Source organism: Netta rufina (genome assembly GCF_964035555.1).
Source record: "Netta rufina genome assembly, chromosome: 16".
In the NCBI taxonomy this organism is placed as follows: Eukaryota; Metazoa; Chordata; class Aves; order Anseriformes; family Anatidae; genus Netta; species Netta rufina.
Genome location: NC_140140.1, coordinates 14,961,803 through 15,025,969, shown reverse-complemented (window position 1 = coordinate 15,025,969; position 64,167 = coordinate 14,961,803). Strand labels below are relative to the sequence as shown.

Below are 64,167 nucleotides of genomic sequence, written 5' to 3'. Positions count from 1 at the left end.
CCCAGGAGGTGCTGCGGGGTGTTGGGGACCCCCAGCTCGTGCCCTGTGGCTGCTGGTGGGGTGAAGGGCAGGACGTGTGCGGGGCTGTGCCAGGACCCTTCCTTTTGGGTCTTTGGCCACCCTCCTGGGTTTGGCCAAGCGCCCCTGGTGCTGAGGCTGGACCTGGTGCCACCGATGGCATTTGGGAGCTGGTGGGTGGTAGCAGGAGCAGCTCGGCTGTCCCCTGCCTCCAGAATCAAAGTTGAGCCCCTCCAGGGGGAGAAGGACGCAGAGCCTGGCACCAGCACAGCCGCAAAGCGTGGGCACCTCCGTGGGTGAAAGCCGTGGGCTCACGATGCAAGCGAAGACCCCCCCCTGTCCCACCCTCTGCTGCTGAGAAGGACAAAGCCACCCCCGTGTCCTTGGGAAGGGACAGAGAGCTGCAAAAGGGGATACAGCAGTGGGCAGGGCACCCAAAACCACCTGATCCAGCCCAAAAAGGGGACAGAGGGGTGTGGGGATGTCCATGAGGGTGTGAGGGCACCCGCTGGCCTGGTTATGGGGTCAGGGTCACTGCTCCAAACCGGTGCCCACAGCCAGCATCTGCCCTGGAGCGAAATCCCAGACCGGGGGCAAAGTGCCTGTCCCCAACCCAGCGTCCCCACGGGGAGTTTTGGGGGGCACAGGGCGCTGCCACCCCTCCCACCCCGGCTCCAAATCATCACGGCAGCACGGGGAGGAGGATTGGATGTCCCCGGGGCAGCGATAAGATCGAGGAGATCGGCGCACCCAGCTGGGTGACCTCTCCCCGCGCCCTCCTCTCCACCCCTGGCGTCGGACGAGCCGGACCCCAGCCTGGCGCCCGGGCTGGGGGTTGCTTTTTTATCCCTTTTCCCTTTTTTTTTTCCCACTTTTATTGGTCTGGTGGCTCACGGCCCCCACCCCAGCCCCCCGTTTCCCTTCCTAGCGTCCCACACCTCGCAGAGGAAGCGTGGCGGGGGCCGGCAGCCTCCGCTCCCCCCGTGGCACAAAAGCGTTTTCCCTCCCCGCCCCCAGCCTGCGCCTCCTGCTGCTGCTTATTCCTCCTCGCCAGGGCTGCCCCGAGCTCCCACCCGCCTAAAAATAGACGGGGCACCACCGGGTCCATGCACCGGGGGCTCAGGGGGGCTCTGGGGAGGGTGTGAGCAGGTAGGAACGAGCATTGCTGGATGAGCCCAGCGTTATTTCTGCTGCTTGTGGCTAGGGGTGCATGCAGGACCCCGGAAAATTGATGCTGTGCAAGCAAATGCAAAGGATTTGCCCCCAAAATTTACGCCCAGATTCTGGAGGAGGCAGGTGGATGCTGGCAGGGCCCCCCCCCGGGTGCAGCCAGAGCAAGGAACTGAACCGTGCCCAGCAAATCGATTTTTTGTTCTCATTTTTTTGTGGACAAGGCTCAGAATATTTCACGATAAGATATTGATGATCAATTAGAGCTATTAATTAGCATCAGGCCACACCTCGGTGCCCCACGGGATCCGAGGCGCACTGTGCACGGAGCTGTGCCACCGGGCAGGGATGAAGATGCCCAAGGAGTGCGGGGCCACCACGGGATCAGGGCCACTCCGTGCCACCCCCGGCACCCCCAGAGCTGCCCCCCCGTGCCCGCAGGTCCCGTGGGCTCCCCTGGGGCCGTGGCTGCTGCAGCCAGCGTGGAACAAAGGCGCTTCCTGCGGGGCAAAGGACGCGCGGCCGGGGCTGCGTGAGAGCCCTGGCGGGGCGCTGGAGGCGGCTGCTGGGAAACGCTTCGGGTTTCGGTGGAGACTCCCTTTTCGAGGGCCAGATTTCCTCGCAGATGAACGCTCCCCTGAGTCATGCAGAGCCCGGCTGAGCCCTGCATCGGGGTTGCAAGCACCAAGCTCCTCGTGGCTGCTTGGCCCCAGGAGCCCGTGGCACCGCCGTGCGTCCTGACCCCGCTGTGTCAGTGCCCCGAGAAACCCCAGAGAAGTCCCCAAGGCAAAGGGCTGGACCCCTTCCCGCCCCTAAAGGGGAGATGGATGGGGAAGGATGAGCCCAGGAAGGTCTCCCCGTGGGGAAAGCTGCTGTTTTGGCCTGCTGCTTTTGGCTCATTTGCTCCTTTTCTTCTCTTCCAGGTCAATCTGACCAGAGACGAGCACGGATGATGCTGGGGAGATGCGTCCTGGGCCACAGGGGCTTTCTGCCCCGGGACTGGGTACCCTGCATTGTCCCTGCTGCCACCCACCCACATGTGCAAGTCCCCAACCCCTTGGCAGGAGCTTTCCCACTTGGCCGAGACGCCGACGATGGAGCTAAGCTGGAAAAATGGAACAGGCTCAGCTGGGCTGGGACTTTGCTTCTGTTCCCTCTCTCCCTGCCACCAGGGCACTCTGTCCCCACTGCCACAGCCCTAACGGGGGTCCAGGCTTTGTGGGGGGGCCACCAGCCCCCCATCAAGCAGGATCCCATATCCTGGCCACGCTGGCACGAGGGGACGGAGCCGGGGGCGAGCACGGGCTGTGCCGACCGAGCCAGCATCTGGGCCCCGCGTCCGAGGAAGCAGAGAAAGTCGTCTTTCTCCTTCAGCTCGTTTCAATAAACAGAGGTCAGCCTTGTTTACGCAGGATCACGACCAGAACGACAACAGCAGTGCCCATTGTCTGGGGAGCGAAACCCGCGGCTAACCCAAAAAAGCTGTCGCTCTGCACGGGCGCAGTCCCGGCCGCAGCCCCTTGGTCTTGCACCCCTGGCTCCTGGTCTTTGCTCCGGCACGGCCCCTTCTTGCTCAGCCCTTGTTCCCTCGTAGGGATGTCCCCGAGGGGATGAGAGAGCCACCGGGTCCTGTGTGCGCCTCGGGGTGTGCACACATGAGGATGTGCCCGTGTGCGGGGTGGGAGGTGGTGTTTTTGGGGCAGAAAAGCAGAGGAGACCCCATCAGGGCACCCCTAGCAGGGCAGCCCCGCTCCTGGGGGCAGCAAAGGATGCAGCAGGCACACGGGGGGTGGCTGGGGGCATCCCTGTCCGGGGACCACCTCCTGGAGGGGCTCTTTCCCATCACGCCGAGCCACGGCCACATCTGTGCTCCCGGACCCGCTCCCCAGGACATCAAAATGCGGCTCCCATGCTCCAAAACAAGGGAAAACGCTGCAAAAAAAATCCCCCCCTGCGTGTTCAGGGCGCTGAGCACACGTGGGCTTCCCCGGCAGCCGACCGTGCCGGCGGCCTCGGTGCCGGGTTCCCATCCCGGAGAGCGAGCAGGCTTTTAGGAAGGAAAGTCTTACACTTCTACCAACTATTCCAAGCCTCCCATAAACACATTTTTGGTTCAGCATTAATGAATTACCTCAATGCGGAGCTTGCTCATGCCAAATACATGAACGCAGAGTGTGGAAAAGCCGCCGAGAAGCAGATTTGGCTGCCATTCAGCTGCTCCGATCGGCGCAATTTCTTTTCTTGATTATAGCCAGCAAACGCTCGCCCTGCCTGTGGCACCGCGTCCTCCTCCCAGGAACAAGCAGCTGGCCGACAGTTGGGCTCTGCGAAACCCGGGCACGTGGGGGTTTTTCTCTGCTCCCATCACCCGAGCTGGCAGAACGCACAGCGCACGGGCAGCTCGGCTGGAGGCGCATCCAAGAACCTGGATCCCACTCTCCGAGAGCCTGGGCGCGCTGCTCCGGGCTGGCTGGCCCCTTCTTGGGTGCTGGAGGAAAGGAAATGAGGGGAAAATTGTGATTAGGAGGACTTGTGAGCCTGCTTTTTTGGGGAGGGGGGGGTGGGTCTGGGCCAGAAGTGCAGCCACGCTGTAGTAGAAACCCTCTGGGGCTCTGCTCTGCGGGTCCCTGCTCTCCTCTCCGGGCATTTGCTCATCCCCTGCTCCTCGAGCATCATTCAAGTGAAAGTATCACGGAGAAATGGGGTTGTGCCACCCCACGGCTCAGGGTGCCACCTTCAATCAGGGGACAGGAGGAGAATTAAGCAAGAAAACAGCGATCACACCTTCAGCTCTTCGCCCTCGGGAGCTCCTTAGCCCACCACTGCCCCTCCGCTCCCTAAAACCAGGCAGCAGGTGAGCGGCTGGGGGGGGAGCAGGGCGCACCCTGACCCCACAGCTCCACCGGGACCAGCTCCCGGGTCACCCACTGAGCCCCCCCAGCTGACAGCCTCGTCCCCAGGAGCCAGCAGAGCCTGCATCTGGGAAAGGTTTGCCGCTGTGCAGGGCTCCCGACATGGTTTAACTTAGCGCAGGCATTACCTCACCGCCCGGCGCAGATGGCTGCTGGCTGCGCCGCGCTCCTCTCCCCTCTCCCCGCTCCGTCTGCAGCCCCTGGACCGAGCACTTTCCGCTCGGATTTTCCATCCCCTGCCCGATTTGATCAGCGGGGAAGCGTGCGCCCGGGTTGGGAGCACCGCACCAGCCCGGCTGGGGAATCTCTAGCGCCTGGCAGCAGCTTTGCAGCAAGCCCACCCGGCGCTCGGAGCCACCTCCTCGCCCATCACGGCCTCGTGGCTGCCTCTCTGCTCAGAGCTTGCAGGGAGATAAATAATAATAATAAATTATATATATTAAAAAAAAAAAAAAGGCCTGGGAGCTTTCTATCCTTGCACGTTCTGAGCAGGGGAGCAATTTTTCCTTTTCGGTGCTGCACCAGGGACACAAAGGGAAGGGAAATCAGAGCACAAACGCACCACGCCGGCACCTCAAAACCCCCAGAACCTCTTTTACACCCCGTAAACTGTCTTAAAAGTGAGATTTCAAAGCTTTTTCTCCCCTCTCTGATTTCACAGCCTCATGCTGCAGCCTGGGGAAAACGCCAGCGGGGGTGGCCGCGGTGGCGGAGCTGGGGCTCGGCGATGCCGCGAGCTGCCTCGGCCACGGGGTTTTGGGCGCAGGGCTGCGGGGTGGGAGGAGGAGGAGGGCGCAGCCCCCGGGGAGCAGCAGGATGAAGGCCGTACGGGTGATGGTGGCTGGATGAAGCGGGGCTCCCCACGGGGCAAGGCGCGGGGAAGCGCACGGCTTTGTTCCCGCGCCAGCCGGCAGCGCGCCCGAGGGCCGCCGGGTCCGAGCGCTTCTCCTCCGCTCCAACCCTGCTGTGTCGGGAGCCCGGCCAGCTCGGGGAGGTGGGGCAGGTCCCCGAGGACAGCACGGCGGGGGACGGCCACGCATCGAGCCCTCTGCTTGCCTGGGAAAAGTCGCTCTATCTTGGCATCTCCCTCCAGGGCTCCTCCGTCGCCCTGCCCGACGCCCTTTCCCAGGCCACCCGACCCCGGTGTCCGTGTCCCTGCCCTGCTCGTCCCCAAATCCTCGCCCCCTGCCCGGCCACCTCGCCCCTGCCTGCGAGCACCGGGGACGGATCAGCAACAATCCGAGCCAGGGCAGCCTTCAAGGCGTGCTCGGGCTGGAGAAATAAGGGTAAAGGCTCTTATCTGATGGAGCCTCAGCCTTGCCAAAGCCTGTTGCTATCAGCTCAGGACACATGTGCTATTGGCAAAGCTTCGGGGACACAATAATACAAACAGTTTTCATTGTCGAGTCAACAATGATGGGAGAAGGAGCCTGGTGCTATTACCGGTATAAAAGGCACGCGGTATGAAAGCTCAGGACGAGAGGATGCAGTCGGGATCAACAGCAGGGCTGAGCAGATTATATTTTTATTCAGGGAGGAGAAAGCTCCCATCCCACGTGGGCTGGAGCCAGGAGGATGGAGCCCAGGGCAGGGGGGGTCAGGCTGCAAGGAAAACCCCTCCGAGCAGCCCTGGCAGCAGCCGCAGCGAAATGCTGACCGCAGCGGGTTTGGATGAGGGCAGGAGGCAGCTCCGCAGCGTGTCAGCCCCTGGATCAGGAGAAATTACCCAGGGAAAAGCCTGGCTGGGGCTGGGGGGACACAGGGGGCACGGGGGAAGACCCCCACGGTGACGGACAGCAGCCAGAGGCTGCGCTCTGTGTCCTGGGCTCTGCATCCCATAACCTGTTGCCTTTGCACCGCCGTGAAGAAGGGCACAAAATAAAAGTAGGCTTGGCTGGGGATCCAAGGTGGGGTGAAATTCAAGCCCCATGTCTCCCGGGGGGGCTGCCCATGGGGTCAGGAGCCCGTCCTGCACTCCTGCTGAGGCCAGGGATCCCCTTTGGGGTGCACCGGGCTGGTGGTGATGGGGCCACCCTCTGTCCTCAGGGATTTTGCAGCCCACACGGATGCTTTGGGGTCTGGTGTTGGTAGGTTTTGCCTGCCACTGGCTTGGAAACGCTCTCTCCAGGTGAAGGAGGAGAAGGGTTTTATTCCCATAAACCCAGCGTGAGGACGGGCAGCCCTTCAGGTGCCCCTCTCTGGCTGCTACCAGAGATGCCAAACGGGTCACGGTCCCCACCAGGACAAAAAAATCTCATCCTGGGTTGCAAACTGGGGCAGAGGGACGTGGAACCTTGCTCGGTCTCCACTTTGGCATCCAAAAAATGTCCCGGTGCCATCCTGCACCCTCGGAGGTGGGCAGCGCGGCGTGGGGGTGCATCGCCTCGGCCGTGCCCATGCCACCGAGGAGGCTCAGGCGGCTCTGCCACGGTGACAGGGGGACAACGGGCGTGACAAACCCCCCTCCACAGGGCTGCGGGGGGCTGGAAAGCGGGGCAGGAGGTCAGGAGCTTATCTCTGCCATCAGCGGGGCCGGGGCCGCCGTTCCCACCGGGCGCAATGATGTCAGGCGGCGGCCGCGCCGCGAGGCAGGAAGCTCCCCGCAGCCAGCGAGTCTGTCCTCCTCGGCCTCCCCATGTGGTTTAGTGAACAATGCTCCCCGCCAGCCTGGCCCTCCCGCGCCAGCCGGGAGCCCAGCGGGGTGGGCTACGGGATGGGGTTGGCCCCGTGCCCTCCGCGCGGGGTCTGCTGCCTCGCCGCGGGGTCGGGGGGGAGGTGGGGAGGAGCCCCCGGGGGGCTGCAGCTGGCACCGTGGTGTTGGCATGCGCATGGGGCTGCTGTGGTGCAGTGGGGCAGAGGGCACACGTGTGGGGGAGAAAGGTTGGAGTGCCCCAAACAGGTTGGAGAGCCCCAAACAGGTTGGTGAGCCCCAAACAGGTTGGTGAGCCCCAAACAGGTTGGAGAGCCCCAAAACGGGCTGGCGAGCCCCAAAACGGGCTGGCGAGCCCCAAAACGGGCTGGCGAGGCTCCCCAAGAAAAAACCTTGGAGAAAGGAGAGCCGTGCTGGCTGCTGGCCTGGTGGTTTCGCCTTCCCGGCTCGGCTGTGGCAGTGCAAACAGCCACCCTGAGCACCCAGCCTTGCCTGCTGCTGCCTTTCACATCGGGGCGAGGCAGCAGCGAGCACCCAAGGGTGCAGAGGGAAAGCTCCGGCGCTCCCAGACACTTCGGGATGCCGCGAGGCACAGAACTGCTGCTGCTGGGGCTCTGCTGGGGTACGGGGGGCGAGAACCCCATCTCTGCCCTCCCAGCCCTCCCAGTTAGGGCTGGGCTTTGCCTCCCAGCCCCTCGCAGCCCCCCAGACCCCAGCAGATGCTCGGGGCCGGCAGGGCGAAGGCGACCGATGTGCGCTCCCGGAGGGCCGGCGGTGCCGGGGGCACGGCGCCCGTCGGGAGAGGGATTTCCTGAGCACGGCGGCTGAAGGATGGCCCCGAGGGCTCGGCCTCTCCCTCTCCGTTCCTCCGCCCTGCCCTGCACGCCCTTGTTTTCGCAGCGGGCAGCGGCGCGAGGTGCCCCCCGCGCCGGGGAGGCACCCGGCTGCGTTTGCCAGCGGCTGGCAGCGCCGCTCGCGCTGGTGCCGACAGGCCGGCTGGCATGCTTTCCCCCCAGGGAGGCTCTAGCAGGAGGCTGTGCATTTCTGGGAATTGTGTCGGGCAGGGAAGGAGGTTATTGTTCGAGCTGCAAGTGTGCGGCGCGCTGATGAGATCAGGGCTCGCTGCTCGGCGGAGGGGCAGCAGCCGAGCCGGCTGCCCGACGGGGCGATGAGCGGGGAGATGGGCTTATCCGCGGGGCCATCGCTGCGGGGAGAGCTGGAGGGCAAGGGGACGTGCAGAAATCCTGGTGACCCCGCTCTCTTCAGCCTCGTGGCGTGGTTAAAATGAGGCAGGAGGAGAATTGTTGTTTTTTTTTCAGATAAAGGGAGCAAGCGGCGAGGTGGGGAGGGTGCTGCCTTCACCCCAGGGCTCTGCTGCGCCCTGGTCGTGGTCTTCCCGTGGGGACGCAAAGTTTTTTCTTCCCACTGACCCCCAGTTCATCCATCAGCCCCATAAATGCAGCCCCAGCCCAGCCCCGATGGCTTTCAGGTCTCCGTGGGGGGAACCTGCCATGCCAAAAGGGGATTTTGCTCCTGCTGTGGCTGGAGGAGGCCAAACGCTGCCGGGGTTGCATCTCTGCCTCCTGCTGCTCGCTGCTGGGAGGTTTGTGGCCGTGCAGCCCTGCGCAGGCACCGTCCCCGTGTCCCCATCCATGGTGGTGGTCCCCAGCCCATGGCCAAAACCCTGAGGATGTTACACTTTGGCAGGGCAGCTCAGGAGAAGACATTTGGGAGCTATTTCTGCTCTTTCCCTCTGTGCCGCCCTGGACCTCCTCGCTGAGCTTCGAATCCACCGAGCCGCCCCCCCTCTCTGCCAGCCCGTCCCTGTCTCCAGCCCCTTGGTGGTCCCAGTCTACCCCAAATTTTGTGGAGGCAACCCCAGAGCCCCGTTTGCAAACCAGGGTGACGAAGGGGCCGTGGGGTCAAAGCCCTTTGTGGCCCTTTGCGGTGGGTGAGCCGAGGGATGCCACCGTCACCCACCAGCTCGATGATGCGAAGCCAACCCTCCTCCTCCTCCTCCTCCTCGGGAGAAGGCCTTCCTCCACGCATCATATTTTTTTGGTGCAGAGCGAGCCACGAGAGCCCGAGGAAGGGCAGACCCGGTGCCGAGGAGGGGCACCGCCACCCGGAGAGCTTCCCCACCGCCCCGGTCTGGAGCTCGCGCTGGCGAGCGGGGACAATATAGGAAACGCGGCATGGGAAAGCCCTGTGTGAGAGCCCAGGAGCCCCTGCCTTCCCACAGCGGACTTATCAAGGCGCCCGTTCAGAGTGGTGCTTTCCGTGGGCCAAAAGGGAAGTGCATACACACACACCAGACTCCTCGGGGTCAAGGATGCTGGGCGAGCAGCGAGCCGGAGAGGCTGCAGGGGGCAGGGGAGGGAGCCGGGGCGTGGGGAGCGAGCCACAAATAGCCCAATGAATGGCTCCAACTTCCGATGTTTTATGGAGGCGACTGCAAGCAGACAGAGAGACGGGGAGAGAAAGGAGCCCCCGAGGGCTTGCAAACGCTCGCACGCTTGCACACCGGCCATGAGTAGGGCCCGGGGGAGCCCTCAGCTCCTCCGTGTCCCCCCTTCCACGCTCCCCGTTTCACGGCCGGGCAGAGGCTGGGCTGCCACGCGGGGTGGTCCTGGCCGTGTGTCCCCTCCTCGGCTGCTGCCCAAATCCTGCCGCAAGCCCTCGTGCACGCCGGGAGGTGCCGATGGCAGAGCCACAGGGCACGGGCTGCTCACCGGCAACCCCAGGAGAGATGTAGGTGGGAGACGAGGGCACGGAGCCTCTGGTGGGGCTGTGCTGATGGAGGGCCTGTGCCACCAGACGAGGTGTGGAGAAGTCCATTGGCTCCCCAGAGGAGAAATCAGGAGATTCTGCATGGCAGAAATGGAAGTTGGGCCAAATTCTCCGGTTTTCTGAAGTGTTTGGATGGAGAATTTCGGTCTCCAGGGTCAGATGTCCCTAGCAGCAGGGTTAGACATCTGCAGCAAGGAGGGGGGCAAAAGGCAGGATCCCTGCCTCTAGTTTGGGTTTGCAATGATCTCATCTCTAAGGGGCTGCTTCCTCCACCTCTCTCCTCTTCCTCTCCAAATGTGAGCTGCCCTGGGCTTGGGGAGGAATCACAGAGCTGCTCTCTGCAGGGCTCATTCCCCAAATCGGTGCTGTGTTGGTAAAGCCTCCAGCAGCTGTTTCCATCTCCCCACTGGTGCTTACGGTGCTGGGTGAGGATTTGGGGTCTAACAGCTCCTCGCTGGGTGGCTGTAACCCCAAGGACGAGATCCCACAGAGCTGGGCACACCTGAAAGAAGGAGTGTTTGGGGTCAGAGCTTCCCTGTGGCGTTTGTAGGGGCAGGGGGGCAAGGCTGGGCCCAGGAGGGGCTCATCTGCACCTCCAAAAATGCACCGGGCTGAGCCTCTGTGGGCTTTAACCAGATGGGGCCACCGTGGTCAGGAGCAAGAGATAAGGTGATTTTGGGGCAGCTGACCTCCAAATGAGTGACCCGAGCCACCCGAGCCACCCGCCAGGTCCCAAATCTGCTGAGAGCCACTCGGGAAATGCTGTAACCCGGTGGCAAAACCAGGCGAGGTACCGCAGGGTTTGCTTTTTTTTTTTTTCACAGCAAATTCTTCCTCCGGGAGCCTGCAAGCAAGGGACCACACATGGAGACTCTCCGGGAGCCCCCCAGGCGTGCAGGGGTCAGCTCGAGCCCCCTCCCAGCCTTTTTCCCCCGAGCCGGGCTCCAGCGCTGGGCTCACCCCTGCTCCGTTTTTAGCGCATTGAAGTCGCTGCTTTCACAAGGGGTAAAGGAAAGTTCACGGCTCCGCTGACAGATCGGCCCGAAGCGGGAATTTCTCTGGGAATTCCTGCAATAGCAGGTTGGCTCCCGCGGAGGTGGAGTTTCCTCTGCATCTACCTCCACCCAGGCTCGGGGAGCGCTCCGGCCACCGGCTCGCGCTCGGGGAGGGCTGGGCTGAGCGACGCCGCGCTGCTTCCCAGCCAAGGTCAGCCAGAAACCCTCCCCGCGCCGCTAACGCCTGTCCTGTTAACCCTTGGGGAGAGAAAAAGAAGAGGGTGGAAGGGTCAAGGCTCGGCTGTGGAGCTGATCCGTGCCCTCCACGCGTGCGTTTTGCTCTCCCACTCGGCGGGCAGCGGACGGGGCCACCCGTGTGTGAGCATTTCGTGCAGTCACATCCCTCCGGGTCCCATTGCCATCGGGAAGCTGTGGAGGCTCGCTGAGGATGGCCACCGTGCTGGGAGGCCGGTGGGAGGCCGGTGTTTGCCGGCGGTGGGCTCCAGCAGGGTGACGGGCTTCTCGCTCCGAGGCGAGAAGCGCCAGGGCGATGGCGCTCGGCGTGACTGAGAGCTCTGGAATCCGAGACACGTCCCGGGCCATACTTGTGGTCGGGAACCATGTTCGCCTCGCAGTGATACAAACCACATTTACAGTGGCAGCAGTGCCTCTCCAACGCTCCGCTGACGCCAAGGACCGGCGTGACCCGACCCCACACAGGGGACAGGCGGCCGCCCGCTCCCAGGGACCTCCAAAAAGGTCCCCTCGCCTCCTCCTCCTCCCGAGCAGAGCTGGGCCTCTCCAAAATGGCATCCCCTCGCTCCCTGGCCAGACCCTGCCAAGGGATGGAGGCTTTCCAGACGCTGCGAAGGCTCCAGACTGTGGGTTGGAGCGCGTCTGCAAACATGGGGCCAAGCCAAGAAGTTTCAAGGTAGCGCCAAGCGTCACGCCAGGGAGAGGGCCCTGAGTAGCTCAGGTTTGGTCCGGGGCCACCACTGCTGCTTTGTGGATGAAGCTGAACGTTTGTCTTGCACATCTGGGGAGCAGCTCTTGCTCCAGGGCATCCCAGACATTTGTCCAACTCAGCGGGAGCTGCTGTAAAGAGCAGCGTAAGCAGCGGCTTTGGGTACCAAAAAGGCAGATTTGGGGCACAGCCGCCCTGCAGTTTTAGCACCAGGCTGTTCAGTGCTCCCTGCCTCAGTGTAATGCCCTAAACTCCGGGACTTGCAGGGCTCAGGGAAGCGGCTGAGTCCCCATCCCTGGAGGTTTTTAAAAGACGTTTAGATGTAGAGCTGTAGAGGTTTAGTGGAGGACTTGTTAGTGGCAGGGCTGAAATTGGGCTGGGTGACCTTGGAGGGCTCTTCCCACCTAGACGATTCTGAGATTTTGTGATTCTGTGATCTGTGACTTTGTGATTTTGTGATTCTGTGATCTGTGACTTTGTGATTTTGTGATTTTGTGATTCTGTGGGGCTGAGCTCAGGGATTCCTGGTTCCCAGCAGCTAATCCTGCAGTTTATACCCCCTGGGGAACAAATACCTGCTCCTTCAGCCCACCCCAGCCCGCTGGGGCAGCACCCAGCACCCATTGACCAGCAGCGGGCAGCACCCAGCGCTGCCTGGGGCTCTTTCCTTTCCCCTTGCCCCATCTCCAAACCCTTTTTCTCGGCTGTGGAGGAGGCCAAGGAACTTCTCCTCCTGCCGGGAGCCTCCTGGGGACAGCGACAACTTTCTGCCAGCCCCAGGAGCCGGCTCCACACCCGGGCGCTGCGCAGCGTGCGAGTGCCACCTACAGGGGGGCTCCGGAGCCCATCCACGGACCCCCCCCGGGGTCGTGTTGTGCCCTGAAGCCCCCAAAATGTCTGCTTTTAACCACGGGGTGGGGGTTACACGGCCCTGAGGGCGTCGGTGTGGTGGTGGAGGGGGTGATGGAGGTGATGGAGGTGATGGAGGTGATGGGGGTGATGGGGGTGTAGGAGGTGTAGGACGCGGTGGAACTGTTGCCACAGCCCCAAGGGGCTCCTGAGGGCCGGGCTCACACCCGAGCCAGGCCAAGCGGCCGCCACAGCCCCGAGCCAAACGCGCTCGGTCCCCGTTCGCCCGCTCAGCCCTGAAATGGCGGCGGGGGAGACACCGCGAGGCTCTCTCCCCCATGGGGCCTTCCTCAGCCCGCGGAAGCAGAGAGTACTACAACTCCCAGCGCGCCCCGCGCCCACCTCCCTGCTTTGAGAGGGGCATGCTGGGAACTGTAGTCCCCACGCACAGAGCCGCAAGCGGGCGAAGAGGCGGGGCGGCAGCCGCGGGGACTACAAATCCCGGCGTGCCCCGCGCGCCGCCCGCTTGCTCCACACTGCGGTACCGGGGCTGAGGTGGGCAGCGGGGCTCCGCCGCCGCCTCCAGCCTCCCCCCCCCCCCCCACCTCATCCCCGGTCCCTGTCCCCCCCCCCCTCCCGGTCCCGGCCGCTGTGGAGCGATGGGAGGGGAGGAGGAGATCGTGAGGATCGCCCGGCGGCTGGACAAGATGGTGGCCAAGAAGAGCGCGGTGAGTGGCGGCGGCTGGCCCCGAGCCTCGCCTCAGCCTCTTCCCTTCTCCCCCCACCCGGGGCCTGTGCGGGTTTTGGGGCGGGGGGCGGCTGTCCTGAGGGGCCGGCAGCCGTCCCCGTCCCCGTCCCCGTTGTCTGCCTCAGGGCAGCCCCCCCGGCCCCAACGGCCACGCCCCCGCTGGGTTTTGGGGGCCCTCGCTGGGGTGATGGTGGGGGGGGCACAGACACCCCCCTCCCCCATTTTATCCCATTACTGTGGGGACACAGACCCCCCCCCATTACCGTTGGGGTGCAGAACCCCCCCCGTTACCCCTTTACCCTGGGGACACAAACCCCCCTCCACCCCGTTACCCCATTGCTGTGGGGGCACAGGACCCCCCTGTTACCCCATTACCCTGGGGGCACAGACCCCCCCCCCCATTACCCCAGGGGTGGAGATCCCCCCCCCAGTTACCCCATTACCGTAGGACACAGACCCCACACCAGTACCCTGGGGGTGCAGGACCCCCCCCATTACCATAGGGATGCAGACCCCCCCCCCTTGCTACCCTATTACCATAGGGACTCAGACCCTCCTCTGTTACCCCATTACCGTGGGGCTGCAGGAGACCCCCGTTATCCCATTACCGTAGGGGTGGAGCCCCCCCCCTGTTACCCCAGTACCGTAGGGGCACAGACCTCCCCCTGTTACCCCATTACCGTTGGGTTCCCCCTCCCCAAACTGGCTGCAGGGGGTGCCCCCCTCACCCCCATCTCTGCCACCGTGCTGTTCGCTGCCTCCTGCTGGGGTTGGGCTCCCCCGTAGGGGGCTGTGGGATCCCCCCTGCCCCACGTTGCACCCCCAGGTCTCACCCACCCCCAGATCATCACCCTCAGGAGCAGCCTGTGCTGTCTGCTCCCGTCCACGGCAGGTTTTTGGTGCTGTCACTGGAATAGGAAAGGACGGTTGCCTGGAGAACCCGCTTGTTGCTCTAGTTTTTGTGCGGGCCCCCCATTTGCTGCCGTTGGTCTCTGAGTACCGATTTTAGGGACCCACAGGTTGCCCAGTTGGATACGTTCTGCATCTGGGTTCCTGGAGGCAGAGCTGCTGCGAGGCTTCCTCGTGTGGTGAGGCTCCAATTCAGGGTGTATTTTTCAGGTGTTAAAGAAAACAAATTTTTTGTGTAGAGGTAATGGCCTGATGCTCAGTAGTCTTGAAGACATCTTAAGGAAGGTTTTCTGGTTTTGCTTTGATTTCACCTTCCTGAATTTATTCCCATCGTGTTAAATTTCTTAATGAAAGGCTGAGGCACTCACTCTCGGTATCTCTTTTCCTCTCCAGGATGGTGCAATGGATTTACTGAAAGAGCTGAAAGGCATGCCCATGACTTTGGACTTGCTGCAGGTGAGTTGCATGGTTAAGGTACAAAGCTGAAGTCTGGACGAGCACAGCACGCTGTTTATGTGGGCTTAATAGATGTCCCCTGGCTCTTTGCCTCTCTCAAAGCATCAAAATAAGCATTACATCTAGAAATAGTACAGAACCTGCGCTTTGGGCTGGCAGTTAAATAGCTTTGGGCCACAACGTGCTGCCTGAAATTTGTGTGCAGTTGATCAGATTTGTGGATATCTGCTCAAATCCTTCCAGGGATCTCCAAAAGGGAAGACCAGATTAAAGTAGCGAACACAAAGGGCAGTCGGGGGAAGTTCTTGAAGTCTTTGTGATGGTGATGTGATATCCAGGACGCTGGGGAGGTGTGAGGAGAATAACAATTTGGAGATTAAGATAGGAATCTGGGATTTTTTCACTCTAAACTAGAGTGTTACTTCCAGGTGTGTGGAGGAGGTGTCTGTGGGTGATGGCATGCCTCGTTTGGGATCAGTTTTAGCAAGGCAGAGTCAGTCATCTTCTTCCAGAGCTGGAAGGATCTAATCACTCTGGAAGTGCTCAGATGCTGCATATCTCGGTCGTTGCTTTGCCTGTGTTGTGGTTATTTCTGATTCCAGTTAGTAACAAGTAACGAATCTGTTCTGGAATGATTCATGTGAGTGTTCACTTGCAGTCCACCCGCATCGGCATGTCAGTAAACGCACTGAGAAAGCAGAGCACAGATGAAGAAGTGATAGCGCTTGCCAAATCGCTCATCAAGTCTTGGAAAAAACTTCTAGGTAAGGAAATCATCGTGTTCCTGTCACACTCAACTTGCAGAGGCGCTGGGTTTCTCAGGAGAGCTTAGGGATTGATCTGCATAGAACATTCTAGCAAATCAGCCTGTGAAATTGCACTGTCTCTTGAGTTTCAGCTACAACCAGGGTTTCCTCGAGACTGAATTCCTGTTGCCAACCCAATGGCTAGCTTTTCCTGGACAGAGCACTGAAAGCTTAGGGCTACTCTTAACGTGTACCTGATCATAGAATAATTAGTAGCATTAATTGTAGAAACAATACCCGTACTCTGCACCCTCCACCCCCACTTGTGTGCTACGTGGTATTAACGCAGCGTGCACTGTCACCGTGTGCATCAGCTTAGGAAGAGAAAAGCTGGAATGTGTTTTGGGTGATGAGTTGGAGAAGGGCCTCAGTTTTACAACTTGCAGACACATTCACGTTGCCTGCTCTCTGCTGAGGAGGCTTTTGTGGTGTTTGACACCAGTAAACAGAAGCTTGTAACTCTCTCTGAGTAATCTTGTGCTGATACAGCACCAAATGTCAAAATTAGTGATATTGGGCTTACAATTCTTGTCTTTGTGGTTACATTTGTGATAAAAGAGTGAGGCATTGGCAGTCTGGAAGCACAGCCATACGTGTGTCCTGCACACGTATCTTCCAGTCTGTGCCAGTGGCAAGTTGCCCCCACGTGAAATTCGGATGCTCTTCACGCTGACTGCTTGGGCAGCTGCGTGTAACAAAGACCCGGGATGAAATGTTTGAGGCTGAGTACAATCTTTCTGCACCCAGGGCTCCCCATTTCTATAGGCAGCGCTTGAGACACGCAAGAAATTGTATTCCCAGAAGGAGCAGCCCCAACTGGCCCTTCAGATGGTGCTGGCTTGAAGCACTGCGTTTAGTGACGCTTTACAGAACTTGATCCAATTTGTGCTCGGCAGCCAGGGGCTCTGAAAGGAACTTTTGTGATGAGGTCTGTCTTGTGAGGAAGCTTATCTCCTAAGGAGGGAAGGTGATTGCTGACTGCTCTCTGGTTTGATGGGGAAAGCTTTTATTTGATTTAGTTTCTACTTAGGGGCAAGTAAAAGGTCTGTCGGAAAGCATGGGAGGCCCTGAAGGCCTTTTGATTCTTTTTGTAGATTAATAATTTACCTTAGGCCAAATCTGTGGTTTTTAAGACACTGTTTAGTGCATGCAGGGTTGTGGGAAAAAAAAACAGTTCTGAACTCTTCAGGATCTGAGCTTGCTTTCTCTTTCTTTTGAACGCAGATGCTTCTGAGGAGAAAAGTGAGGAGAAAAAGAAAAACCTGTCCTTGCCAACTTCTTCCTCAAAGGACACTGGTAATTCAAAAGACCAAAGGTAAAGCTTCCTTTTAGCCAAAGATGATACCGTTAGCTAACCTGAATTTTCTGCTGCCATCTTACGTTAATTTTTAAAAACTTTTAAGTGTCTGAGCTGGGGGGGTTGTGTACTCAAATTCCTGGTCAGAAGCACCAGGAGTCTAGGCTGCTTCAGGGGTGAGCTGCACGGTGTTCGTAATAAACTGAGCTGTAATGCAGAAATAAACATCAGAAAAGATGGTGGCTTTGGTGATTTTTTTGCTTTTATTCATGACTTTTTGTTTTGTTTTATTTTTTCTATTGTTTTGTGTTAATCTTTTTATTAATAAAACATTTTTTTTGTTGCATTTTTATATTTTTTTTTGCCTGTTTCTAACTTTGAGCCCTTCAGAATGAAGATTATTTTTGGCCTTTGCAGTGTCAAGTGGTGGATGGCATTGACTCATGCATCGCTAGTGTCAAACTTCCATTTCTCTGTCCTCTCCTCAGCGAGTCCCAGCAGAAGTCCTCTTTTCACTCTGGACTGGTGTCCACCCCTCTAGCAGGTCTGCTGCATGCTTGTTCCTTGCCATGCCTTGAGTGTTGCATCCTCTTTCCACCGTCCTGTACGTGCTAAGCTCTTGAGTGGAGGCAGTGGGATCAAAGGGGAGAGGGCAAAATGTGATTTAAATCTTTGTCTTGGACCTCTTCTAGAGGCAAGAGGCTTCCCTCAGCCTCAGATCCCAGGAGGGTGGGTCCTTAGGAGGTTTGGCACTTGAATATTTAGCTAGCTTTATGAGTTTGTCAGAAGATTTCGGGTATTAAGGATTTCCTTTCTGGTTTGCAGACTTCCATGTCCGCAGCCTGTCCCCTGCTGGTCGCTTTCTTGCCACTCTGTGCTTCGATTCTCCTTTGCTTTTTCGCTCACATCTCCCAAGGCTTGTTTTGGTGTGAGCCTTCTCACCCTTCACAGCTCTGCACGGGGCAGGTGACGGAGAAAACTACTGCTGCTGAGCTATGCAACTTTTTATTTAAATTTAGGTGCATCTTTAGCTACTTCACCTCTGTAAAATGTGGAAAGGGAATCGTGAGGTGTTGCCGCGAGAGATTTAATGAAGGAGACTTCACAGCTGGAAAAACCGAGCCTTGTAATGACACGGTGCAGCATGGGAGCAGGATAGATCTGTGGGATAATGCATCCAGTGGCAGGACTGATGTAAGAGCAGTGGGATGGGATTTCTGAGGTGCTGTTTCCTCTCATCCTGTTGTTTCCTCTCATCCAGGACTCAAAGCTTGGAGGCCACAAAGCAGCCGGTGATAGCTGAGAAGGGGATGCTTTGTAAGCTAATTAGCCTGAGCTTTGTGATGCAAATACCTTCTCTTTATGATCCTTATATCCCATAAAATTGCAGCCTAGTGCTCCCTTCCCCAGGCTGCAGGCAGGAAAGATTCGCTGTGTGACTAAGGAGGGTGAAAACCGAGTCAGATGCTGGGGTGAGAGCCTCCGAGCTGTCCTTACTGGTAAGAGGAGCAGCTTTCCCTCCAGCCTGAGGCCAGAAGCTGGCGTGGAAGCACTCGTGAGCTGTTCCTGCCGGGGAAAGGAAAGGGCAAGCATTACAAATCTGGCTGATAGTGCTGGAGCCAGGAAGCTGCGCTGCACTTCAAAGGGAAAGGGAAGCTCCTGATTTAACCTCTGCAGGACTGACCCTGGGGAGCGCGGAGCCGGGAGGGAAGGAAGCGTGGTGCATCCCCTGGGTGCAGTGGCAGCAGCCACATCACGAGCAAAACGAGGGGGGTCTGCGAGGAGGCCTGAAGTAATTTTCCTCAACGGGATCCTGGCTGTAGGCAGAGAGGCAAAAAAAACCCACTCTTTTCTTAGGCAGACAGCATGGGGGCTGTGGGGTGGAAGCAACGAGCTTTCTGGCTTGTGCTACTCTTCTGCTGTGCCTTGAGGGTGTGCTGCAGCTACTACAGATTTTTTCTTTGATGCTTTCCATGTATTAATCCCTCCAGCATCTTCTGAGTTTGAGAGCATCCCCCTGGTCGTGAAGGATAAACAGCAGCCAAGGGGGTGACTTCAAGACGGATCCAGCAGAAGGGGCTCGTTCTGCTGCTAGGCTGAGCCAGGCTCTCCTCGCAGCCCGAAGCGGTTATCCTCCAGCGCTGCAGAACGAGCTGCTAATCTGCCTTGAAAAAAAAAAAATATATATTAACAGCAAAGCTTTTTGGCTTTGCTCTGTGATGGGGAGGCTCTGAGCAGCTGCTCGGGGGATGCTCGCTGCTTCAGCTGAGGCTGCCATCGAGCCACCAGCGAAATCAGTTGGCATCCAGATCCTACAGCCACTGAGTCTGAGACATTTTGGCTGAGCCTTCCCAATCTGTCAGGGAGTTAAAACTCGGCTAGCTCGTGGCCTGAAATTTCTCTTTGCTTTCTGGAGCACAGATGCAGGAATCCCTCTAGAGCTAGACCTGAAGGCTCCGAACTGGCACCTGTGAGGTTATCTGCTGCATCAGTGCAATCCAAAGCGTGCCCCGTGGGGCTCCAGTAGTTAGACCATTAGCGCAGCCCGTTTTAATGGGCCGTGTCTGATGTCTCCGTGCCTGACAGCAGGAAATTTCCCTTTTCCAATGTTCTCTGAAGATTTTATTAGGCGGTTTTGGATCCGTGGCCTGAATTCGGCTCTTCGGTGAGATTTTCTTCCAGCGCAGCCCTGAGTTCTGTTTGTAGCCCGTGGCTCTCGCTCTGCCACCATTTTGTTCCAGCATTTTTATTTTTATTTATTTATTTTTTTTGTGTGTGTGTGATCTTTTGTTGTCTGGATAGATTTACAAGCTCCTTCTCTTGTCGAACAGGAACAGTGTGAACCACAAGGATTTCCTGAAATAAGTCTTCTTAGGTGCGTTTGAGGTCTATTTCCCAACGATGCTAATAATAAACCAACTTCTGAAACTTAATAAATAACTTTCAGTACAGCTGTTGGAATGTCTCAGGAGTCTTTCATCTAATTCATGAGTGATCAGTTGTCATCTCGGGGCACGTAGGGGCATGGAGGCAAATTCCTTTACTCATCAGCTAACAGAAGTGGAATAACCACACAACTGCTCTAGCTTTTTTTCTTTTTCCTCCTCCAGGGAATAACCACTTAATATTTAAATCAACATGGAATCGATTTAAGTCAATTTTAAGAGATGTCAATTTTAAGAGATAGCAATTTTAGGGATATTTAAGTCAACAGCAGTTGCAGATGGAACCTTCCTGAAAGTCAGGTGTGGAAATAGTGGTTTAAAAACCTGACTTGAAGCGTTGAAAGTTAGTGTCCTGGCTGTATTTTCCTGCATGTCAGAGTGCTGGCTGGGTAGTGCTGCTTTTTTTAAACATTCATTGACCTTCACCCCATATTACTTCTGACGCTTCCAAGAGTTGACACCGGTATTTTACGCCGGGAAACCTTCGTGGCTCTGCCTGGAGAATGGGACAAACGTAAAGCTGGAAGAGCTCTCAGGAAAGTTTCTTCACCCCTTCCTAGGACAACATGCTCTCTGCCCAAGCTGCTCCCAGCAGGCCTTTTTCTAAGCTGTTTTATTGCCAGTCCCAAAAAACCATCAGGGTAAGGTGTTTCCAGAGTTGCCTTTGGCAGTCTCTTCTAATTCATAACTCACCTTTACAGTTTGAAACTTCCTCTTGATCAAAACCTGTCTTGCTGAAGACCTTTGCTGCTTGTTAACTTTTTACGGATGCAGAGGGTTTTCCCTGCACTCCTCCTTTGTAACAAGCCTTCAACTATTTCAGCACTTGTCTCCTCCAAGTCTTCCCTGCTGTAAACCACTCCAATCCTTTCAGCGCCTCCTTTTGTTGTAGGTGTTTTCTAGGCTTTTTGCCTTTGCCCTCGGGAAGTTTCATTTTTCCCAACTCTTTTGTAGGAGATCAGCCAGCGTTTTCAGATGACTCTTCCTGATTTGGGTGGGATTTGCTGCGTTCACCCCATGTGCACCACCACCAGCCCTGAGCTGTGCGTAGTTCCCTAGGCACAAACGTCCCTGGCAGCAATTTGTCTGATCCAGACGAGATCAGCATCTAATTGATTACTTGCAGGCTAAGTTTACTTTCTTGTAATGTGCGTGATGTAAATCCTACTGAATGTTTTTAGCTGTTTGGACACCTGAGTAAATCTGTGTAACAGCCTCATGCAGGGCTGGCCAGTAAAACTGGATGGCAACAAGTCTTCAGGTGCTGGGTTACCTTCCCTTGGAGCCTTTCTGTTTCATCTGAGCAAGAAATTAATCCTCTAGCTGTGGTCTGACCCGAGCAATTTGCTGAAGGTGCTCTGCTGAATGCTTCTGCAAAGAGCCCGACGAGGTTTGGAGCTGTGAAAATCCAGCAGTGCTAACGATGATCTGAGGGCTTTGAGGCACCCCGAGCCAGCCTGGATTTGAAGCTTGGCAGCAGCAGGAGCTCCAGGGCTGTCCCTGAGCTTGTCTGGCTCACTTTGTCCACCTGCACGTTCAGAAGGCTTCCAGCTTAGCACTGCTGTGCTGCGGGCTAGCTGATCCCTTCTGGGACTTCCCCACTGGAAGTCTCTGCTCACGAGAGATTGATTTTTGATGGCAAAGAGCTGGAGGCAGTGCCCCAGCTTCACAGCAGCTCTACAGCCACTTGTGTCCTAAGGAGATGTTGCCCCTGTGGCATGGGTGAGAGAAATATCAGGGCTTCTTTCTTCTTCCCCTGTTTGTCTCCTGCTGCGCTGATGTTACCCAGACGTTGGCAATAAATAACCTGCATTTTATGGCCCAAACACCAAAGTCAGAGCAATCTCAGCTGAAAAATTGGCTGTTCGACTGCCTAGATTTAGGGCTGGGGGGGGGGGAGGAAAGCTCTATAAAATCATCTGGGAATCATAACAGCCCAGATTTTTTTTTTTTTTTTTATCTGCAGCAGTTGCAGGGCTGACTAACCCGACGCGCAGATGTTAGGCTTTTACGGGCAGGATGTTTCAGCACCGTGGGTATTCACCAGGCTGAGCTGCGGGGTGAAATTACCCCTCTGGCATCCCGAGCTGGGCCCGTGCCTCATCAACCTGCTGCATCAGGCGGTGGCTCTGTGCCCTCTGTCTCTCCTGGCAGGTGACCCGAGCGATGTGCTCACAGCAGGCGATGTTTGCATTCCCCTGCCTGTGCCTACGAGTGCTTGCAGGCAGAAAATGAAGTTCTTTTTTGCAAGGAAAAAAGCCATTGGCTTCGTTTCCCTTTGCACAGAAGCCCCTTGTGCTGGGGAGGCTTCTCTGATTTCTGCACGCTGCCCTTCTCGGTGGTTAGAGAGCACCAAGGGGGGTTGTTCTCCTCTTCCTGCTGCTGACATCAACAGCGAAGGGTGTGAGACGAGGAACCAATTCTGGCACCTGCTGAGATGAACTTTAGGGTGGCTTCTGCTTGCTTTCTGCTGGAAGCATTTAAGGACGGGGTCCTGCAAAGTAAGAGAGGAATCCAGCACCGTGAGCTGGGTGCTGCAGTCCGACAGAGGGTGTGTGATGCTCTCAGGAGTCCTGAGCACCTTTGATTGATTTCCTGATGGTGTTCGATGGCTTCTTACCGTTTTCCCTTGATGCCCAGTGCTCTGGCAGATGTGCTCGCTGTTCAGTAACAGGAATTGGTTCGCAGGCCTGCTTCGTGGATTAGAGCTCCAGTTGCAGCCAGCAGATCCCACAGGAGAGCTGGAATCTGCTTCGATGGCACCGCCTTGCTGGTTTGGGGCACGCACCTGCACTGTTTTCCTCTGGTTTTGGGTTGTAATTAACAGGATGCTTGGCCACGTGCCCGCTGATCCCTCCTCTGCCCTCGGCGACCCGAGCTGAGGCGTTCTGACCGCTGAAGTTTCTCTTTTAGCTCCAACAAAAGGCAGGAGCCTCCGAAGACCCCGACCACTCCCAAAATCACCACCTTCCCTCCGGCGCCCGTCACCTGCGATGCTGTCCGCAACAAATGCAGGGAGATGCTGACAACGGCTCTACAGGCTGACGGTGAGTGCTGGGGGAAACCCCGCGTTGCCTCAAATATTCAAAACATTTAAAATATTTAAAATATTTGAAATATTTAAAATGTTTCACAGCTCCTGGTGCGTTCTGCCAGAATCCTCTGCACTTAGGGTCAGTGCCAAGTTCGGCACCTCTTAGCTAGGCTCTTCTGGAGCTGCCTTGTGGAAGGATTATTGCTATCAGCTCGGTTTAGCCCCCCCCTCATCACCCTTTTGTCAGGCTGGCTGGCACCGCAGCACCTATAGATACACGGATACGGACCTGGTAACTAATTAGCACGGTAATTAAGAACACGGGGTCACGTTTGGTCTTCTGTTCCGCAGCCTGTGGTGGGCGGGTCTGGCCAGCAGTTTGGTCTCCAGGTGTGCAGGTATTTGCTTCCCTTTCCAGGTCTCAGTCTTGCCTGGTTGCTGTAGAGCGAAGCTGGCATCTCTGCTCACCCCAGGGGCACAGAGCGAAGCCGTAACTCGCTGTGTGGGATTTGTCGGTAACGGTGCTCGTGCCAGCCCCCTCCTGCACTCAGATCCCCCCTGCCCACGCAGGCTGGAGCTGCTTAAACACCGGGGTCCTCTGCGGATCTGGGTTCTGCTTGCACTCGTGCCGTGCCACCTAAAACAGAGGCAGCTGCAGGTGCTCAGCGTCTCCGGCAGGCTGATTTTGAGCACCTCGAGCCGAACGCGTGCTTGAGTCCAAGTTGCAGGTCCTCTTGGAAAAGGGGGATCTGCCCAAGCACTGCAGAGTTTAATTTGAAGCCAAGGAACGGAGGCAGCAGATGGAGAAGGTCACAGAGTTGTTCTTTCTAGCCTTGCTCTGTGTGTGTGTGTGTGTGTGCTGCATTAAGTGCTCTGTGCAACTCCTAGAAAAACCCTTTCCGTAGGAAGCCTGGGAATTAGTCCCCTCAAATCTGCTGCTGAGCTCAGCCCGGTTCTGCGCCGCTTTCCTCTGCTTTGTGGTGGTGGTTGCCATACCCAGTGTCCCAGCTCAGAACAGGTTTTTGCACTCTGCTGCTGTTTAATTGGCAAGAAGCAGCACGGGACAGAAAAGGGCAGGTGGAACCCTGAGCTGAGAGCAAAAACGAAGGCTTGGTTTCGATGCTGCCTGTCCTCAGGCTCTGTCAGATCTGGTCTGAGCGGAGCCACTTCTGTTTGACACCGATATCTGGTGGGAATCAGTTCCTTCCTGGTTGATTGCGACTGTGGCAAAAACACGTGGGATATGGGGAAAAAACACGTGGGATATGGGAAAAAAACACATGGGATATGGGAAAAAAACACATGGGATATGGGAAAAAAACACATGGGATATGGGAAAACTTCTGCGGGGCAGGTTCTCGTTAGCTTTGCGGAGTCCTGGTGGAGAGGCGGAGGGCACAAACTGGCTGGATTTGCTTGTTCTCATCCCTGCTCTTTTCAGAAGGGTCAGAGGGTGCCTAGAGCAAAGGCCGCGGTGCCTTTTGATGGAAAGAGCACGTAAATCAGAACAGCAAGCTATCTGGCTTTGTATCTCCCAAACACTGAGCCCAGGGACCCCGTGCCTGGTTGGAAAGCGCTGACCTTCTGTTTTCTTGCCTTCCAGACGACTACGTTGCCATCGGCGCTGACTGCGAGCACATAGCAGCCCAGATTGAAGAATATATCCTTGCTGTGCTGGGCTTCCTCGAGGGCCTGCGTGTCTCCAGGCCGTGAATTTAAGGAGCTGAGAGGAGAATCGGGGCGCTCTGGCTTTGTGGAAAGGTTCTGACGCAGCTCTGCTTGTCGGGGCTGTCAGCTTCCAGCTCGGCTGTGCTCTGGGGCACTCAGGAGCCAGCAGCAGTGCTGGGAGCTCAGGGCAGAGCCCTTGCTGGTGTGATTGGCACAGAGATTTCCTTCCTGTTCACACCATCGTGGGCTCGCGTGGCCCAAGTTCTCCTTCCTGTCAAAACCTTATTTCCTGCTCCCAGCTCTGCTTCCAAAGGCTTAGCATCTGTCCTGCGCCTCGCTCTTGAGAGCAGTGTGCTCACAGGGGGTAAAATAAGCGGGGAAGACGGAGCAGCAAGCGTAGAGTTGGGTGTCGCTGGGGATAATTGTGGAGCTCGCCTTGGCGTGGTGGCTGTGGGGTGCAGCTGGGCTCTCTCTGGAGCATTTTGTGCCTGCCTCGCTGCGGGGGAGAGCAGGTTGAAGAACCAGAGCGTGACTAAAAATACAGATTGTTTCTAGCACAGTGCCAAAGCCCCTGGTCTCCGGGATCACCTAAGGCTGTTCTCAAACACAGTGTGAATTTCCCAGAGCGGAGCCTGCCTTTTGCTTCCAGCACCGTGGTCTGTGTCCTGGCAGCAGTAAACGCTCCCTGTAGGTGTAGGATGTGCTTGGAGGCTTCGGGGTTGGCTGGAATTTCCTTGACTGCCGCGTACGCATATACCAGGACATCAAGAACACTGACATGAAGTACAAAAACCGCGTGAGGAGCCGCATCTCCAATCTGAAGGACTCCAAAAATCCCGAGCTGAAAAAGAACGTGCTGTGCGGGGCCATTACCCCCGAGCAGATTGCGGTGATGACCTCGGAGGTGAGGAAACCCGAGCGGGGTTGGTTTCAGGGTTGCCCCAGTGCATGGGGAGGAAGCTAGCCGTGGGGATTGCAGCGTGGAGAGTCTGTTGGGATGTCAGCTCATCACAGGGGTCTACACACAGGCCAGTAACCAAAACCAAAAGGCTTTCTGGCTTAACAGCCATCTCTTGGGCCCTTCTGTCCCCTTGGTTCCTTCCCCTGCGGCAGGTGTGGCGGTAAAACTGGGCAGATGTGATTTTATTGCTTTTTTTTTTTTTGAAAGGAAATGGCCAGTAACGAGCTGAAAGAGATCAGGAAAGCCATGACGAAAGAAGCGATCCGGGAGCATCAGATGGCCAAGACAGGAGGGACGCAGACCGACCTCTTCACCTGTGGGAAGTGCAAGAAGAAGAACTGCACCTACACCCAGGTGAGTCCTCCTGCTCCTCCAGCCTCCCCAGGACACGATCTGTCACGGTCCTGAGCTCGTACAGCTCCTGGACAGGCCCCGCAGCGTGGCAGAAATTTTGCTGCTGGTGGAGAGAAGCTTTTTGCATGCTTGGGGCCCTCTAAAACGCAGCGCTGATGCTTCTGCATACACCTTTCGTTGGAGCTTGTGTGAGTTTCTTGGTTCGTTTGTACAAAAGCTGTTTTGCATCTGGAAGAGCAGGGATTTGTGCAGCACCGAGGAAGATTTCAAGAGCAGCCTGGGAGAGCTGAAAGCAGGTGCTGGGGGTGTGACGGTTCAGAGGAGGAAGGAGTGGGTAGCGCAGAGGAGAGAGGCTGCAGAAACCGAGGCAGGCACGGCGACGGTATTAAAAGCGCAAATCAGGAACGTAGCTAAGCTACAGCTGGACAGATCCCAACTCCTTTAAACTAAAACACGAAGCAGGTGAAATATCAATAAGGAATAAATGCAGTGGTGTGAGCAGGCAGCGGCAGTTCCTTCCCCTCGATGGACAGCTGCTGGAAGCCTCGTACGTTGCCGGCGCGTTTTAGTTCCCGTGTTGGTGCCAGGCATCTGGAGATAGATGCGCCTCTGCTGTGAGTCAGTGCTGCAGAATGTGCAGATACCCAAAAATGCACCAGCGACCACGCGATTGCTACTGCCTTTGCCGAGTGGGCGCGCCCGAAACGCGCGTGCAAGCCCCTTGACGTGCTTGGATGCGATGTGCAAACACAGAGGAGAGCCAGGGTGTGCCCTGGGCTCGGCAGCGGTCCTGCAGCCCGCAGCCTGCCCCAGGAATTCCCTGCCTGAGCTCTGCTGCTCCCCTCAGCAGCTCGTGGGCCCCGAGCTCTGCTTGTCGTGGGCTGGAGTCCGACTGCTCGGAGCTGGGGCAGGTCACGGCAGCATCTTTTCAGCAGAAATATAAGAAGAAAAAAACAAAAAGCCTTTTTTTTTTATTAGTTTTTCCAGAGAAGAAACAATTGCTGGTACTGACATGTTCTACATTTCAAGTAGGTGAACTGGCATTTGTGAAAGCAGCCAGAGCCCGGCAGTAACATCGGGTGGGAATTACAGAATTTAGCCATCCAGCGTGCTTGCAAAACATGTTTAGTTTGCATCATGCAAATGCTATGGCTCTTGCACGCTGGGTAATTACACATGTAGATCACCATAATTACCCTCGGCATAGCTCTGCTGTCTGACTCGCGCAGGGAGTGCCAGGATTTTGAGCGCAGACCTGGTGTCTTGTGGTACTCAAATGCCATGAAAATCGGGTTTTTAGCAAACCATGTGTTTCTGGCGCGAGCCAGCCAGAGGCAGCCGCCACATCTGGGTTAAATATCAGAGTTCCTTAATGGCTCAAACACAAACCAGACGAGAAATGTGCAGAACCTGGTAACCCGGAGTCTGTTTCTGGGAGGCCAGGACCTGGGACTGGGTCTGTAAACGGGAGGAATGGCTTTGAGTGCTTTTTTATGTGTTCCCGTGGAGCGAGTGCTTGATGGGCCGAGGGCTTTGCGGCCTCCCAGCCAGCTGCATCCATCCCTGCGTGGGGCTGTGGGTACTGCCAGAGCCACCCAGAAAAAATGGGCAGCACAGGGCTGAGCAGGGAAGCTGCTGCCCCAAACGAGTCGCTCAGACAGCGAGGGGTCTTTAGGCAAGAATCTCCTCAAGCAGCTGCTGCTGAACGCCGGTGGGATCGTTTTTTGCTGCTGCCTTGGTCAAAACCACAAAGAAAAGGTGGCTGTGAGGGGAGATCAGAGCCCGAGCTGCTCCGTTGTGTGATTCTTCGGGGAGATGCAGGGCTCTGGCAGCAGTTGCAAATCCTTGAGGATGCTCCAGGCCAGGGGAGCAGTTTGTGTGCTGTAGGGGTGTGTGCTGGTGCCCTTCGTGGGTGTGTTTTGTGCCTGGTGGGGCAGCTCTCTGGTTCCTACCCGTGGCCTTTCAGCACCAGACGTTGAAACTGCTCTGCTCTGTGCCCGCTGTACCCTGGGCACGCTGGCAGGCGGCTGTGGCTGACGCTGGCTTAATGGGTCGTGATTTATCCGGGCGTTTCCACGAGAACGGGGAGCTCGGCTTAGCCGCAGGATTGGGAATCCTCCGCGGGGTCGGAGAGCGTGTGTGTGCATGTGGAAACTCGTGTGTAAAACAATAACCAGATCCGTTTCGCAGGGAGGCTCCCTGTGCTCTCCCAGGCCTCGGAGTCTCGATGCTTTCTGCCGGTGCGACCAGATGGCCGGCAGAAACCCTCGGTGGCCGTCGAGGAGCTGCTCTGTGAGCCCCGCGCCGAGGCCGCCGGCGGTGCTCAGCTCTCCTTTCCCTCGTGTCCTCCCCCAGGTGCAGACCCGCAGCTCCGACGAGCCCATGACCACCTTCGTCGTGTGCAACGAGTGTGGGAATCGCTGGAAGGTAGCACACCAAGGATATTACTGGCACTGAGGGGTGTGATAGGGTAGCCGTACCCACGATGCTGCAGATGCTTAGCTGCTGTCCTCAGAGGTGCTTGCCAAACGCTGCCTGGCTCTAGCGAGCGATCTTTCCTCCCAGCACAGAGGCAAGAACTCCTGGGTTCATCCCATCTCTGCCGACCAGCTGGGGCCGTGTCTCACGTCCACCTTCCCCATCTCCTTCCTCACATCCCCGCTGCTGCCACGACCAACTCCACAGCGCTTTTCTCGCTCCCTCCGCCACCCAAGAGATGGCGGTGATGACATCGTGTGGGATTTTTTTTTAAAAAAAAAAAAAAAAAAAAAAAAAAAAAAAAAAAAAAAGCTCTTTTATACCGTGTGCAGAGCTTGGATGTGAGCAGAAATCTCCCCGTTGATGGTGAGCAGAATTGGCACGGCTACAAAGTGCCAGAGCCGCAGCTGAGAGATTCCAAGGGGAGCTCTGTTCAGCCCCTGCTGCAGGGGGCTGAGCGCCGCCTCCGCGCAGCCCCCGAGCCCTTGCCAGCTTCCGAAACAAGAACCGTCATCCGGATCCCCATCTTCTAGGCAGCATGACCTGCACCTCCCCTTGGTAGTGAAGGCTTTCTAATCAGGGTTTAAACTCCCTTCTCTTGCAGTTCTGCTGATATGTGCCATGGCCCGCGAGCGGCAGCCAAACGAGAGCGCAACCTCCATCCGCCAGCTCCCACGGCAATTGTGTTTTGTGTCCCGAGTGAGTTTGCATTGTCACGCGCTGCGAGCAGCCGCGGGGAGGCCTGCCCGCCTCTCTGCTCGGGCCGTGCTGGAAAAAAGCCGCTCTTGTGGGCTGACGGCGTGGCGGGAGCAGCTCACTAAACACACTTAGCTGTTATTTTCTCATCTTTAAGCGAGTCCGGTCACGTTTTCTTCAAAAACTAATATTAAACGTTTGTCAGTTTCTGACTTTTTTTATTTCAACCGTCTGGGTGCAGCGCTTTGCCTTCGCGCCTGGAAGCGTGGCGGGGAGGCGGTGGCCGGAGGGCCGGGAGCTGCTCGTTGCTCGGAGCACCAGAAAGCAAGAAGCTGCTCCCGGGTGCGCCCTCGGTGCTTCCAGTCAGCCCATAAAACCATCAGAGCAGCTCCTGGGGCACTGGGGGGCAGTGCTGGCCTTCCTCACCCGGCTGAGGTGATGGAACAGAGCTTTTGGGGCAGCGAGGAGCTCTGCTGGGTATCGGTGGCATCCAGGTGATGCAGACCTTGTGATTTCACCCCTTTCGACGCCCACGGCATGGGATTGCTGCACAGAGGTCGGGAACATCGCTCTCCACAGCGCAGCAGCCTGAAAGCACGGACAGCAGCCGCCAAAAAAAAACATGTTGGAAGTTTAGAGGAGCAGGGAAGGGAGGAAGGTGTGCTCAGCCCACCAGAAGTTTGCGTTTCCTAGAGCTCCATCCCTCTGTGGAAGGGAGATCTCACAGCCAAGAGCTCTGTGGTGACCTTGCGGGGACCTGCGGGATGGGGCTGTTGGTGGGGGGCAACCACAACCTGCTGGGGAAACTCTCCCCTCACAATAGCTTTTGGTCTGAGGTTTAATTCCTCTTCCCTTCTCTTCTTTCCTCGCTTTTGGCCGGGGTGGTGCAGCGCTCAGGGGACCCCCACGAAGCTCTCTGAGCGCTGTGCAGCTCTCCCCTGCACTTCAGCAGCACGGGAGCGTTTGCAGCAACATCTCACAGCCTCGCTGCCCCGTTCCGGAGTGAAAAACAAGAATTTCCACGGGCTTTTCAGCATGCCAGACAGCAGACATTCACCAGAGACCTTGGAGATGCTTCGAGGGGAGTAAGCAGCCACATGAAAGCCACGGAAAACGTGCTCGCAGGCCCTTTGAGGGCTGTGTTCCTCTGGAGGCAGCGATCCCGACAGGATCCTTCGCTCAGGGCTTTCACTTCGCGGGGTGCAGCCAAGTCTCCCAAGAAGGAAAAAGATTCAAAGATGCTGACAACTTGTTAAGCCTCACGAGTCTTGCGGCGGATGGGATTATTCGAGCCAGGCTTGTGAGGGAACAGTGTCCTCACAGTAATTCTTTTTTTTTTTAAAAAAAAAAAAGCTTCAGGATCTAAACCCGAAGCTGGCCAAGGCGCTCTGGCTCGTGCGCTGTGAACGGGAGCCAGCTCGTTACCAGTTGCTGTTGCTTTTCTTCTCGTCTCACTGCACGGGGGGGATGTTGAGCTCGGGTGCAGTTTGCTGACAGCCCCCAGTTGCAAAAGGAGCTGCAAAAACAGGAGGGGATGCTCAAAAGCTGGGGGCTGTTCCCCCATGGCGGTCCGGGAGGGGGAAGCTGTTGGGTAGGGAGGTGTCTCAGCGGGAGAGGGTCCCCTAAAAGAAGCTTAAAAGCAGCAGGAGTGGGAGCTGGGGAGGAATTGGGGTCTGTTGGGGTGAGCGGAGAGGGTCCGACCCCCTGCCATGCCTTTAAAACAGCTTCAGGGCTGCTCAGCATCCAAACCTTGCACCAAACTGATTTTGGGGATGTTCTGCAAGCAAGGCAACGAGGCAAGCCCAGACTCAGAGGTAAAATCTCTCCGGTTTGGGGTCCGAGCTCTGCCCTGCTGCGCTCCCTTGGCTGAGCCCCTCATCGCTCCCGAGCATGAGCAGGGAAAGCCCCGGGCAGCGAGGCTGCTGCTTTGCTGCTCTCCTACCCACCACAAACCTTACCTTGGGTTTTATACGGCTGCTGGGAGCAGGAGGGGAGCTGCCACCCCGCTGGGGCTCGCATGTCGGTAAGAAACAAGCACCAAAAACCCCGACATTCCTGAGCCAACCGCCCATCTCTGGGCTCTCTCAAAAAAACTCCCTTTTGCTTCAGCTGCGTTTCCAGCTTGGCAAACAGCACCGCGTTCACTGAGCTGAATTTCCACCCAGTCACACCACTAGGAAGGAAGGAAACAGAACCAAAAAAAAAAATAATAATAATAAAAAAAAAAAAAGCTGGGAATTTTTTTTGTTTGCTTAAAAAATACCTTCAATAAAAAGAACCAGGGCTTCTTTTCTTTTTTTTCTTTTCTTTTTTTCTTTTTCTTTTTTTTGAAAAGGGAGGGGATGAACGTGGAGCCCTGGGGTGTTGGATGGGGCTGGCAGAGGGGGCAGCTCCGGGACACCCCCTCCCCGCTCTCCGAGTGCATCTTTGGGGCCAAATCCCTACCGCTGGGATCCTTCTGGAGGCTGAGCCCCTCGGGCTGCCTCCCTTTGCCCCCCCCGGAGCAGCTCTCCCCCAGCAGGACGTGGGATTTTGTCCTCTCCTGTCCCCTTTTCCAGCCCCGTGATGTCCCCCGGACCTTTTTGGGGACGCAAAGGGGCTGCAGGACTGCTCCCCCCCCCGTCAGACCCTTCAAACAGACGGAGCGAGGTAAACCTGACAAGTTTTTATATGTACACAGACGTCTGTCAAACCCCCCCTCCCGCCCCTCCAGACGAAACCCCCCGCCCTCCTGGTAAAAGCCAAGGAAAAAAAAAAAAAAAAAAAGCATTTAAAATAAAAAGATTTAAAAAAAAACAACAACAAAAAAAAACAACCGACAATTGACCTTCCCTTCCCAACGCCCCCCCCCCCAGAAAGAAAAACCCCAAAAAAACAGTCCCCAAACGGGTCTCAGGTGGGAAACGGGGATGTGCTGTGTCCCCGGGGGGTGGTGGAGAGGGGATAAAGTGACCTCTTCAAAACGGGGGGCGAGGAGGGGCGCGGGGGGGACCCCCGGGTGCTCCCCAGCTCGCTGGGGCCGGGGCAGGGTTCAGTAGTACGGAGCCACCCCGGGGGGGGGGGGGGCTGCGGTGCCACGACCCCCCCCCCATGGAGGATAATCCTGGAGGGTGGCCCTGGGGGGGACCCAAAAACCGGCCTGAGGGTTCGTAGGTAAAAAGCTAAAAACTCAGGGTTGGGGGGGGAAGATTCGGGAGGTTGGCGGGTCCCCAAACCCTCCCGGGGGTGCCGCGTGCCCCGCCGGTGTGTCCCCCACACCCCGTGGGTGGACACCCCCTGTGGGTGCCCCCTTTTAGGACTCGGAGGAGGAGCGGGAGACGCTCTGGAGCAGCGATTTGTATATGGCAGAGTTCAGGAAGCGAGGGTAGGAGTCTCTGTGCATGAGGGTGTAAATCTGCAGCTGCGCGTCGTCGAAGGTGTGCGAGGACGGCTCCTGCATCTTGCGGTTGATCACCTCCCGCACCCGCGAGTCCAGGCTCACCTGGGCACCACAGAGAGAAATTAGGGTTATAATTGGGGAAACCCGGCACCGAAACCCCAAACCCGACACCCCGAGACCCAGCCCTGGGTGAAAACCTCGTGGGGCAGCGCCAAACGGTGGCCCCGTGGCGAGAATTTGGGGACCACCCCGGTGCCGTGCCGGCAGGACGGCTCCATCCCTGGTAAATTACTGGGGACGGGGTGTGAAATGGGCTCGCACGGGGCTGGTTTTGGGGTGGTGTTGTCCCCCCCTGTCCCCTCGCTGGGTGCTGGGTTGTGGCTCGGGGTGTCCCCACCCGGGGCTGCTGCAGCATCTCCTCGGCCCGCTGGTGCCCTCGTGAGGCTCCGGCCCCGCAGCACAGCCCGGCTGAGCCATGGGCCAGCGCTGCGAGGAGCTTTGGGATTGGGATTGGGATTGGGATGGGGATTGGGGACGTTGCTGTGCACGAGCAGGGGGCAAAGCCTTCACCCTGTGCTGTCCCAGGGGGTTGGCACGATCCCTCCACACCCCGGCTCTCCTCCTGCTGAACCAGCGTCCCCAGCGCATCCCCGACACCCCAAACAGCCCCGCGGGTGCTTTTTCCCTAACAAAACCGCCCCCAAAACCCCACTTTTACCCCGCACGACCCCTTCCCGAGCTCCGGAGGGGCCCCGCCCCGTACCTCCTTGGGCGAGAGGATGGAGATGTAGTCCTCGTAGATCATTCTGGCCTTCTCGTCGATGGTGTGTTTGTTGCACTCGGTTTTGAGCTCCTCGCACGCCAGCCAGAAGAGCATGTTCTCCTCGCTGTACTCAGTCCTCAAGAACTCCCGGAAGACGTTGCGGCCCGCCGGGCTCTTCATCAGCTTGTCGAAGGACTGTGCCCAGCCCCGCACCTCCTCGGGCGTGGGTTTGGCGCTGCGGGGTCACCGGGATTGGGGGGAGGCAAGGGGAAAAGCATTACCGCCGGAGCGGGACGTGGGATGGGGCTGGAGGGCTGGGGATTCCCCACCCGTGGCTCCGTGCGCATCCCTACAACAGGGATGGTCCCAGGGGACCCCCAAACCACCCCAAATGCACCCCCTGTACGCCTGCTGCTCAGGCTCCGCTCATTGCGGGGCTCCCGGAGCTCCCCAGAAGCGCTCACGGGGTTTGTCCGGGCTCTGTTCGGCCAGGCTGGACCCTGGGCTCGGTTTAAGCTGAATTTCCCCAAATTAGACCCATTTTGCTGCCGGTTTTGCACAAAGACAGGAGGGAGCACAGTGCTGAGCTGCACTGCTGGCAGGTCTGAGCCACTCGGGGAGAAACCAAGCCCAGAGCACAGCTACTCCCTGCAAACCCACCTCGTTACAGCAAGGCAGGGGCAGTAATTACTGCTGGCTAATTAACACACCTGACCCCTGGGTGCTGCACCAGGTGCTGCGCAGAGCACCCACGGGTGGGCTGTGTGTGTGGGGGTCCATCCCGTGCCCGAGGGAGCAGGGGCTTGGTGCTGGCACCCCCGTCCTGACCCCCGTGGGTGCCACAGGAGGCTCGGCGCACGGCTCCCCGTGCCGTGCCGTGCCAAATTGTGCCGTGCCGTGCCAAATTGTGCTGTGCTGTGCCAAACTGTGCCGTGCCATGCCCCCGGCGCTGCCCCTGCACTCACCACGCTTCACAGTTTGGGATGGTCTCCAGTTTGGTCTCCCGAGACGCCCTCCATGCTCGCTCCCGGTCCTCGTTCCTAACGGGGAGACAGAAAGGTAGAAACGGGCGGCAGGGGCCGGGGCTGCTGCCCCCACCCCGTCCCCGATAACTCCTGGATGAGAGATTTCCTCCCTGGGCACCCACACCCCGCACCCCCGGCTCTTCCCCGGGTGCAGCAGCGCCCTGCCCGCCCCCAGCACCCCGGCTCCCTTCTTGTGCAATTCCACCCCGGTCGTGCAATGGTTTCCTGCGCTCGGGGCACCGCTGAACCGGGGCTGAACCGGGGCCGGGCAGCAGCACCCGCAGAGATCAGCAGCCAGGTGCAGCCGGCGTGCACCACGCCACCAAAAAGTGGCTGCAGGACGCTGCGGGCAGGGTGCTGGGCTGGGTTATCGCCCTCTCCAGCTGCCAGCGGCTCCCGGTTTGTGCAGGAAGCGTGCAGCAGGGATAAATTTGGGAAGGCCACGGGCTGAACCCTGCACCCTCGGTGCGCCGGGGATGCCCCAACCCGCAGCCGGAGCGCACGCACGACGGAGACACCGGGGCACCGGCGTCCCCCCTGCGTCCCCAGCTCCTCGCCCCCACGGTGCGAGAGGAAAGCGGCCTCCAGCCAACTTCCCCCCGCGAATTTCGGAGCCCGGCGCCAACCACAGAGCTTCCTGCTTGCGACACTGCCCCTCGGCGCTCGCACAACGTCGGCCCTGCAAACTTCTCCCCCCCCCTCGGCAGCGGGAGGGTGGGCGAAGCCGTCGCGCGGTGGCTGCGGCTGCGGGCACGTCCCTGCCCACGCTGTCCCCAAAGGGTTTGTCACCCGGCCCCACTGAGCCCGGGGATGGCTCGTCCCGGTCCTCGCTTGCTTTCTGTGGGGTTTTTCTGTCCCGTTTCTGCTCGTGAGCTCTCGCGGACACCGAGGAGGGAGGCAGGGAGGTGGCACGCTGCCCGTGCCCGAGTGTCACCGAGCCTGGGGCTGGCAGCGAGGGGAGCTGGGAGCTGCTCCGGGGCCTCGCCGCGTTGGGAGGTGGAGGAAATGGAGCTGGCGAGGAGCTGGGGCCCCAAGGACACGGCAGAGGCTTGCAGGACCGAGGTGTGGCAGTGCTGCGGAGGTTTGCAAAGCGCTGGGGTGTGCCGTGGGGGTGCACAGGGCTCAGCTCCAGGTCTGGATGCTCCTCTGGGCTTGATGCTGTCGGTGGCCACAAAGCCTGAAGCTGCTGCGGAGTCATCAGGGATCTCAGCGGGCTGACGCAGAGGATGGAGAAGAGCAGACGGGCTCCCCAAAATCCGGTCATCCAGCGAGAAAAGGGAGCCGGGAATCCTCGGAGAGGAGGGGAGGCGCAGCCGACGGCGAGCAGCTGGTGGTGGCTTGGTTTCGGGCAGCACCGGGGCCCAGCTCTGCACAGCACCACGCACAGAGCTCCTGCTCCTGCCCGGAGCAGCCGGGTGCTCCAGGAGGGGGGCCAAGATTTGGGATGAAGCCGGAGGGCAGCGGGGCCCAGCTCCTCGCTCTGCTGCCTCCTGCTTCCCACGCGCAGCCCGGCCGGGGACTTCCAGCCCCAGCAGCGCCCTTAATGCAGCGCAGGACGAGGGTTCCCGGTGCTGCTTTCCGCTCTAGATATTTTAAAAGCCTTGGCTGAAGGGAAGGAGCCGTGGTGCGCCGAGGCTTGGCTGCACAGAGCGAGCTCCCCGGGCTCTGCACAGATTCCAGCAACGTGTGCACCCCTCCCCAAAACAGCCCAGCTGATTTCCCGGTCCCCTCCAGGTCCAAACACCCCCTACAAACCCCACGAGCACAGAAACACCCCCGAGGTGAGGGAGGAGGGGACACACACGTACCACGAGCAACTGCAGCAGCAGCACCAGCAGAAGCAGCAGGCGTTGGGGCGGTGGTTGCTGGCGGGTTGCACCGTTGTCGGAGAAGTCTCATGCCGGGACATCGGAAGGGGTGTCTCTGTGGACGCGGGTCCTGCGTACTGGAGGGCACACGGAGAGGAGGGTGAGCGAGCCGCGGGCAGGACACCAGCACCAGTTTTCCCCCCCAAAAAAAGCAGTTTTGGGGTCCGTGCTGTGGGTGCCACCGCCGGTACGAGCACGGAGCCGAACGCGGGACCCCAGCACCGTGATTTATTTTGGGCTCCCGCTCGCCAACATCCCCCCACCCGGCCCCGGTCTCCGTCTCACCTGCGTCCCAGCCTCATACACGGTGGACGTGGGGGGGTCGTGCTGCGGGGGCCCTTCTGCTGCTCGCCGCTCCTCCCAGGCTGCGGGTCGTGACCCGTGGCGCCGGCACGGCCCCGCTAGCGTCCCTGCAGCCTCCTGGATGGAGCCTGTGGGAAGCCAGAGGGGGGGCACCGCGTTACCCCCGTGGCCAGCACCCATCCCCGCGGGGAGCAGCTCGGGCAGGGCTGCTCCATGCTGGGAAGGGCCCTTGGCAGGCTGCGGGTTGGGGCACGGCGGGCAGAAACGGGGCAAGAAAAGGAAGTGAAAAGGAAAGGAGGAGGGGAAAGCCAGGCAGCGGGTGCGCTCCACGCCACGCTGGGACCCCTCTGGTGCTTTGCTGGCAGGGTGATGGTTGAGCCCTGCCGGGCACCCATGGGTGCGGGGCTCCTGGGGGCTGCTCTGGGCTGGCCCCAGGCTCGATGTCCCCAAATTTTGGCTCTGCCCTGCTGTGTTTGGCTTACAGCAAGGGGGTTGGGGGTGCTGAGCTCCGCACGCAGCAGCGGGGCCAGGCGGGGAGCGGGGCTGAGCCTCGCCCACCCCCGGCCGTGCCCCCGTGCCATGGCTGGGCCCCAGGGAGCCACATTTTGGGGATGGGGAAGTCAGAGCTGCTCTGCGGCATCATGTGAGTGGAAGGAACCGGGGGGGGGAAGTTCTCTGAGCTCCCGGCACCAAACCAGACCCGACGGGTGCCAAACACTGGCCGAGCCCGGAGCTCTCCGTCACGGCTCACCCCACTCGCCCACCCCACAGCCCTCGGCAGCCCTGTCCTGAAGCAGCCCCGACCCCATTGCCCCTCATCCCATCCCCCTGGGTCAACATCCTGCCACGGGTCTGGGGTTTTGGGGCCAGGCTGAGCAGGGGGATGCTGGTGGCAGGCGCTCGGAGCCGTGCACCAAGGCTGCAAGGACCGGGGGCTGCGCTCGTCCCCTCCCTGGGCACGGCCACCCCATGGCAGAGCCTTCAGCGAGCTCCTGGCCCCGGCCCTTGGAACCCTCCCGCTGGCTCCCCTCGCTCCCACAGGAACTAAAAAGGAGCGAGGCTGTGTTTCTCTCCCAATTGTCCCTATTTATAGACCCGAGTGCTGGCAGGACGGCTGTGACCTTGTCACCCGGCTCGGCAGCGGGCTCCGCGCCCTCAGACAGCGCTGCTGTCAGGTGCATTTCAAAATCCTCATTTTTTTTTCATGTTTTTTCTTTTTTTTCTTTTTTTTTTCCCCCCCTTGGCTTTGCTTCTCCCAGACCCACCCCCTTCACTCCCCCCCAGCCGCTCTCCCCCCCTGCCCGCAGGCAGCAAAATCCTCCAGCAAACCGGCAGCGACCGGGGCGCGAATTACAGCAAGGGGGCCGCGGGGACGGGGCAAACACGGGGGAAAAAACGGGTGCAGGGAACACCCTGATCCAGGCGGCCCTGGGGCAAAGAGCAGGAGGCCGTGGGGTGGCCGAGGCTTGGGGACAGGGGGACGGGGCCGCAGGGATGGGGCCACCGGGGCCAGCGGATCAGGAAGCGGGGCCGCGCGGTGCCGGAGGGGAGGCGCGGGTGCGCACGAGGCTGCGAAAAGAGGAAGGCGGCCGAAAAGGGGACGTTTCCCAAGCAGAGGCAAGAGACGCCCCGACAGCCACCCTCGTCCCCACCCAGGCAGCTCCCCGAGCTCCCCGGGGGCTTCGCCCGGTGCCGCCCCGCAGCTCTCCCCATCCCAACGCAGAGCGCACCAACAGTGGGGCCGTGGCCGTGCCACCCCGGTGCTTTTCACAGCTCCAAGCCCCCTTTTTTGGCTGCGCACGACAGAAGCTGCCCCAAAATCGCTTTGGAAGGGAAATGTCCCCTTCCCCAGGCCGGCTGCCTCCTTATTGGGGCCACCGTGGTGTCGGCTCAGCCCCCAGGCACCATGTGGCACTGCTGGCCCTGGCCAAAGGCACCAAAATCGCCCTGTAGCGGCTGCAAGAGGCCCCACGCACCCCGACACCGCGCAGCAAAGCCACAGCGAGCGCTGACCCGAGCGCTGACCCAAGCGCTGGGGGTGATGCCCCCGCACGCACCCCGTGCTCCCCGAGCTGGGCACGGTGCCTGGAGCCACCGTGGCAGCGCCGGGGCATCCTCCTCATCCTCCTCTTCCTCCTCCTCCGGCCACAAATCGGGGCGCAACCGAGCGCCGCGCCCCGCGCCCGCCCCGGCCCCGCCTCGCCGAGCCCCCCTGCACCCACCCGGCCCCCGTTGGGACGTCCCAGGGGCAGCCCTGACGTCCCCAAAGGGGCCACCACCGCGGCGCATCCGTCCCTACCTGCGCTCCGGCCATCGCCACGCCGCCGCCGGCACCCGGCTGGGCTCGGCCCGGCAGCCTCAGCGGCGGGAGCGCGGCATCGCCCGGCTCGGCGGGCAGGGAGACGGGAGAGAAAAGAAGAAAGTAAGAGAAAAGAAAAGAAGCCGAACACATCCTCTCACAGGAAAGGGAGTGGTAAGGGAAGTGGCAAACTCAAACGAAGAGTTCAGACCTTTTTTGGGAAAGCCCCGCCAAGGCCCGGCTGCTCTCCCCGCCGCTGCTCCGTGCCGGCCAAGAGCCGCGGGCGACCGCTCGGGTGGCACGGGAGGGCAGTGCCACGGGCACCGGGCAGCCCGGGGGTTACGGGGAGCCCGCTGGTGGCGGCAGGGCCGTGCTTTCTTCCTGCTTCCTCCCCTCGGCTGCCTCCTGTCGATGCTGTAAGCGTGAGAGCAGCGTGGGGACGGGGCTGTCCCGGCGGTGCCGGGTGCCCACCGCGGTGCCGGGTGTTTTGGGCATGGGGACAGCACCAGGGTGTGCCGGTGCTGGAGCAGCCCCGCAGGAAAGAGCCACCACGAGGATCCGAGTGATCCCAAGTGATGCAAGGATGCGTCCCGAGCACTTCGAAGAGCCCTGAAGAGCTCACGGTTTCCACCGTGCCGTGCCCCAGGATTTTTCGGGTCTCCGGAGCCTCCCAGGGCTCTGCCCGCGGGGCGAGGAATTTGGCAGCGGGCGAGCGGGGCCGGTGACTCCGGGCGGGCTGAGTCAGAGCCCTGCACGGTGCCTTCCAGCAGCATCTGTGCGAAAGAGGGATGCGCCACCCTGCTTGACATGCAGAGCGGAGCTGAACTCCCTCGGCCAAGAGTGACTCACAAACAAAGTTGTTTGGTTTTTTTTTTTTCTGAAGAGAAAAAAAAAAAAAAAAAAACACAAACCAAAAAACAACAACACGAGAGAGAAAAATCAGACGCGCGACCTCAGCTTCCTTGATTGAATTTGCCCTCGGCAGCGCTGTGGGTGGAGGGGGCTCCACCCCCGGCCTCGGGTGCAGACGCCGGGCACGGCCCCGCTCCTGCCACCAGAGCCAAGGGGCCGTGGTGACGGCACCGCGGCCACCCCGGGGCAGCTCCGAGCCCCGGCCGCAGCACGTGCCCGTTATCAGCCCGGCCCTGTGCCCTTTTTGCTACCTCGCCTTCCCCAGAGGATGCTGGCTGTTATCTCCCGTGCCGTGCACCCCAGCACCCAAAAACAAGGGCTGAGTGCGCACCGCAGCGGGGGGGGGGGGAGCCCCCTGCAAAGTCCCCCCCACGTTTTAGCGGCTCCTTTTCCTGCACCTTGGCCCCACGGAGGGGTACGGCACCGGGTGGGGATGCTGCGGGGCCGGGACTCCCACCGGGCACCTGCATTTCCCGGTGCACCCAGCCCGGCTGGGGCTTCACCACCCGGCCTCATCCTGCCTCTCCGTGCAGCAGCCGAGCGGCGCCGCTCTCCTGGGGGCTTTTGGGGCTCTTTTGGGACGTTTTGTTTCTCCAGGCACCCGAAACTCGTTTATTTTCCCTGGGGTTTCCCTTTGCCAGCTCCCAGCCCCGCGTGGGAGCCCCCAGCACCCCCAGCTCGCTGGGCACCGCGGGTATTTTTGTTTTCCACCACGGGCGTTGGCTTTCTGCCACAGGAGGGAGCATCCCCTCGTATTTTAGGGGTCAAAAACAGAAGGCCAAGCCGGGCCCACAGCCACACGAGCTCTGCTGCCTCTCCGTGCCCCAGCAGGGCTGCAAAAACACCCGGAGCTCGTGCCCCCCACTGCCACCCGTGGAACTGTCCCCACGGGACGCTGCGGGGACACTGCAGGGCGCACAACCTCAGCACCTCCGACCTCTGCCAAACTTGCCAAATTGGGCTAGAATCGGCCCCCGTGGGCAGCCCCAAGGGGGGGCAGCGGGGCCGGGACCCCCGGGACCCCCTCACCCCATGGGCACACGGCGCCGCCGAGCCCCGCAGCTGCCTCCCGCCCCCGCTGCCTGCCCCAGCCACCTGCCGGCGCACAGGAAGTTTTAGGAGCTATTCTTAGACACTGTTTTTTTGTTGTTTTTTTCTTTTTTTTTTCTTTTTTTTTTTTTTCCCTTCAACAATTAGAAAAGGCCTTAAAAAGGCTGGGCTCGAGCCCCCCCCCCCACCATCCTGGTACCCTGTGGGCACAGAGCAAGGCTGACCCCGGGGTGCTACCAGGAGGTGCCAGCGCCTCCTACAACCACAACCGGGCACCGGCCGGATCCGGGGACCCCCTTTGGCCCCGTGGGGATGAGGGCGGAGGTGATGCTCCCACATCTGCACCTCCACCCCGCCCTGCCCGCTGCTGGCTCCCCGAGCACCCGCAGAGGCACCCGCGCACGTGGCGGAGGCGGCGGCGAGCGGATGCCTCCGGGGGAGCCCGGCTGTGATTTTTTCTGCCACCCGCTACGGCAGGGGGAGAGGCAGGGCCTGCCGACAGGAAGGAGGAGATGCTGCACGCGGCGTTTGGTTCGTCCCGGCACCTCCCTCGTCTTTAGCACCGGCTCTTTCTGCAGCGAGCATCCTCCGAGCCCAAACCCGCCGCTATTCTCCCCAAAACAACCCCAGCCGACACGCCCCGAGGGGAGCCTTGCAGCCGGCGGCCTTTCCCTCCAGGCCCTGGCTCCTGCACAGAAAGGTGGTTAATTATTCCGCGGCGTAAAAATAGCACAATCAGCCGGGGGATTTAATAAGGCAAGCCCTGGCAATTCCGCTTCTATTAGGAGAGGCACCGCGGCGGGGTTAAGGCCGGCTCCCATTAAGCGCTCGGGAATGATCCATGCCAGAGGAGAAAGGTCCCAAAAATCAATACCAAGCAGGGGCCAAAACGCACGGACCGAGCCCGGAGGCTGAGAGGAGAGAGGGAAGGAGGGAAGGGAGGGAAGAAGCATCGGCGTGGCCGCAGCTCCAGCCCCGTTTTGCAGCGGGGAGGCGGCAGGACTGGTCGGGCACCTCGAGCAGGCAGAGCCGGGCTGGCAGCACCCAGTGCCACAGCGTCCCCGGCCCCTGCACCGTGCACCGAAACGCCTCCATCGGAGGGATCCAGCCGTGGGTAAACCCCCCCTGTGAGAGGAGAGCACGGCGAGGATCTGATCCTGCCTGGTTTTGTCCTGCAGGAGCCCAGGTGAGGTGTGGAGGGGACGCCACCCGACCCCATCCACACGCAGGTGGGAGCGCTGGCACGGCTCCCCCCGGGATTCGGAGTCATTTTGGGGTTTGGGGAGTCCAACAAAAGCAAGGAGGAGAAGAGGAGGAATTGGCCTTTCCGAGGAAATGAGGAACTAAAGGAGAATAAACCCGGGAGCGAGGTGAAAGGATGGGGAAAACCCCTGCGTGCCGGGGAGCGCTGGATCAAAGGGCTCGCTTACCGCGGCTCCGTGCGCTCACCAATGGGCAACGTCCCCCCCAGCCCCGGGATGAGATGGGCGACGTCCCCTCCAGCCCCAGGACGAGACCAAAACCCTGTTGGGATCCTGACAGCCTCATCCGGGGACCCACACCCGGTGGTTTGGGCTCCTGAGCTGGCATGGGCAGGAGGTGGCTCCGGACACACCGAGGACGCGTCCGGCCCCGCTCCCATTGATGTGGTCAGGGCAGGGCAGAGCCCAGCGGCCGCTCGCCTGGCACAGGGACCGGCCAGGGCCACGCCAGCCCCGTGGCAGGGGGCTCAGGGAAACACCTCCCAAATGCTGCACATGAGAGGTGTTGGCTCAGTTCAGCTGCTAGAACCCAGCAGGCCCCTGCCCTGAGGACGCCTGCCAGCCCCTCTGCTCCCCCCCATCCACGGGACGCCCCCCAGGAGAGCGTCCTGCGGGCTGACACCACAGGCAGGGGAGATTTTGGTGACCTGGCTCCTTGTCCCAACTCCGGAGCACCCCAGGGGACAGAGGTGACCCCCACACAGCGGTGATGCTCAGCCCTGTCCCTGCCGAGCACCGGGGAGCTCAGCGAGCGGCTCTCCTCCTCCGTCTGCCTGCAGCCCCGGGGGTTATTTAAAAACCCAAACCAAAGGGGAAGAAAGGCGGCGGGGTTCGGCTCGGCCACCCCCGGGGAGGAGCTGGCAGCGGCGGAGGAAGGAAGCGCTGTCACCCTGTGCCACGGGGACAGCCCACGGCCGCTGCTTTCCGCGCAGGCACCGCCGGCACCGGGGCAACCTGGGCACGGCGGGGTGCTCACCGCAGAGGTGGCCCTCGCTGGGGATCTCAGCGAGTCCCCTGGTGTGACAGGCCACCCTGGTCCTTTTTTGGAGCCCTAGAGGCGAGGGAGGCCCAGGGGATGCTGCCTGCCACCGCTGTCACGGCAATACCCAGCACCAAATCCCTTCTACAAGCTCTCTCCTCGTGGAGAAAGCCACGCCGGGCTCACGAGCGGTGTCTTTCCTCGTTTCTTCTTTGTTTTCCAAGGCTGGCACGAAGCTCTCCCTTCCTTTTCCGGGGTTGCTGCCCGCTAATGCCAATCTGGGGCTGTTTGCTCTTCTCCTGCCCTTTGCACTGACGCGCTGCTCGGGCATTCCTCCTGCCGCTCGAGGAAACTCCCCAAGCCCCCATCGGCTTCAGGAGGGGGGAGCCATGGGAAAAAAACTCTCAGCCCCAGACAGCTTTGCCAGCTCCCCCAGTCCCCTCTTTATAGGGCCAGCAGGAAATTTGGCTCGGGGGAGGGCTCCTGCGCCCGTCCCGCCGGCCGCAGCCTCCCCTGCCTTGTGCCCGGGCGAGTGCTGACAAGCGAGGTGGGAGCGTGGAAAAGCCTCGTCCCCAGAGCGAGCAGATCCTGAGCGAGGAGCCCTCAGCAGGCCAGCCGAGAGCAGGCCAGGCTGCTTCCAAGGGTGGTTAGAGAACTGGAAGGGCCGCTTGTGCCGAAAACGCTCCCATGCGCTTCCCCGCCGCCAGGAAACCCCCTTTTTTCCATGCCCGAGATGAATATTCAAGCCGAACCCCAAAGGACTTTGTAGTTCTCCTGGCTGCTGCTGCTCCACCCTCCCCGGGGTTGTGGCCCTGCTCCTGCAGGAGGCTGTGCGGGATGGGGGGAAAGCAGAGCGACCCCTGCCTCGATGCTGAGCTCCACGGTGCTGTGCACCCGGCGGAGCTGACAGCGTGGGCTCTCCCCTCCCCGTGTGCCTCTGCACCTGGGTCCAGTTGGAGCCTGGCTTTTGTTTTTCTCTGTGTTTTTACCCCAAAGCAACCCCCTGCTGGGTCCCCGGGTGCCACACAGCACCTGGGCGCACCCAAGACACGGGCATGCTCGTCCCCAGCACGCACGCACAGCTGGATTGGAGGCATCCGATCCCTACAGGAGGTCGTGGGTGTCCCAAAAAGGCACGGAGAGCGGCCCCGGCCCTGTAGGATGCCACGAACAGGCTCACTGCAACAGCTAAAAAGTACAGGGGTCCCCAACGCTGGCCAGGCCCGGCTTGCAGTGAAGGATAACGGAAGAAAACAGGGAAATTAAAACTGCTCGGGTGTCCCCCGATGATGGGGGGGGGAGCGGGAGGGACTGCAGCATGGGGTGGCACGTGGTGAAGTAAACGGGGAAATAAATGGCCTGGGCAAACCCAGCTGTGATGGAAATGAGCTGGAAGAGGCTCACGTAGAGCTCAGCGGCTGGGGCACGGGGCGAGATGCTCGTGGGGCTGACGCCGTGCGCTGAGCCTGGCGGAGCAGGGGGTGGTGATGTCCCCACGGAGCTGCCGGCGGGCTCAGCACCTTCCCCTCTTGCACCACACAAGGTTTTGTCGCCGTTCCCCCATCCTCTGCTCCCCACACGGCCGAAAATCATTGCTGGAACAAGTTGGAGGGCAAAAAACACCCGGTGGCAACATCCAATCTCCTTTCTTCCCCCAGATTAAGAAGTGGCGATTAAATAACGCCCATAAACAACCGGCTTTAGATCCTCCCCCCCACCCCTCCGAACAGCTTCTGTAATGGAAACGCAGAGAGATGTGCAGAGACGAACGAGGAACTGAGTAATAGGAAGTCTCGGCGAGGCCGCGGGCACGGGGTAACCCGGAAGCGTCTGCGATCCCGGGCCAAGCCCCAAGCGCTGCGCCCCGCGGCGATGCCGCCTCTGGCACAGCCCGTCCGTGGTGGCTGCTCTGTTTTTGGGGTGCTGACTCCTGGCTGGGGGGCTCGGTGAGAAAAACCAGCCCGAGGAGCAGCAGGAGCTGGCGGGGAAGGCAGGGTCCCCTTTGGATGGTTGGGGATAGGAGACAGAAGCGCGTGCGCGGCGATCCCACCTCTTCTGGAGCCGCCTTTCCAAAAGCATTTTATCCAGAGGATAAAAGCTTGGAGGGAAGGAGGAAAAAGCCACGGCAAACGCTGCCCGTTCCCTGCAGAGGTTGAGGAGCTTCTGGCCTGGATGGGCCAAAAGCACCAGCAAGTGCCAGGGGCACGGCGCTGCTCTGCCACTCCGTACCTGGGGGGCTCCGGATTGCACTGGGAGTGCGGCGCAACCCGTGCCCACACGGGCCCAGTTGAAACTCAAGATCCCGTAGCCCAAGCTGAGCCTAGAAGTGAGATTAGAACCAAAGAGAAGCAAAGACAGCAGAGGATGCACTTTGGGAGGTGGCAGGGACGTGCTGATCCTGTACTGTGGGCAGCTCAGCATGAACTGCCCCGCCGAGGTATTTTTCTCCCTTGCTCTCTGCGGGTTTGAGTAGCATTATCAGATTATCTCCCTTCGGTTCCTTTTTTTTTTTTTGGTTGTTGTTCTTTAATAACAATATCAAAACGGGCGCACAGCCCCTGATTGAAATATATTCGAGTCGCTAAATTCCTGCTTCCCCACGATAATCTTATGAGGTGGAGTTTGTTTAATTGCCGAAGAGCACGACTGTATTTTGATTAGCGGCTTGAGTCATTTGTGGGGAAGGGCTGACGCGGAGGAGCTAAAATCCTTGTAGGGAAATCTGATGTGGCGCTCTCCCCTGGGAGACATTCTGAAATATGTGCCCACTGGGGCGACCCGTGTTCCCAACGAGCACGGTCTCCACCAGGACAGCCAACGCCACGGGCTCGGCGCATCCGGCGCGCCACGGGACGAGCGGGACGCATCCGGAGGGGAGCGAACTCCCCTCGCGGCGGGGGAAATCCCTCCCACTCACTTAACACTTTTTTTTTTTGTGTGTGTGTGTGTTTAGTTTCTTAAATAAGGCCGTGGATCCGTGCCAGAGCAGCCTCATGGCAGCGGCGGGGAGAGAGAGAGGGAGCTTCCCGGGTGTTGGGGGGGAACCTCTCCGCGCCCCACCTTGACCCTCTCCATCCCTCCTCGGCCACGGGGACGCGGTGCCAAGCGGCGGCACCCCGCTGCCACATCACACACGTGTTGGGGGCGACGGGGAGATGTCACATCCCCATGATGGGGACACGTCCTGGGCACCGCCGAGCCAGGTTCCCCCTTGCCCTGAGCTCCCGCGTGGTGCTGGGGGGACCCGTGGTTGCCTTGACCTCAGCCAACCTCCCCGAGCCGAGGCCCCAGCTGGTGAGGTCGGGGCTCCCCGGTGCTGCTGCTGTCTGTGGTGGGGCTGTGGACCCCCCCTGGACCCCCCCTGCACCCCTCCTGCACCCCTCCTGCACCAGGGAGCACGCAAGGACCCAGGCGCCCTGCCCAGGATGCTCCAACGCTGCCCGGGCGCACACCTGTGGGTGCAGGGAGGCCTCTAAATTTGGGGGGAAACCCAAGGCAAGCAAGCAGCCCCCCCCTCCAAGGCTGGGCAAGCCCTGGTGCAGCCGGCCCTGCAGCTGGCTGGGGGCCCCCTCCTTCCTCTTCTATCCTCCTCTTCCTCCTCCTCGCAGGGGCCCTGCCCTTCCCTGGGGGCGATGCAGAGGGAAGCCCCCCCCCCCCCTTCCCCATTTTGCTCGGTCCCCGCGGAGCATCCCGCTACGGACAGCAGCCCCCTCGGCCCCCCGGGAGGAGGGGGGGGGGGGGGCTTGGTGACAGCCGGACAGATGGACAGCAGGACAGCCGGACACACGGCCAGCAGGACGCACGGCCAGCAGCCCGAGCTCTCCATCAGCCCCAGCGCCCCGCCGTGCATGTGGCCGGGGCTTGGGAGGAGGAGGAGGAGGAGGAGGAGGAGGAGGAGGAGGAGGAGGAGGAGGAGGAGGAAGAGGAGGAGGAGAAGGGAGGATGCACGTTAAGGGGGGAGCGCGCACGGAGGGGTGGAGGGCAGGAAAAGCGGAGGGGTGGTGGTGGGGGGGGGGGGTCACCGATTTTTGGCACGCACCGCGCCAATACACGAGGGAGGGGAGCGCGGCGGGGCCCGTGCGCGCGCGTCCGTGCGCCCCCATCCTTTTTATTTTTTTTTTTCCAGCCCCCCCTCCAAAAAAAAAAAACACAAATACACCCCAAACCCAACCCGGGGGAGGAAGGGGGGGGGTACTCACGGGCCGGGCATCCGCGCTGCCACCGCCCAGCAGCGCCGTTCGCTGCCGCCGCTGCCCCGCTGCCCCCGGCCCCCGCCGCCGCTGCGCTGCCGCTGCCGCCGCCGCCGCCGCCGGGCTCGGCACCGGGGGGAGAGGGAGAGGCAGCGGGAGCGGAGCGGAGCCGAGCCGAGCCGAGGCACTGCGCACGCGTTTCCCGGCCCCTGCGATTGACTTCCTAAAGCAATTGCAGCTCCGGCACTTCCTCGCGTCAAAACACAGCCGCGCGGACACGCCGGGATGGAGAGGGCAGCGGGCAGAGGAACCAGGGGGTTGGGTTTTGCTCCTGAAAGGTGCTGGGAGGGGGGGTCCTGGGTGCGCAGCTGGTACAGGCAGCTTGTAGCCAGCTCCCTGCACCCAGCAGCCAGCTCCCAGTACGCACCAGTGCCGTGCAGCCGGACTGGTGTGCTGCACGAGCAGCCGGACTGGGATTCTGTAGCAGCACCGTGCACCCAGTACCCGGCGCCAGCACCCAGCACCACTCACCCGGTGCTGGGGTCCTGTGCCAGGACATGGTGCGGGGACCCCTTACCAGCACACTTGCACCAGCACCCGGCACCGTGATCCCAAAACTGGCACCCTGTTTGGCACCGTAATCCCCAAACTAGCACCCTATTCGGCACCGTAATCCCCAAACTGGCACCCTATTTGGCACCATAATCCCAAACTGGCACCCTACCCAGCACCATGATCCCAATACCAGCACCCACCACATTCACCCAGCACCCAGTGCTCTGCACCAGCACCCAGCGTCTCGCACGCTGTACCCAGCGTTACCCCAGCACCCTGCAATCTGCAGCAGCACCCAGTATTGGTGCCCAGCACCCAGTATTGGTGCCCAGCACCCAGTACAGGTGCCCAGCACCCAGTATTGGTGCCCAGCACCAGCTCCCTGCAGGCTGGACCCAGCATCATCCCCTGCCCCAGCACCCAGCTGGCCCCACCTTGTGCCTCCCCATGGGGCCACAAGGAGGGAGGTGTCCCTTCCGCACTCTTCCCCCCAAATGCATGGGGATGGGAAGGTGCTGGAGGTCCCCCCGCCTCTGTGGGGTCCTGTGGGGTCCCCGTAAATGGGGCTGCTGGAAGCGGAGCTGCCCCAGAGGCTGCTTCCCTGGCTGAGTCCCTGCCAAGGAGCGGCTTTCCCTAAATCAGTGGTTTCTCTGCTTTTTTTTTTCTTCTATTTTTTTTTTTTTTAAGGGGGATTATGCATCGCTAAAAATAAAGTGTGATAAAACTTTGGGAGAGAAAAGAAGCATAAAAATTTCATGATCGTGCCAGCCAGGGAAATTATCCCACTTTATTATTTAAAACCTCATTAAAACCCATTTCCCTGGGAGAGACAATGATCAAACCACCGTCTATTTCAATCCCTGAGACGTGCACTCTGCTACGTGGGGAAAGCGTTTAAAATAGGCCTTTACATCTGACTGCCGAGCTGAAAACCCCAATCCCGACCCCTTCCCATGCGAGCAGCATCTCGGAGCTGAGACCCCTGCCCCTGTGCAGGCGGGTCGCGTGATCCCACTGTATTTTCTGCCATTTCAGCATTCGCTTTGGATTTTCCTGTTTTTACCCCTCCAGCACACTCGCTACAAAGCGTTTGCTCAGGGCGGACCTGGGCACGGGCCCTTCCAGTTGTAACTTTCCCAAATCTTTGTTCCGAGCAGCTCCAGAGCCGGGTGGCTGCTCCCTCGTGCTGTGTGGGGCTGCCAGCTCCCGGCTTTGCTTCAGCGGTTCATTTAGCTGGGAGCTTGCAAGCACCTGTAAAGCCTCCCACGTCTCCAGGAACTGCTTTAGAGTGTGTGTTTGGGATTTTTAGAAATCCCCATGCATATTTGGGCTTGCAAATCTTTGTGATTCTTGGGCCAGATGTGTCCCTTTTGGTGACAAAGCCAGGTCGCCTCGTGGAAATGTGAACGGGGAGAAGATGTGGGGAGCTCCCAAATCACCAGCGAAGTGGCCTGGTCAATGAATAGCTCACAGCGCCAGACACCTTCTCTTTAAACACACCCAGGGCAGGGGAAATGCATCTTTTCCAGCAATTGCCAAAAGCTCCAGCAAACAACCAGGATCCCTGCTTGGATTCTGGTCCGAGTTTCTTCCCCCAGGGCTGAGAAGCGGGGATGGGAGCAGGGGAAGGCCACCACCATCCCGGGGAAGGCTGCCCTGAGGGGTTTTGGATGCTTCATCCCTTGAGGCATTCAAGACCAAGCTGGATGAAACCCAGATCAACCTGATGTAGCGGGTGGCATCTTTTTTACAACAAGGCTTTGGAACTGGGAGACCTTTATGTCCCCCTCCAACCCAGCCAGCCCACGATGAGCTCCACCAGGGCCTGCCTCCAGCCCTTCCCGGTGCCAGCTCCCGGTACATCCCCGGGGGGCTCCGCTGCGTTCCCCTGCCGTGCCTCAGCCCCGAGCAATGCCCCCAAACCCCGCAGATTTATTTTATTTTTCCCTTCTCCGAGGCTCCCCGGGGCCGCTGCAGTAGCGGGGCCCGCCCGCAGGTGCCGCCCGACTCCGCCGGGAGCGGCTCTGAGGGGCGGCGAGGCCCGGGCCTGGGCCCTCGGTGGCGGCCGGGCTGGGGCTGAGGTGTCCCGGTATGGGGCTGAGGTGTCCCGGTGTGGGGCTGTGGTGTCCCAGCATGGGGCTGAGGTGTCCCGGTGTGGGGCTGAGCTGCCTCGACCCCGGGATTGAGCTGCTTCGACCCCCAGGGTTGAGGCGCCTCAGCCCCGGGGTGCTCAGGCAGCTGCCTCACGGTCCCCTTCTCACAGCCCTTGGGTGCTGGAGGATGGAGATTGAGTGTCCCCAAAGCACAGAACAGGGTTTTTTGGTGGGGCTGCCTCTGTTTTTTTTGGCATTGCCCGTGGGATTCTTGCTGGGTAGTGTGGGGTGAGCGTTGGGTGATCGCTGCCCAGAGAGTGGGGGCAGCATGGACTGAAATTGGGCACGAAACAAACACCTGCAAAGTCCGTTTTCCGCCCCAAAAAGCAGAGCTCTGGTACCTCCAGGCAGCCTAGGGAGCTCTTTTGATGAATATCTGAGAGGAGGCAGCCTGTGTCAGGTCTGCAAGGCTCCCCGGTGGGTTTGCAAAGCCCCATTTGATGGAGCAATCCTGCCAGCGGTTGCTCAACACCCATCTCCAAAGCACTGGGCAATAGCAGCGGGCTGAGTCCTCCCGTGGTGTTTCCAGCTTCTGCACACCCCCCAAAAAAAGCTGGCAGGCAACGGGACGGGATTTTCGGAGGCTGCTCGGCGAGGCTTTGTGTTGGAAGGGCCTCCTTCTCCCCCTCCACCTGGGCTTTGCAGGCAGCAGAGGGAAATTTGAGTGGAAGGACCAAAAAAAGGCACCTTGGGACCGGAGTTTTGGAGTTTCGAGGGATTAAATGAGTTAATCAAGGTGCTGTGGGCAGGAGGAAGCAGAGCTGCCCCCAACAGCACCCCTGCCCCAGGGCAAAAACCCATCCGTGTGTCTTGGTTCCCCCTCTGTCTTTGCAGAACGCCCAGCTCAGGCTGTGCACTGTCATCACAGTTCATTTATTCTCTTCTCAGAAATACCCCGGGCACCCTTCACAGCTGCTGTGCTCTTTTAAGGCCCCGGAGCTCGAAGATAAAGCAGCAACGTGAAGTTCTGGGCTGGGGCTCTCCGCAGGTTGTAGAGCAAAGTTTAAGAGAGGCTTTTGCACCACCAAGAGTGACACAAGTATGAATTCTATCATGTTTAGGGGGAAGAAAAAAAAAAGGGGGGGGGGAGCTGATTAGTTTGATTTCTTAATGTAACAGAGCTTATGCAATCACATCATATATCAGTGCATTCGTATTCTTCCAAATTCCTCTCCTTAAGAACTTGTTAACCCTTTGGCCAGCTTGAGCCCAAACCAGCGGCGGCACAGAGCTCAGCTCCTCCATTTACAATCGGGCAAGGAGTGACCCTGCCAGGGCTGCAGCTGTGAGAAAGACCAAGCCAGGCTGTCAGCCCCTATTAGACAGCGGAGAATCCGCACGGCCCTGACGTTTGATTGATGCCCGAAGCGTGGGAAAAGCTTCGGTCGGAGCTTGTGCCCTCTCAGGCACCCAGGTCGGTCCCCCAAGAGACGCCAGCCTGCTGAGAGCCAGCCTCTGCCGCTTCGCAGGGCTGTTTGTTTGCTTTTGAGTGCTGAGCTTCAAGAAGAAGCCAGGGGGATAGTACTGCTGCTCAGTAATGGGACCAAAGCAGTGCTGGGGCTGCAGCCCCAAAGGCTTTAGCATTGCAGAGATGTCCTCCTTGGAGAAATCGCTGCAATTTATCAGCACTGCTGACAAGGGGCACAAATACTCCTTAAGGGCCCTGAGCAGCCTCACCTGGGGCCTCCATCCACACCCCTTGCTCCCAGGCCAGGAGCTTTATTTAAGCTCAGCCCAAAGCATTCAGCTCTTACTTGTGCTGTGCTGCGGCAGTGCTGGTGTCCAGCTCAGCAGGGTCCATGGGTGGGCACAACCTGAATCTGGAGGATGGCTTCATGACCACAGCCCTGCCTTGCCACCACGGAGCTGCTCAGCAATCACCAGACCTGATCCTGACCTGGGAACTCATCTCTTGGTTTGGCTTCTGCTGTTCTGCCTCATCGTGGATCTGTCTGATGATCAGGACTCTTGGATGGACGTGGTTGTGAGCTCTGGAGCTGGGTTGTAGTGTTGAATAACCTTCCCTATTAGCATTATGATTTCCACCTGTGCCAGCTAATGGTAGACTTTCTTTCAAGCTCTCATCACTGTGTGAGAGAGAGCCGCATGGTTGTAATGCAGTGTCAGAAAGAAGTGGGAAGTGGCAACAGCAGGGATGAAGCTGAGGAAGATGTATTCTTGGGCTTCTTCTTTTTGGCTGGAATCAAGGCAGGCAGGAGGCACCTGGGTGTCTGTGCCCTCCTCTTGACTACCAGGCAGAAAAGCTGGACCACATCAGGCCTGCTCCAACCTGTCTGCTGTGATAGTTCAAAAACTTTTAACATGTGGGAGGAATTGAAAGCCACTGTGGGAATCTTTCATCTGTGTCCAGGAGCGTGGCTTGGTCTGGTCTCTGTGGAAGTCCACAGATGGCTGGAGCAGCTCCCGAAGGTGTTGGAGAGCTGGTGGGAGCTCTCTGCTCTTTGGTTTGGATGATCAGCGATGGGAAGGGTGTCCTTGGGGTGAAGGCCAAGTGCCTACAATGAAATAATTAGCACAAGATGGGAAGGTGAAGGTACTGCTGGCTGTGTAATCAAGCCCGCTAAAAGTACTCTGATTTTTTTCTACTTGCAAGAAAAGCACCTCTCCCCGTTGCTTCCTCATCTCGAAGTGATTTGGTAGATGCAGTTCATTAGAAATCTACCCTGCTGCACAACAAACTAATGAGCCTTTGTGCTTTCCATTTCCTCCGTCTGAGCTGGAAAGTGCCTTTCTCATACAGGCCGGGTCTTGAGCAGTAATAACAAAACCACAGCTTCTGTCGCAGTTCTTTATTTGTAGGTTGGATTCCCACGTGGAGGCATCTAAACAAGCGTGCGTGAGCTGCTGGCTACGAGGCAGCAGACAAAGCAGATGATGGCTGGTGACTCGAAGTATCATTCTGGTATTTCTGTTCTGACATAGCCAGGTCCAAGGCTCGTTGTCAGGAGCGGCACTCATGACCTTGAGGTTTCTCACATGCGCCCAGCCGACAACTCTTACATGCAGAGCAGCTGTTCCTGTGCGTGATTTCTGGCTTCACGCTGCACAATCCCTATTTCTAGCAGATCAGGTGATACCGAAATGGGGAAGTTCTGATTGAGGCCTGATTTATGCATGTGCAATTCCAGAGCAAACAGCTCCCAGGACTTGCTTTAAGGCATCGTGGGCTAGCTCGTGTGGCTGGCCTGCCTGTTCCTCTAGCTGAGGTGCTCAGATCCCAAGTGAAGTGCCAGTGGTAGCCACTTGTGTCCAGGGCAATGAAGGCAACAAGTAGAGCATGGATGTTTTTTCCCCCTCTTCTTTTTGTAGTGGTTGTGGGACAGCGGGTAGGTGCTGCTTGATGTCCCTGCACTCTAAAGACGTTTGTCAACACAGAAGTGACACAAAGGTGGAATCCCCATGTGCAGTGCTTGCACCCCAGAAATGTGAAATGCTCACACAAGCTCTGCATCTCCAGAAGGGATTCACCAAGGCGTCCTCTCTCGGATGCGCTCTGGGATAAGCTGGGGCGAGTTGTTTGCTCCTGCCCCGTTTCTCAGCGGTGCAGATGCAGCAGCTCTTCCTCTGCCTTGGTGAAGGGAGGGGCAGTTTCCTGTTTTTATGCGGCTGTAATTGCTGCAATTAATCCGGGATGCCTTCGTTCCGCTGCTGCTCCCCGCTGCGTGGAGGGGCGAGCGGTGCATGTGGGTGATGCCGCAGCAAACCAAGCGCCCACGTGCCCGGAGCCACCCCTCCGGCCGAGCAGGAGGCTGCGAAACCCCGCTACGAGGCTTTCAGAAATAGGTTTTGCTTTTTCAGGCCCCCCCAAGCTGGGTGTTCGCAGGTGCCTGGAGCGTGGCTCCATCCTGCTCCAGCCACGGGAATGCCCGTCCAAGGCCACGGCTGTATCTGGCACTGACATCCCAGGAATCTGCTCTGGGCAGGCAGGAATCAAGTGGAGAGATGTTTATGACTGCTGGCAGAGGGGGCAGGGAGCAGGGGAGCAGCCGCAGCCCTCCCAGCCTGGCTGTCCCCGTCAAGGAACTGGTCTTGAATAAGGAGAAATGGAGAGCAAGCCGCAATTTGGCTTCGCTCAGTGCTTTGGCCACAATTAATAAGGAGGGAATTGGGCAGAGATAATGTATAATTAAATTGGCTGATAGCAGAGCTCCGTCCAGGGCAGGAATGCGTTGTACGCTGTCATGCTATAATTAGCAGCGTTTTGTTATAGCGCTTTTCCTTTCTTTGACGGGTCCCAAAAAGCTTCACAAAATGCACTCGGTTAAATCTGTCGGCTTCCCCCGGGGTGGGGAGAGAGGCTCCATGCCCTGACCCTGCGTGGAGGGGACGGCCTGGGGCTGATGGAGGGAGCAGGACGAGGCTTTTCCTCCAAAGCCACGCAGCTGGGAGCAGCTGGGGCTCTCCACCTGGGGTGTGCCCTGTGCAGTGGGTGATTTTTTTTTTTATTTTTATTTTTTTGCCTTCCAGAAGGCTGGAGCAGGGAGAGGTGAAGTGGCTTTCCAAGGTCACCAAGTGAGTCATGGGTAAAGCTGGGAATAGAAGCCAGAAGCCAGGCTCCCAGCTGCTCTACCTATGGTTATTTCTATTTATGCTCTTCGCTTCTCCTGTCCATGGTTTACTGAGCGCATTCCAGCAGCAACTTGGCTGCCAAACTTCCTCTCCTTCAAAACCAGAAATGGACAGATAAGATAGTGGAAGAAATCAGTTTAACTGCTGGTATGCGCACAAACATACCTGAATCCTGTCCAAGTTATCAGCTTTTTTTTTTTTTTTTTTTAAAAGCTCTTTTGGGGCAGGAGAAATGCCTCCAGTCTCGAAATGCCTATGGCAGTTTGCTGGCAGGGTATCAGATGATTTATTTCTTTCGCCTGTGGTCAAAAGAAGAAAAACTAAAAACAAAACAAAACAAAAAAGAGCAAAAAAATAAAGGCGGCGATCACGTTAGACATAGCAAAACCCAGTCAAGTGACTCCAGTGTAAATTCCATGAGGGCAATGGGAGAATCGTGGCTCTGGGAATCAGAGCTTTAGGCTGTAAAAAAATGAAACACCAAATAAATGCTGTGCTATGCCCCAAGTAAAAATTCCCAGGATGCCTTATCTACCTCTCAGCGAAACCCTTAAGAGTTTTTCTGTTGGCTTCAGTTATTAATTGGATCGGGCCCAGGTCAGAGAACCTGACCCATGGGGTAGGGATTTGGCTTTTTGTTGTTCCTGGGGCGAACAGAGAGGCTGCTGTGCCAACTGGTGCTCAAGGAAAGGTGTTGAAAGGTTTCTCCAGGTAGATGGATGCCTAAATTCCCTCCAGCTGCCCTTTGTGGATCAGCGATGGGCTGATATCCTCGTACACTTGCTTCCCAGCATCCCGTCACTTCCTCATACCACTTGTCTCTTGTTTCTCCTTTTTTTTGTTTCACCTTTTATTTTTCTGCTTGCAGTGTCTTTATCATGGTCCTGTTTCATGATCCTCAGAGTCGAGGTGATTTGCTGTGCAAGGAGCTGGTGTGGATGCCCCAGAAGAGCACAGGTGCCCTGGTGTCTGTGCTGTGATACGAAGCTCAGGACGGGGCTGGGAGCTGTTCTCCCCGTGATTTCCCTTGTGGAAGCAGGGAGCTGCCTGATCTTTGACCAGGACAGACTCATCACTCCGTGGTTTTCTGCATTTTTTTCTGTTCTTAGCTTTGCTGGACTCTTCCCCACCTGCTCTGAGATCTTTGCAGAGGGACCAAACTGGAATAATGTTGGTCTGGTTCCCAGTAGCTTGTATACAGAGGCCATCCACTTCTCCAAGGGGATTTTTGCAGTGTCCCCAGGCACAAAAGCTGACCTCCTCTCTTCGCCTTCGCGGTGATTCCCCGAGCTCAGAGCTGCCTTCATCCGAGCTCTCCCTGCTGCTGCCAGCCCTGGCTCTGCCCGCGGCAGCCCCAGGTCCCTCCGTAGAAATTAACATTTACTTTAAGAGCTAAAATAAACAGAACCAGATAAATCTAACAAAAAAAAAGATCAATGAAAGCCCAGCCAAGTGTTTTGTTTTTGTTTAGGAGATGCGTCTTTGTGCATATCCCGTCGTGTGTTGCCAAGTTTTGGGGATCGGTGAGGGCTGACATTGTTTACCCCCAAATTAAAGACCCTCTGGAGACACCCGGTCTTGCTTTCCAGTGTAGCCTGGGGCTGGGGGAGGGAGGCAGTTGGACAGTAGCATAGAAGAAACCCTGTTCCAGTGTTGCTAACTATAGCATTAATTTCAGTCATAAATAACTTCAGTGCCATGGTTACAGCGCTAGCCAAGTATGATATCATTTAGTTTGGGATTAGGGAAAAATATCTTCCTTGAGGCTGTGGCTTCTAAAATAAGCAACTTTTCCAGAGTGGGTTTGCTTCCAAAGAGAAAACTCCAGGCGGTAGTTGTGAGAAGGATCACTTTGGTGACACTGGCTGGGTGGGAAGCGGCAGCAGGTAAAGCAGCACAGAGGGTAAATTCTTCCAAGTTTCTCAGCGAGTGACAAGTTTTTGTGACGGTTTGCTCAGAAAACAGCACCTTCTGTGAATGAAAGCGAGCGGGGTCTTTTCCAGCCCAAGTCCAGCAACGTGGAGCCATGCAGCAGCACAGGTCCTTTCGGAAATCAGACGCTGCTAATGACCATTAGAAGGATGGATGGAGGGCTCAGCAGTGACAGTTCCCATGGCTGCATGGGCAGTGGTAGAGTAACTGTGCAAGGAAATGACAGCGTGCATCCACTGCTCCAGTCAAAGAACTGATATTTGCATTAGAAAACTTGCACCCAATTCCCCAGGATGCTGGGAGCAAGGGTAAAAGGCTGTTGTGTTTTGAGATGGATCCTAAATACTTGTTATTTATATTTATGGTGCTGTAATGGACTACAACAGTAACCTCAAATGGGACAAGGGGCTTATGTGGAGGCATAATAAAAGGAAAAAAAAAATATGGAGAAACTCAACAGTGCAAAAATGGCCATAGGTTGCTGGTAGAGGAAATCTGGCCCTAGGGCTCCTGGATATAAAATACTTGACCATGCAACCCGAAGCACTGATCCCATACAAAATCGTTCAAAAAAAGTTATGGCATTAAATCTGTATCGGCAGGCTTTGTGCCAGATTAGATATTGTCTTTTTTCCTGCTGCCGGCGTAAAGCCAGCATAACACCACGTTATGTGCTCTGGCTAATTCAACAGAAACGTGCTTGTGTGCCCAGGATCTGGATTGAATTTGTCATGCTAAATGATCCAGTAGTGCTCAAACCTGGTATAAATGACCACAGAGCTGCGGTCCAGGCTTCCAGTCCAAATTTCACATCTAACGTAAGGCAGGAGAAGTTTGCCACATGCAGATGTCTGTGATAATTTCTGGAATGCTTTCCCTCAGCTTAATGCCATTTCCCAGCACAGATCAGAGGCTGCCCTGTGAAAAGCAGAGGAGAAACCTGAACACATGGAGGGAAAAAAAATAAAAATGCTTTTTATTTCTTCTTTTCCTGGCTCTAATCATAGAGAAAACAGCTGAAAAGTGACACTTTGGGATAGGCTGAGCAAGGCTAGTACGCTGCATTCATTAGCCCTGCCTCTCGCTGCTCTGGCCTGATCCCTGCTGAGAGATCTGCTGGTGGTTAACGTACCCTCGGCTCCTGATAGAGCAGCCTCAGGTTTTGAAATGATTGCAGGTTTCTGCAGCCCTGATCAGCCTGAAGACCGCGGCCTCTTTCTTTTGCTCTTTGTCTATGCTAGGCTTGGCTTCCTTGAAGTAGCTATTATCCATCACGAAGACATAGGAGGTCAGTGAGGTTTTCATTTTCTTATCAATGGGCTGGCTCAGGGAATACCAGGCACTTTGTCCTCTCTTGGGCTGCATTAAATGGAGGGATGCTTCTGGTCTGAGGAATAATCTTTGGTGTGCGTGAATCTCTCTTGCCTTGAAGTCATCTTTCTTTCAGCTGTGAATTGCAAAGCAACCTACAGGGGGAAAAGAGGAAGAGTGCGGGAGAATTATCTTTGTTCCTTATATATATGGGGTTCCTTGTGTTAGCTGGTATACTTGACATGAAAAAAACATAGAGGCCATCTGGACAAGGGAGTGGTTAGAGCAGATCTCGCTGACATTAGTACTCATTTATGGCACCACAGGTTTCTTCAGTGTGGCCAGCGAAAAAGAGTATTGCTTTCAGGTTCAAGATACACAGCTTGCTTGCAGCTTTGATGCTGACCAGTCCTTTAACCCTAGCAAGTTCAAATCCTTGTTAATTCTCATTTTATCCACCTTGATTACAGGGCACGTGTGCATTGCTTTATCATACAGGATCCTGAACTATTCTGGGATTTCTAAGTACCACCACAGCATAGGGCATCACTCTTACTGTAAAATGACCCCTGGCTCAGTGTTTAATCATGATTACTTATCATGGTTATTTACAGCTTCACTGTTTTCTTCAAATCTTCTGCTGTCAGGGCAAAGATTCAGGTCTGGGCCATTTGAGAGCTTTTGCAGGTCTGTGAGCTGCAGTAGGCCAAACGGCCAGGTCTGTATTTGGGATGGGGCCTGGCTAGTCTGAGGAGCCCTCTCTCCTGTAAAGATAAACCATCTGTCAGAGCTGTGTATGCATCTCTGCTTGGAAGCTCCTGGAAGCTGTTCTCAAGCATAGTTTAGAAATATGCAGACAACTGCATATCGCTGCTGCTGCACGAAGTCTGCCAACTGTGGGGTCAGGTTGTCCCCTTTGTTTTCCAGTAATTCCTATTTTTAGTTCTGTTTTCATTCGAGTTGTAGTGTTTTCAGATGAGCCCAAAGGTCTTCTGGCTGCGCTCTGTATGGCTTCTTAGAAGACAGATGGGGCACTGCAGACACCGTGCTTAGTCCCTGCCACTTCGCGAGGCCCAACGTCCAATTCAGCTGATTAAAGAACGATATTTTCAAGCCCTTAGAGAAGATGTCTCTGGATGGAAGCAGAACAGCTGCCGAAGAAACACAACAGGGAATCGTTTCACCTGCACAGTAAACGAGGAAGATTGTAAATATCTGGGGATCGCAGGGAAAAGTCTGTCATGGCTGGTGGTTTTGTTCGTAGCTCAGGCCGTGGCAGCCTGTCAAGTGTGTTTCGAGAGACTCTCAGCCCTCTAAGGCAGCCTGTGAACAAACCAAAATTGGATTCAACGAGGAGCTGGAGCACCCCCAGCCCCCATCAGCAGGGGAATGAGGCCTGGTGGCCTTCCTGGAACCACTTTTGGGGCTCGGTCCAAGCGCTGAGGCCCTCAGCGGCCATGGCAGCTGCAGCGGGAGCTGAGGGCATGAGGCAAGGCCGTGAAAGGCTCCTGCGGCCTTGCCAAGTGTAAAAAGTGCAAAGATGCTCGATGCTGCCTTTTATCTGCCCTGCTGGTTCCTTTTGGCTGAAAGCAAAGAGGTGCAAGCCTCTGGATATCAAATAGCTGGGTGACTGGGACATCTCAATCCCAATTTTGATGGCCACACCAACAAGGGGCTCTCACGGCTGGGATGTCGTCACGACAGAGAAGCCCAGGCAGGCAGGGTTAGGTCAAAAACGTCTGAAAACAGCCTGCGTAAAACAGAAACTACTGTTGAATTTAGCTTGTTGCTACCGAAACAGGTTCCTCGGAGTCATACCGGTGTTCTGTAATGAAACCTGAAGTCTAGCTCCTGGTTTCAGCCCTCGGTGTAAAACATAGCTGACTGCACAATCAACGCAAGGTGGTTAGTGGCTGCAGGTGAAAATTATATTAAAGGTGGATTGAATGCAGATAGTACGGGTGAAATGCTGCAAGCTGCTTGCCAGAGCTGGAAGGCCTAGGGAGAATGAGGACAAGCCCATGGATGAGCAACGGGAGTCGAGATTGTTTTCACCAAGCTGTGTGAACCAAACCTGTCAAGTTTCACACGAAGGGCAGCCCAAGGCATGCTGGTTTAGTTCTCAGAAACTGGAATTTGTGCATTAAGTATGTGACAGCCTGTGGTAACCAGAAACTATTCTTATCACAGGAAACGCTGTTGGTCAGGAGCGACGAAGGCGTTTGGTCCCCACAACGCTAACAAGTCTTAGACTTCATCCGTTTAGTTCATTGAGTGCTCTTAAAAACAACAGAGATCAAGTAAATTGGCTCGAGTTTAAGCAGACAAGCCAACAAGGCATGGAAAAAACACGCTCAGAGCAGAGGGGAATGGTATTTTCAGCCTGCCTTTGCCTGAACTGGGTTCTCCCTAGATTAATTTGTACCCAGATGAAGATGACTAGCAGGAAGGTAGATTGATTTAATTTACATGTTAATACAAAAGAAGAAAGTTTAGGGTGTTTGGAGGGCTTGTAACACACAATGGAAGGTGGGTGGCAGTTTAAGTGAGACTAGAAGCATCTAATTGAGTATAAAGGAGGTTAAATTTCTGCGAAAGCTCAGTTTCGGGAGCTGCCAGAAGATGCCAACTTACCTCAATTTAGAATCCATCAAAGTAGTATTAGAGTTTGGCCTTAAGCACTGAGTAAGCAGCTTTAGTGTCTGTGGGAGGGAGTGATATCCTAACAATAGTAGGAATGGTGCACGGTGCATGCAAATTACTCTGAATACATTTGCTCTTCACAGTGGATTTTGGATGGGGATGGAAGGGAAATTAATTTCTTTACGAAACAAAGCCCAAGACATTTGTAGCTATTAAGATCGCTAAGTGATTTAAGTGAAAAATTAGCTCTTGTGCATGCAGTAAAAACTTTGCTGTGCTGTAGCTCAGAAAACACATTTTGTAACAGAAATAGCAAGTTTGGAGGTCTCTGTGTTAATCTTAACTGTATTAAAACAGAAAGGATTTGGGCTGTAGAGAGATAATGTGAATTAAAAAAAAAAAAACCAAAAAACAAAAAACAAAAAACAAAGGAAAACCTGATAGGAAATTGATTTAAAAGGGGATTTTGTAAGTAGAATTGAAAGAAATAGCTGCTAAAGACAGAAAATGGCTTTCTGTAAGCGAGGAATCCTTTCATTCGTACTGCTCTTACAAAACGAGGCAGGAAATCACACAGGATGCTGCTGACGAGAAGGAGGAAGTGGTTGTAAGGATGACATTGGACTCTGCGAGCGGGATGTCAGGCATATCGCAGCACACGTCCTTCCACCGGCTGCTGCACCTCGACTGCTTCTGCTTTCTCCTCTCCTGCTGCCAGAGGAGCCGGGCATGTCACGATAAACCGGGCTAGCTCTGCTCGAAGCCTCTAGGGCTTGTGTCTCAATGCAGCCAAACCATACTTTCTGGCTTCAGGGTGTCATTCTTACAAAACCTGCCCAGGAACCGAAAGTCGTGAAGCCACCCGGAGCTGCCTGGCGGAGCCGCCTGTCAGCGTGGCACCTCCGTGCTACGCGAGGCAGTTTTGGAGAAGGCTGCCTGCCTGTGCACAGCCTCGTGTGATGGCTGCGATAGCTCCTGCAGCCCCTCTAGCTGCAGAGGAAAAGAGTTTCAGTTCTAGCTGTTCGCTTGCTACGGTTTTGAAGGCGCTCGAAAATAACTGCACGCACCAGTAATGCAAGCGGTTGCGCCTACGGGTTTTGTGTGTGTTTGTGTATACATAAATATGCTTAGCATATTTTCAGTGAAGCTGCCTATTTCTGCACGGATTCAGTGTACATGGATTTTTTTACTACACAGAAAATGGAGTTCTGATTATTTTCAGCTAGTCTATATAGCTTTTAAGCAGGTAATGTTCAGGTCAATAGCTTAAAAAATCTTAATTCAGTGCCCTTAAATAAATCCAAACTCAGAGTAAAATAGCCATTCGTAAGGCTTGCTCCGAAATGGTTCATTAAAATACAATATTGGTTATAGCACCGTGAGCTTGTAACAAGGCACAGGCTTTTACCTCCGTGCTATTTGTTCCCAGCAAACAGCGATTCAGGAGACTGCCTCCACAGCCCTTAATCTAATCAGAGGCAGTGCAGATGTGGCTGTCTGTTCGTGTCTCTTAACTCTCCCAAAGCAGCAGCAGTGCTGTCAGCTCCTGCTTTAAGGCTGTATTTTCTTGCTAAGTGTCCCCAGATTGCCAGAGGGATGTTATCTGAGTCGAAGAGGGGGAAACCCCACTGGTGTGTGGCTCAAAAAGCCCCTGCCCTACCTGCCCTCATGCACGGGAAATGTGCATTAAGAAAATACGATGGAAAAGACGTACAGGATTAAGTGTAGTCACCTTTTAAATTTGCAATTTGTATAACAATTTCAGCTCTGCTGAAAAGAAAAAAGCCTCCTTGCCCAAGAAGCAAGGACCACCTGCAGTCTGGCCTTTTCGTTTCAAGGTTCCTCTCTGCTGATGGAAGTGGCCTTGGTGTGGGTTAAAGCTCTACAAACGGTCGCGCATTGAGGTTTAGAGCTTAGCCAGTTTCTCAGGAGGAGCTCAGCCCTGGTGGTAGTGTGGTCCAGGGTAAAACAGCATTGGTTTCCACGATGGTAGAAATGAGACAATTTCTAGGGAATTACAGGGATGAGAATATCACCATCCCTGGAGCAGGAAGACTCCGGGCTAAGGCTATTCCCACTGGTGCCTCTCCTGAGCAAAATCCATCCCCTGCTACTGCCTGGGCTGGGCAGAAGGGTCCAGAGCAAGGATCATTTCAGTGCACTGTGCTTTCAGATGACGACTGCTTCGTTAATTGAAGGAAAGGCTGATTTCCCCCAGCACGGTATCACCCTGCAAGGCCTGGGTGGGTGGCAACCCTGCCCGGACCTTGATTTTCAGAGGAGCTCAGCTGCCATCTGCACGCTGGCTTCAGCTTTGGAAACAGCTCAGCTCTTCGGAGATTGAGCCGGCGAAAATCTGGTCAGCTGTGTAACAAAAGAAGCTCCCACACGCTAAATCGTAGTCATTCAATCTCTAAGGAAAGCCACTTAGCAGATATGGACGAGGGCTAAGGCTGATAAGGAAAGACCTCATTAAATTGATAGAATTAGAGATCTCTTTATCCTTCTCCCCAGCCTGTCATTTGCCACGGTTGTTTCTGTAACTCAGAACGGCAGGTTTTGGGGGCAGAGATTGTGTCTTCCTACATCTTCTGCTTCAGGTTCTTCAGGCGTTACGTAATTCCCAATAAAACAAAGGGAATGGGGCACGAGGAGAGAGCTGCAGAGACAGAGTTTTTGTGATGTTGCCCTTGACAGCAAAAAGCCCCTTCCAGCTCACGAAACTTTTGGAGTAAGTGTCTAAATAAAACATGATATAACTCATCAATTCTCAAAAGAAAAATTAATAAAAGCAAACAAAAACCACCACACCACAGCAATGCCCTCAGTAACCAGCACATTGCTGGAGCTGGCCTGTCTATGGGCTTGGATGGTGCCAGCTCTGGGTCAGAGGTGCCCCAATACCACACATTCGGGTTCAAACACCAGGAGTCTGATTTTTATTGGACACAGGAGACGTTTTATTATTAATATTATTAGTGTTTTTATTACAGTTTCCTCAGGAGACAGCACAGACGGAGGAACGGAGCCTGGCACCACATACATCCGCAGGGAATTGCCTTTTGCAAATTTTTTCAAATTTTTTGAAAAAACCCTGACACCCCCAAGCTCGGTGTCCTGCGGATGCCACCTCAGGGACCTCTCCCTGCCACCAGAACTGGGCTGAGGCACCTCAGCGTGGCCTCAAGGCCCTTCCCTGCCCTCGTGAGGATCCTGAGAGACAAAAATGAAGCTCGTGGGGTGCTGGGGCTGAGACACAGGACCCGTAGCAGCACCCACAGCCCATCCCCTGCCGGGATCCCCTCCTGGCCGCTCTGTCAACCTCTCAGCTCTGGGTTTGGCCCTCCCCGCAGTCGCCATTCCCCGTCCCCCTTCCCCTTCCCTCAGGCCCATTCCCGCCACCCGCGTACGGCCGTCACCATGGCAACGGCGCTGCCAGGCAACGCGGTCACGTGACAGCGGCCCGAGCCCGGGAAGAGGGCGCGGCGCCGAGCGCTGCGGGGGCGTGGCTAAACGGAGAGTGGGCGTGGCTTGAGAAAAAAGGGGCGTGGCTCTGCGTTGCTAAGGGGCGGTTGCTAGGGGCACGGGGGGAAAATGGCGGCCGCCAGGGGTGGTGGGCAGTAGGCCCTGGCCTTGGATGTCCCTGTCCCCATCCCGGTCCCTGTCCCCAACCTGCTCTGTCCCCAGCACCCCAGTTCTGCCCCTGAGCTCCCCCAGAGCCCTGCCGTCACCCCAATAACAGCAACGAACAGCCCAATAACAGTAACAAACAGAATCACAAAATCACAGAATCACAAAATCGCAGAATCACAAAATCACAAAATCATCACCTGCCTGCCCCTCAGCACTACACTGGCCCCGGCGTGGCGGCCCTGCTCCCCACGGGCCTCTTGGCACTTCACAGTAATAATTCATAACCCTCAGCGTTCTCGCAGGCGTTTGAATTTTTCTCATCTTTTCCTCTCAGCGCCAGCAGAGATAGGAGCTGCTCCGCGTGATTTAATTTACTGCGTGCTGGAGTTTTTTAGAGAGTTTTCCATGAGTGACTCCTGCACGTATGGCTGAGCTTATTTCATGGTCCTGGCCCAGCGCTTGGGTCTCTGCATGAGCAAGCTCCAGAGCAAGGGGTTTGTGGCAAGCAGCCTTTGTGCCCTTTTATGCCCTTTTTGGCAGTTCACAGCCATCTTGTGTTTTTTTTTTTTCTTCGAATATTAGGGTTGCAAGCAAAAGGCTTGTCTAGAAGAATTAAGCTT

At 57.4% G+C, this 64,167-nt stretch overlaps 2 protein-coding genes across 4 annotated transcripts; one reads left to right on the top strand and one right to left on the bottom strand.

Annotated features, from left to right (window-relative positions):
* The first annotated feature begins 12,953 nt into the window (after nucleotides 1-12,953).
* TCEA2 (transcription elongation factor A2) lies at nucleotides 12,954-28,927 on the top strand. 2 transcript variants are annotated; one of them, XM_084296869.1, is made up of 10 exons: nucleotides 12,954-13,076; nucleotides 14,399-14,461; nucleotides 15,120-15,225; nucleotides 16,492-16,582; nucleotides 22,423-22,556; nucleotides 24,147-24,203; nucleotides 24,961-25,115; nucleotides 25,380-25,526; nucleotides 27,882-27,953; nucleotides 28,609-28,927. In XM_084296869.1, the coding sequence occupies exons 1-10, from the start codon at nucleotides 13,008-13,010 to the stop codon at nucleotides 28,615-28,617; spliced, it is 903 nt and encodes a 300-aa protein (XP_084152995.1). In that variant the 5' UTR covers nucleotides 12,954-13,007; the 3' UTR covers nucleotides 28,618-28,927. The 2 variants fall into 2 exon arrangements, with proteins under 2 accessions (XP_084152995.1, XP_084152994.1); XM_084296868.1 differs by lacking the exon at nucleotides 28,609-28,927 and having other exon boundaries at nucleotides 27,882-28,217.
* Nucleotides 28,928-31,563: 2,636 nt separating this feature from the next.
* Nucleotides 31,564-46,803, bottom strand: RGS19 (regulator of G protein signaling 19). 2 transcript variants are annotated; one of them, XM_084296645.1, is made up of 6 exons: nucleotides 46,740-46,803; nucleotides 36,021-36,166; nucleotides 35,676-35,812; nucleotides 33,808-33,882; nucleotides 32,843-33,077; nucleotides 31,564-32,181 (listed from the first exon to the last, which is right to left on the bottom strand). In XM_084296645.1, exons 3-6 carry the CDS (start codon nucleotides 35,774-35,776, stop codon nucleotides 31,993-31,995), a joined length of 600 nt encoding a protein of 199 aa, XP_084152771.1. In that variant the 5' UTR covers nucleotides 35,777-35,812; nucleotides 36,021-36,166; nucleotides 46,740-46,803; the 3' UTR covers nucleotides 31,564-31,992. The 2 variants fall into 2 exon arrangements, with proteins under 2 accessions (XP_084152771.1, XP_084152770.1); XM_084296644.1 differs by lacking the exon at nucleotides 46,740-46,803 and adding an exon at nucleotides 38,338-38,430.
* Nucleotides 46,804-64,167: the final 17,364 nt, after the last annotated feature.

Excerpts from the sequence above, each read along its gene's own strand:
- TCEA2 (XM_084296868.1), top strand. The coding sequence starts at position 13,008 with ATGGGAGGGGAGGAGGAGATCGTGAGGATCGCCCGGCGGCTGGACAAG. Across the intron at positions 13,077-14,398 it reads TGGTGGCCAAGAAGAGCGCG|GATGGTGCAATGGATTTACT; the intron begins GTGAGTGGCGGC and ends TTTCCTCTCCAG. Across the intron at positions 15,226-16,491 it reads GTCTTGGAAAAAACTTCTAG|ATGCTTCTGAGGAGAAAAGT; the intron begins GTAAGGAAATCA and ends TTTTGAACGCAG.
- RGS19 (XM_084296645.1), bottom strand. The coding sequence starts at position 35,776 with ATGTCCCGGCATGAGACTTCTCCGACAACGGTGCAACCCGCCAGCAAC. Across the intron at positions 33,078-33,807 it reads ATCCCAAACTGTGAAGCGTG|CGCCAAACCCACGCCCGAGG; the intron begins GTGAGTGCAGGG and ends GTGACCCCGCAG. Across the intron at positions 32,182-32,842 it reads CCATCCTCTCGCCCAAGGAG|GTGAGCCTGGACTCGCGGGT; the intron begins GTACGGGGCGGG and ends TGTGGTGCCCAG.